This window comes from Acartia tonsa, chromosome 8 (assembly GCF_053477335.1).
Source record: "Acartia tonsa isolate MP-2025a chromosome 8, ASM5347733v1, whole genome shotgun sequence".
NCBI classification, from domain to species: Eukaryota; Metazoa; Arthropoda; class Copepoda; order Calanoida; family Acartiidae; genus Acartia; species Acartia tonsa.
This window is the reverse complement of record NC_137267.1, coordinates 6,142,427-6,214,515: the sequence shown is the minus strand read 5'-3', so window position 1 is coordinate 6,214,515 and position 72,089 is coordinate 6,142,427. Positions and strand designations below refer to the sequence as shown.

Genomic DNA, 72,089 nt, shown 5'->3' with positions numbered 1-72,089 from the left:
AGTGAACTAAATAAAGTGATGAAGTTGGTCAATGAATCTTCAGAGCTTGATGTTAGACATTTCACTAAGGAGTCAATCCTTGTCCATGACAAGTTCGAGACATTCGATAGCATTATGGTCGGTTTTAGCAAGCTTGGAGTGAGAATCCAAGAGCTTGAGGAGTTTAGTGACATTTATTCTAATATAATTACTGTGCAAAAGGATTATAACGCTCTGAAAGATGCTCTAGATGCTATGGAAGAGCTCAGTGACATTCAAAGTGTTGTTGATTTAGTTGGTGATAATTTGCCTGACCATAAGGCTGAACTATATGATCGTTGCATAAAGATTGTGAAAGTTATTAAAGGGTCATACTTCCCCTTACCAGAACCAATTATAAACACTTTGTCTGCTTTGATGAAACGGCTGGCCGAGGTTAAGCTTGAACCTGTGAAGCCGCCTACAACGACGGCGGGTGCTTCGACAGCATCGCCATTTGTGTCGCCGTTTGGCACACCACAGTTCGGCACCGGTTCTATGTTCACGCCAGGATATATGAATCGTGTCGACGAACGTCTTCTTCCAAGCTTTGACGGCTCAGAGTCAGCCTACGTAAGTTTCAAGGACAATTTTAAAAAGCTTACCGTAGGACAGGACCCGTCATATTTGCAGTTATTGTTGAGCAGTGAAAAGGTCTGCAGAAATAAAGAGTTGAGACTTCAGTTAATTCAGATTCAATCACATGAATCTCAATGGGCTTACCTCGACGCACGTTTTAAGTCCAAAACACGTCAGATGCTCTGCCTTTTCAACCAATGGGAGAAGAAGCCTAAACCGTCGGACTCCAACCAGATTGTGACAGTCTTAGCAGAGTTTGGTGGTGCAGTTAGCCAGCTCGAGCAGCTGACTAAGGATGATGATGATGAGGAAGTCACCACAAGCCAGTGGTTGACCATTATTCTTTTGGAAATGTTATCCAAAAGGTTGCCACGTGATTTCCAGGACAAGCTCAACCTGGCGTTGGGCTCGATGGATACCCCAAATATTCCCAAGCTGTTGAAGATTATAGAGGAACAGCGTGGCGCCATTTTGATGAGGTGTTCATTCGATGTAGACACCCCCTCCAAGAAGAAAGGTAATCCTGCGGCCGCAGCTACAGCCGTTGGTAAACCTGGGTCTCCAGCTAAGACCAAGAAGAAACAGCCTTGCCCGTCGGAAGGTTGTAACTCTGATCACCTGTTGTTTAAGTGCTCCAAGTTTAGGGATATGTCTGTTCCTGAACGCAAAGTCTTCATCAAGAAAATAGGCGCCTGTTTGCTCTGCTTACAAAAAGGGCATCGGGTGGCCGATTGTCCCAGAGCCGATAAGCTTGGCAGCTGTACCATTGACAGTTGCAACCAGCCTCATAATTCATTATTACATGAATCAGTTGCTAGTGGACAAGTTGCGGCAGTGTATGAGTCACAATTGTTTAGCAAGAACAATTTTATGCTGATGTTGCAGCAGGTCCCGGCGTTGGCGGCTGACAAACGTCAAGTCACCGTCAATGCCATGTGGGACAGCGGAGCAAATTTGACGTTGATTTCTAGAAGCATTGCCAAGAAGTTAGAGTTGCCATCAACTGGTCGCACAGCTACTATTTCTCTGGCAGATGGAAAGAGCCAAGCATGTCCTACAGTCAAGATTTGTTTGGTTGACCGCAACCGGAATTCACATATTCTGGAGGCGGCGGTGGTGCCCAGCATTGGTACTGAAGAAGGGTTGCGTTCTATTGATCCTACAGCCGCCGCCGACATTTTCAACATGACGCCTGATAATTTTTCTATGGTCGACGGCAAGATTGATGTTTTAATCGGCCATTTAACACCAGCTATGTTCCCGTGTGCAGATAAAATGGTTGGTGATTCTAGACTGTACAGAAGCTTATTTGGTACAGGCTATTTAGTTGTGTCTGCAGATGGCAGGACTGTTGCTAATCCTGTCGCCTGTAAAGCTGTGAAGTTGGAGGTCAGCAAGATGGAGTTCCTGAGTACTGAGAGTTTGGGAATACAGCCGCCATCAATGTGCAGCGGTTGTAAGAACTGCCGTCATTGCGCCGCCATAGCCGCCGGGCAGTCCGCCTTGGACGTGCGTAAGCGGCAGCTGATTGAAGAAGGTCTGACATTAGATCTTGAGAACCATATTTGGACGGCCTCATATCCCTACAAGCAGCCGCCAAGTGTGTTATTTGACAATTCAGAGCAGGCCTATAAGATCTGCTTACGTGACCGGCAGAGAATGATTAAAAAAGGTGAATACAGCACCTTCTGCCAAGTGTTTCAAGAAGCTGTGTCTCGTGGAGTGTATCAGAAAGCTTCGCCAGAAGACCTAGCTTATACTAAGCCCGTGTATTATTCGAGCCTAGTCTGCGCATATAAAGAGTCTATTTCCACGCCGTTGAGGATATGCGCTAATTCTAGCCTCTGCTGCAAGGGGCTAAGCCTCAATAGTATTATGATGGATGGCCCAGTTCCATTATATACTCTGATGCACAATCTTATCCGGTTCAGAAGTTATAAGTGTGCATTCGTGGCTGATATTCAGAAGTTCTATAATTCATTATTAGCTACCTATGAAGATTCTCAGCTGAAACGTGTTTTTTTCGCTGATACAGTTGATGGAGAGCCAGAGGTCTACCTTACCAAAACCATCAACTTTGGTGAGGCCTTGGCTGGAGATATGGCCGTGACCGCCCTCAGACTCACTGGTCGTATTTTTGGTGGACGTTCCCAGCAGGATGTTCAAGATGTTTATGGATCTGAGAAGATTAGAGGTTGTGAAGTTGTAGCCCAGCAGGATGTGTGGAGAGATGTTCAGCAACCACTCAGTTCTGAATTTGTTTTGTATCAAGATCCTCCATCGGTCAAATTGGAGACTTGTACTTACGTGGATGACTGTTTGAGCGGTCATAACAGTAAACCTGAAGCTGTCCAGCTGGTCCAAGAGCTGGAGGATATGATTGCACCTGGCAATTTCAAGTTTAAATCTGTTGTTTATTCTGGAGATGATGTTGACAGTGTAAAAGTTCTGGGCCTTGTATGGGACCCTAAACAGGATAAGTTGTTCCTACCTGTCAGAGCCAACCACGGCGAGAAGATTAAGGGTAGAAAGTTACTGGAGGATCTAGATCTGGAGGATCTCTGGAGAAGTCTACCTGAGTTGATAACTAAACGTGAAGTTTGGAGAATTGTGCAACAACTTTATGACCCAATGGGTCTAGCAGCGCCATTGCTGCTTAAATCCAAGCTTTGTCTGCGCTCAGTTTGCATACATGGATGTAACTGGGATGATGTTATACCTGGAGAGTTGAGGTCGGAGCTCGTGTCCAGCCTCCAGGACCGTTCGGCACTTGGAAATGTGTCGTTTAGACGTTCGATGGTTCCTGATAAGCCGTTGGGGCTTCCAATGCTTGTTGGTTTCTGCGATGCATCTAACCAGGCCTATGCAGCCATCACCTACCTGAGATGGCCAGTTCCTGGAGGATATGATGTAGTTTTGTGTTGCGCCAAGTCACGTGTCGCACCAGTGAAGATTGAGTCTATACCAAGGTTAGAAATGCTTAGTTGTCTAATTTTGGCCAGGCTTGTGGATACTGTAGCCAGAGCTCTACCTTTCAACATTTCTGGCAAAGTATTTTTTAGTGATAGCAGCTGTGCCCTAGCTCAGCTATCCAGTGACAGTGTTATGTTAAATGTTTTTAACAGTCATCGTGTTTCCGAGATACAACAGTTGACGAGCCCTGAAGATTGGAGATGGGTTCCAACCCAGCACAACATTGCCGATCTGGCAACGCGTGGTTTGTGTACAATTGAGGATGTACAACCTGGATCTACATACCAAGAAGGTCCAAGCTGGTTGCGCCTGGAACAGGACCAGTGGCCCGTTAAGACGGCGGGTGAGGTAAATGCATCCATTCCCGAGAGCGAGCTAAATCCCAAGATGGCGAAGCTCAAGGTAATGTTCACACAGGTAGTGGACAATGATTTCTGGAGGTCCCTGGCAAGAAGGACCTACAGGCAGGCAAGGAGGACTGTTGCCGCAGTTCTTAAGGCTGCCAACTGCTTTAAAACGCTGCTTGTCAAGAAACGTGGCGTTGCAACAATTGAGGATGGTGTTAGCAACAATGATAGTTCTAAGCATTATGAGAACTATACTTTCACAAATACATACATGGATTCTGTTTGTGACCTGTTTTTGACTTCCTTCAACCAAGAGAAGGAGATGACCATGGACGCCGAGGGGAAATTTGACTCCCTCCAACCGTATCATCACAAGGTCCAGGTTTGTTGGCCCATTGTGGGTCATGATGGATGTTATCCTCTTAGGACATTTACAATATTGAAAATGTCCGGGAGAGGAGATGAGGCTCTTGAGGCCGCTGCTGGAGGCCCCAGGAAGATTATGAAGGACAGCCCAGGTGTTGTCTTGCTCAGCCGCCACAACAGGCTGGCGCGGCTCATCCTTCAACAGTCCCACGATGAATTGGGGCATGGAGGCCATCGTAAGACGTTGGCGCAAAGCCGCAGGTATGCATGGATCACACATGGCCGCATGGAGGCTATGAAAGTGGTCAAGAGTTGTGCTGCATGTTCCATTGAATATGCCAAGCGTTCGAGTCCCGCAATTGCTAATATTCTGCCAGATCGTGTCGAGCCCTCTGTGCCCTTCAAGGAGGTGCATATGGACCTTGCGGGGCCGATCGAAGTTACGAAGCCTGGCGTTGGTACCAGGAGTTCCAAGACCAAGTACAAAGTTTGGTTGTTGATTGTGGCCTGTAGATTTACACAGGCTGTGTTTGTTGATGTGTTGACTGATTATTCAACTGAAGCCGTGCTGGTCGGCTTGAGAAAACTTCAGGCGTTTTACAATATGCCTAGAAGGGTTACCACAGACAGAGGCACCAATATGGCTGGTGCCAAACGAATTATGGATGAACTTTTGAAGGATACCCGAATGCATTTTGAATGGCATCTGGTGCCCACCGCAGCACACTCGTTCGTGGGTACTGTGGAGAGGCAGGTTGGGCTGGTCAAGCGTGTGTTGAATAAGAAGTTGGCTGGTGCTACTGTAACCTTCAATGATTTATTGGTGTTGTGTGCTGAGACTGCAAGAGTCCTGAATTCTAAGCCATTGACCTACGCCACCCAAGGAGATGACGTCAATTGCTGGAGAATAATTTCACCTGCTGATCTGTTAGGCGGCAGGACCAACGATGCAATCTGCACCTTTGAGACAGGTTGTAAAGAGCCCATCACCAGGAGGCTGGAGAACTTGGAGGAGTTGACCCGTCAGTTCCATCAGGTGTACAAGGAGCAGCTCATGCCTGAGCTACTCAAGTCCGTCAAGTGGCGCAGCAACAAGGTGCTGCTCGAGCCGGGAGACGTGGTGCTGATCGACGATAGCACAAATTTGATGAAGAAGTTCAGATTGGGGCGTGTGGAAGAAGTGCGCCCAGGTGGGAGGACCGTGGTTTGCAAGTTCAAATTATCAGATGACGCAGCCGCCACGAGTAACGAGACTTCCGCAAGACGTCTGCTCAAGATCAATCTACCCAAAGTTTAGTATAAGTATCGTTCTTGTTTAACTTTGAATTTTATTTTATGGTAGATTTATCAGATTTTTTTCGAAAGACAAAAAACGCAAATTTTAACTCAATTTCGTTTAAACTTTCAAATCGACGCAAGATTTTTTTCATTTGAAATACAAACTTAAGTTATTTATACGTTTACGCAAGTTTTTTCAATGATTTAAGTCTTTCCGGGACCAGGGATTTTTTCGCGGAAATTTTCCTAGGTACCTACGCAAATACGAACATTTTTATACTTGTTTGATTGAAATTCGATATGATAAAAAAGTAACACAATGAGATTTTTACATCATATAAATATTTCTTAAGATTTATTATAATCACATAGATAATTTAATATTACATATATTAAAATTATTTCTATTTTACCTTTTAACCGATGTACCTACAGAAAAATGCAGATTTTTTTCGCCTTGAATTAAGTAGATTCTTTGAGTTCGAAGATTTAAGCTTAATAAGACCGCTCTATAGTGTATCTTAGCTCTGTTACCTCGGCCAGACATACTACAGAACGGCAAAACTAAAGCATAATATAAATTTATTTGATTGCTTTGATTGATGATTCTAAAGTTTCTTGAATTATTCATGATTCTTTTAATTTTTGATTTGATTTAAACATCACTAATTATGTTTATTTTCAGTTGATGGAGCCCTGCGCCAGAAATCCTGTCGGAAATTATGCAGTATCAAAAAATTGTGATGGAAAGACATAACGTCCGTCAGGATAGCTGGAACATGGCATTATTAATATTTGAAAGATTGGTTAGTTTGTATCTTGAGGGGTTCATTCTAACTGAGGCCCCAAATTGCCTTAATTTTGACTGTATGAATATGTACAAGTTGCTTTCTTCTTAAAACAAAGAGAAATTGCAAACTCAGCATTTAGAGAAGTTCTCTTCTTATAATTGAGCTTTTGTTTTATTTTGGTAATTTAATTTGCATATTTCAATTGCAATTTTATTTTACGCAATTTTGATTCACGAAGATTTAAAATTATGAAATTTTAATTTTCCGATGTTTGATGAATTTTACAGTCATATTTTGTTTAGATTTAAGTATCTATTTTATTAAACATGTTAGATTTAAGGATTTACCTATCTTATCTAAGAATGTCTAGATGTAAGCCCGAGTATTTTTCCGCTGGAGAAAATGCTTATTTTTGAGAAGTTTTTTATGAAAATTCTATTTTTCTTTTCTAGCAAAAAGATTTAGTAGAAAAAATGTCATTATTTAATCTTTCTTTCTTTTGATTAAAAGTTTGAGTTGATTATTTAATTATTGATGCGATTTTTAATATAAAAATCATTTGCCTATTATTATGTAGGTACCTAATCAAAGTTTAGGTACTATTGATTATTAATTCATGTATTCGCAATTACATGGTCTGTAATTCTAACTTTAATTGAGATTATGAGGCCATGATATAATGAGATGTGTGAGTGGTAAATGTGCATTTCATGAATGTTGAATGCTTTTCCCATTCCTTATTCCTATCCTTATGTGGTAGTGGAGTCGGTTTGAGTTATTGTGGTGTTCGTAAGTTACCATAATTAATTTTAGGCCTGATGGCCATGCCATTTTAAACTCTTGTAATTTATGCGTTATGAGATTGTGATTTTGTGGACACTGTCTGCACGCATGATGTTAAGATGAGTTATTGCGTTCGATTCCCAGTGACTAGACGGGTGTGTGTTGGAATGATTTTCTTGTATTCCCTGGCAAGTTCGAACCCATTAATTCCCTTTTCCTTACACCAGAGAATGAGTGTGTTACGCGGCATTCCTAACTATCTCCGCGCTTAGCTTGTAAACAAACAAAGGCGCGCACATTTTTTCCTTGTTGATTCCCATGTGAAGAGCTACGTGAATAAAAATAATGTATTGGATGGATATACATGCGCTCTAATCCGTGGAAGATCTCAAATAAGCCTTCCTGCTTAGTTTGACGTATAATGTGGTAAGAATTTATCTTTAATTCTTAATAATAAGTGTAGTATGGTATATTTTTACGAAGAAATTTAAAACATTAATTTTTCAACAAATAGACCATTTAACTGCTAACTTTTGACATACGAATATTTTCCTTAATTTTATTGATCACTTGAATCTAAAATTATCAATTTCTGATGCTATTTAATATGTTTCGTGCCAATTTAAAGTTTTTTAGAAATTTTATATTTTTAATTAAATTGAAATCACGCAACCTCGATATACAAAAATAATAAACCATTAATATTATGTTATTAATTTTTATATTTTTGTTTTAGATGCACCGTTTTCATGGTAATAAATACACATTTGTAAACATTCACATGTTGGTCATTCGGAGGGCTTGGAGATTAAGATTTCGTGTACGGCAAGGCATGCGTACCGAAACAGTCTGTCTCTCTGTCTGTCTGTTTGTTTGTAGCGAAGGATCTCGCTAATCGCTGAACCGATCGGGTTCTCCTTTACAGGGTAGATTCTCATAGGTCCCGGGAAGGTTTATGACTATTTTCTTGGGGGGTGGGACACCCCTAACCCCACCAAAAAATGAAAAATACCTCCCCCCCCCCCAATTTTTTCTTTCTTTTTAAAACTAAAATTAAAATAGTGGAGTCGACTACCCCCCCCCCCCCAACAAAAAAATGTCTCCCCCCCCAATTTTTTTTTTAAATTTTTCTTTTAAATCTAAAATATGAAAAATTGGCTTGATAAAACCTCTTGGGGCAAAGCCCCTAGAGGATAGGGGCGAAGTCGCTAGTAGTAAACAAAGTAGACAATTTTTTTTGTGTACATAGAATGCAAGCAATTAGTAAATATATTTTGTTAGCTTGTCATAAATTTTGCTGAAACTACTTCACAGTTGAAACTTTCAGACAAAGATTTGTAATAAAATGGGTGAATGCTTTATTATACAGGACATTTGGCCACATTGCCATGTACTTACATGGAATAAGATAAATTGATATATATTCTTAAGTCCGCCTGTAGATCAAAGTTAAGAAACTACTAAATTGGAACCAGCCAATCATAATTCGATTAGTAGCTGAAGTATTATAGTGCCTCTCATCCAAAATGCCGTCATATTGACCTACCATTTGTCAATTGAAATGTATACTAGCCTGCCATTGGTAACTTAGTCTGTGAATTGGCCTATTATTGGTTATTTGTATTGTATGACAGCATTTTTAAAGGCTTTATAAAGAGTTTCCATCCATCATCCCTGAAAGGCATTCATTCCTGTAGACCTGGAACCTTTTTTGCTCTTACATAACATAAAACATAAAAAGTATGAATATACGCCGGAGGACAAAATACATAAAGGTTAAGTAATTGCGCAGTAAATTAACAGTTTACCATAAATTCAGCGATAGGACCGTGTAAATAAATAAGCCTACCACCTGTATGTGTAATTATCACTTTGGAAGCTGAAAATTTTAGAGGAAGAGAAAGGTTTACATAAACTCTCGTCTCATTACCTCTATACTTAAAGTACTTCAATAAGGGAATGGGCAATTTATTCTTTTCATATTAATTATCATAAATAAATTACTTAAGGTAAGAATTGGAGAAGAATTTTGAGCAAAAAACATTTATTTTTCTCCATTATTTTAGCTAAAATTCTAACTTTAATAAAAATGATGTCTTTCAAGAAATCTGAATTTTTCGACAAATTTTAATTTTCTTTTCATGGATGCATTTTTTTTTTTTTTTTCTAGATTTATTAGTTGTGTAAAATGTTTATTATTAGGCATTGTATATAAATTGCCCTTAAATTATACTTAAATTTTAAACATGAGTTATGGCTATATTTCTCTACATATGAAGTAAGAATCCTTATAATAAAGTAACATGATGTCAATCTGTCTGTTTGTTTGTTTGGACCTGGGAAGTTCTTTAACTATTCTGGGGGAGGGTACCACCACCCTCTAAAGAGAGATCGCCCTTAGAAAAAAATAACCCCAACAAAAAAAGTTTAACTTTTTCTTTTTAATCTAAATAAAAATTTGGGTTACCTAATTCTTCTCCCCCCTACTCAAGTGTCCCTAGAGGCCTCTAGGGGCGTTGCCGCTAGAGTTTCAAAAAATAACATATTTCAAAACTAAAATTTCTATTTTATTTTATTTTTTAGCCTTTATTTAGATAGTCCTTGAATAAAACAAGGAGAGAATAAAATAAAATTTATATAGACCCTAAAATTGATGTGGGAATTTTGAGTTTTTATGATTTCATTTTACATACACTGGTAATTATTGTAAGCTATTAAATAAAGAAGTAAGCTTTTTTAGTCTGTAGCGAAGGATCTCACTAACTGCTGAACCCATATGGTTCTCCTTTACAGAGAAGCTCCATAAAGTTTCAGTCGATGGTTTTAAAATATTTTGGGGGAGGGTCCTCCAATAAAAAAGAAATACTTTTTCTTTTATAAACTTAAATTGAAAATGGGAGGAGTCGACTTGTTCCCCTCCCTTCTTACCGTAAGTGCCCCTGGAGTCTTCTAGGGCCGAATTCTCTAGTTATTGTAAAAGCGATAGCTAAAGTGTCTTTTTACAGGTTTGGTAATTTTTTTTATGAACAAAGATGAAAATTCATCCATGAAAGATGGGCTTAAATTAAGACAATCGGACAAATTAACGTTTTATTTTTAAGAATGATATAGCTTTTGACTTTTGAAAAGAGAGAATTATTTATAAGTCTGAACAAGTTACGATGTTACTCTGTGTAGCTGAATATGAAGAAAATAATAGTTATTTCTCGCATCGTATTATAAACGACTTTCCGCGGATATAGAATAATAATTATAAGATTTAAAAAACTGGTTTTAATCTTACGATTGTACATTTTGATATTCGTAGAAAGCTGGATATAATACGATGCTAGACATAGTTTTTTCGTATGGATGAGAACCGGTTCCTATCCACCAGATTCAAATGAATACGAGAAAATGTATTACTCATATGAACGTACTAACGAACCAACTATAAATGTAGTTTCGCTTTAAAAAGTAGCTTCATTTATACATATTTGATCTAATACTTTATATGAGCAAAAGTCTCAATTTCTTATCAGAAAAAGAATGATAATATCACTTAATAAACGTACTAAAAAAGGACGTGCAGACCGGATGACAGTAATAATAGAGTTGCTACGTTTGCTTGAAATATAATCTATATACAGAAATTCTCATCTAAAATTTCAAAACAAAAGGCTGCGACCCTAGCATGTGGGGGCTCTGAAATTCGAAGGAGGGAGAGACAAAAAATCGACTAAAACCATCCAAAATTTTTAATCTAAAAAAGAAATAAACTAGAACCATTACAGGATCTATATGTAACTTCCTTTAAATTGAGAACTCAATCGGTTCAGTGGTAAGCAGCGAGATTTTAACGGACAAACAAAAATACTTTTTCATTTATATAAAAAATTGAAATGCATAAAACATTAATTTGGCATTGTTAACAATTATTGATGAGGCTCTCTCTTTCTCTCCTTCTCTCTCTCTCTCTCTCTCTCTCTCTCTCTCTCTCTCTCTCTCTCTCTCTCTCTCTCTCTCTCTCTCTCTCTTCAGACAACCAATACATTAAATATAAGCCATTACTGAATAGATAATTGTTTTCATCTAAATCATAAGAACAGATATATATACGCGCCTGATATAGCTGCAGATGGCAATCATTTTAACGTCTATAGCATGACGTGGTGATGAACAATCCTATCATATAAAGTAGTAAGCTTTTTTGTCTTTAACTCGTTAACCTATGAACCGATATGATTCTCTTACAGTGAAGCTTCGTATAGGTTTTTAAGTATTTTGGAGGAGGGTATCTTCACCCTCCCAATAAAAAAATAACCCCCCCTAAATTTTTTTAACATTTTCTTTTAAAAACTCAAATTGAAAATGGGAGGTGAGGGTCGACTTTTCCCGCTCCCCTATAGGCTTCAAGGGGCGCTGTCCCTAATGAATGAATAATATATTTGTACTTTAGGAAGAGAGAGTACAATGGATGTATATGAAATCTTTCAACAAATAGGCAGAATTAAATGGGTAATTTAATTTATCTTAAATCAGTAAAGGGAAAGGGGGGATGTGAAATAGTTACAAAACTTCCTAAAACCTGTGAGAAACTACACTATAGATAAAAACTACATATTGCGGTCTACGAGAATTTTTTAAATGCTTTGGTACAAAAACACAGTTAGACATCCTGTTACTTTTATATAATGATTGTCCAATGTCCAACCCTTGTATTATTTTACATTACAGATGAAATAACCATAAATAATGCAGTTTAACATGACTCTCAGAGTACAAATCTAAAGTACATTTCTCCCACCAGAAACTTTTACAGAGAAACCTTCTGTTCTCTTACATAACTTTACTGTATACAGAGAAAAGGGAATGTGCTTCTGAAAAAACATTTCTAAGTGAAAATTTTCCCACAACCCCCTTTCCTTATTTCTCCCATTCTTACCCACTTCACTTCAGTAACATAAAACAAGTTTTACGCCAACTCTACGCTAACCAAATATTTCATTTTCGGCAACTTCATATGAAATTAATAGGCTGAATAGCAGCCCCTGACTGTAAATAGGGTTTACCGTCCATACGTAGCTATCAAGTCATTAATCTAGGCATAATAGAACTGTCCTACCAATTTCAAAATGATTGCTTAATGAATCCTGTATCAGATAGATGTACAGTTAAGAAATCGTAGCAACTTTATAATCATTACCAGAAATAATTCCGTATGGTCATTTTAAACATGTTAATTCATAAGCTTTTTGACTATTTTATCATATGATTTAATTATCTTATTCACTTCATTCTGATATTACTGATTTCTGAGATGAGTAGGCACTCTTTTATAATCGGGGCATTTCTCTAAAACTCACTTTGGACTTCTGTCCCTACTATACTAGGAGGAAAATTTAATTTAATGGATTTTTTTCAGATAGCCTGTTGGATGAAATCAAATTCTGAACAGTTATGTAAATGTTTGTTGAACATTTAGCATATAATTAATAACCGATTTTTTAAGTCAGTCTCTCATAAAAGCTTCTTTAATTTCTTGTGAGTGTTCTCTTGAATGCTCTATAACTCATTTTGTCTGTTTTACTGTTCTGACTATGTTTGATATTTATGTTTTTTGCGCTGAGTATTACATTTTATAGATGGCAATGTAAAGATGAATGGTAGAAGAAAATATATGAAAAATTGATATGAAAAAAGGATTACAACATCCATAAAAGCGAAACATAAAATATAAGACAGTCGGAAAAACGAACATGTCAGTCTTTAAATGAAACAAAAATTTGAAGTAAAAATTGATTGAATGCTGGATACATATTACATAATGATACTTTATTGATTACTAGCGGCTTCGCCCCTAGCCTCTAGGGGCTTTGCCCCAAGAGGTGATAAAAAAAATTAAGGCGAAATTCGTAAAAAATTAATATTTATTGTTTTTAGTGAGAGAATGTTGCTATTCTTTCATTCAAAATAAATGCTGGAATAAAAAATATTTTTGAACAAAGGACCAAGGAAATCTTCTGCAAAAAAAAAAAAAAAAAAAAAAAAAAAAAAAAAAAATGGGGGGGGGATTTTTTTGTTTTTGGGGGGGTTGGGGGTGTCCCACCCCCCAAGAAAATAGCTTAAAACCACCACAGGACCAATAGGTATATACCCTGAAGAGTAGAATCCGATCGGTTCAGTGGTTACCGAGATCTTAAGGGACGGACGGACAGACAGACGGACAGACGGACAGACGGTCAGACGGACAGACGGACAGACGGACAGACATCGTTCTACTTTGTATTATAGATTGAGATGCTTAAATCTCATTATTGTGACTAATCTTTCAAGGAATCATAACTTAAAGAACCAAAATGCATGATATCTAATTTAAAATTTGATGATAATTTTGTTGACAAATTCAAAACCTTTCTCATGAATAAAATTCTACAATCCTTATAATAAAGTTACAGGATGTCTGTCTATCTGTTTGTCTGTCTTGATCTGGTTCTCCTTTACAAGGTAGCTCCCCAATCCTCAAGAGCCCCTAGAGGCCTCTTGCCCCTAGTGACAATATATAAACTTCCTACATAGCACATAATCCTTGGCTATATAAAACTGGAATAAGCCAGCGAAACCCGAATCTAAACCTGATTCAGAGAATGAGTAATTCTCCGTCAGAGATTCCAGGAATAACAAACAGCTGTGTACTTTCATACATGAATGCTTCGACATACCATGTACGTCCCCAATGATTATACATAAAAATACCCCTTCTGTGGATTAAAATTACTAATTAACTATTACTTTTATACTAAAGTCCACAAAGTTATCAAGCAACAAATAAGAAAACATTATTATAGGACTTTAGGGACTAGTGTAATAAACAGCCCATTATCCCCATTCTCTCTCTGTGTACATCCCTTCGGTGATAAACAAAATTACTTCTTATTAAGAATTAAATTATTGGTTGATACGTTTGAACACTACCGTTTGAAATTTAACAATCAAAATTCAATAAAAGTAAAAAAAAGTTTGGAGCTCAAGAATAAAATAACTTAATTATACAACTTTGGGTACCAGTGTAATTAACAGTGTAATTTAGTAATGTGCCCTAGTAGTATAGTTATTAAGAGATATAAGTTTTCCGGAATTTTAATGTAGGGAGTAGATTTGAAATCTGCATCAAATTTTAAGGATTTTTTATAAAATTCGTTTTTTGTAAAATTCTTTATCTAAAAGCGAAAATACATTATAAGTTAATTAATTTTGACCAATAGGATAGGTGGATTTTAAACTACCTGCGCTCTAATTGGTTGAATGATGTACGACATCCAATCAGAGCGCAGATTTTTTAAATCCACCAATCACAGATGCCAAAATTAATTAACTTAATTTGTATTTCCGCTTTTAGATAAAGAATTATACAAAAAACGAATTTTATAAAAAATCCTTAAAATTTGATGCAGATTTCAAATCTACTCCCTACATTACAATTCCGGAAAACTTATATCTCTTAATAGTTATAGCCAATAAGAATGAAGGCTATACCTATTACATAAGAATATATTTTAGTTGATTCGCCCCTAGCATCTAAGGGAGAGCGGGGGAGATGAAAAAATAGCTTAAAACTACCCAATATACATTTATACAGCTAATCTAAAAAAGCTCAGCCAATTCTGACAAGCAATTTCCGAGATTTTTAGATTAAGACTAAATATCTTACTTTTTTATATATTACTAGCGGCTTTGCCCCAAGAGGTAATTAAAAGAAATAAATAAAAAAATTGGAGGGTATTTTTGGGGGTTGGGGTGTCTCACCCCCCAAGAAAATAGCATAAAACCACCACAGGTCCAGTAGGTATAAACTCTGAAGATAAAAATCCGATCGGTTCAGTGGTTACCGAAATCTTAAGGGACGGATGGACAGACATCAAGCTACTTTGTATTATAGATAGAATATAAGATGGTTATTAGGCAATTTCATTTTTAAGTCTTAGGATAGTTTTAGGCTAATTTTCTGCCCATTTTCTTTTAATGGAAGGATCCACAGGTAATATGAAATTTGATGGGGTTTTTTAAAAAGAGAGAAAAGATAACGATTTTTTGTTTTAATTTTGAACTTAAAGAATGATTTTTGTAACAAATAATATATCGTTGAAGATATCTTTATGTTAATAGTTGTGGATTCTTCTTCTGTTATAACTTCAAATATTATAACAACCAATTGTTTATAAAATCCTTATATAGACGACGACATTTATATTGTCACAAAACAGCTGACTTCTGTCTGCTTCTAAACAATTCAATTACAAAACAAAACAAACCTTTTCTCCCTTCCCTTTTGGCGCATTTTTCATTCATTTTTAGGTTTTCCCCCAATTGTTATCAATTGTTATAACTAGTTTTATTACGAAACTTGGATATTTTCCAAATTTACTCCGTTGTTTCTCCTAGAGACAATTAGGTGAGGATATATACATAAAAACCCACATTGTTTCTTTAAAAGAAAGGTAGTCTAATAATTTTAGTATTTATCAAGATCTTACTGGAGTTTAAAGTGTCTTTTTTGTGCGTTTTTGATTGAAAATTGTAGGTAACAATTTAAGCTAGAAACGTTAGATTATTTATTTGTTTTTTTTTGTACAGTGAAATATTAATTTAGTTTAATAATTAGTGAAAAAAGATTAGGTATACTTAAGCTTCTATATGCATTAGACGAAAATAAGGATAAAAAGTGTGCAAATATCTGTATTTTGTATTAATCGATGTTGTGCTTTAATTTTTTATTTACCTATTCTACCTAAGAATTTAATCTAAAAAGCTTTTATTATTGCAAGCTAATTTGCCCAATCAACCCTTTCATTGTACGACATTTGCCATTTCAGGTCCTAACTGTTATATTTAAGAAGTGCAAACGTCTAAAATATTTATATTATCAGTTATAAGTATATTTAAAAGAAACTCTATAAAAAAAAACAAATTCAAAATAGTTTACCAAAAAACGTTTTACTGTATACTTATAGACTGAGGGCTATGATCCTATATAGTAGCTTCTAGGGAAAGATATGGTGTCAAATTGTCAATCATCCCCCACCTTCAATTTCAGTTTTAAAAAATTACCTAGGTACCTACCTAAATACGTTTCCAAAAATTAAATTGTATGGCAAGTGTCACACATCCACTTCGTAGCAACCATTTTATCCCTCATGAATTATAAGTATAGTATACAGCTGTCTAAATTTTCAAAAAATAAAATTAATTCTATATTTATTAACAAGGATGACATCTGTGATCGGTCGCGTAGCCAGAGCGGCTCTTCCCCAGCTCAGCAGATCTGTTTCAACACAAACACCAAACCAGGTATTGAAAAAGTTTTTATGTCACAAATGTAAGTATATCAATGGTTCATTTACAATAATAATCCTTTATAAAAGACATACCTATTGAGAGTTATTGAGTGAATGATAATTTTTTGGTTTTTGGCTATTTTATTATAGATCAACCATGCTAAATGCTTTTAATTAATTTTTGCCTTCATTAAATCTACTTTTAGTGGATAGCATTATAAGCCCCCTTTCCCTAATTACTAATCTTAGGAGTACATATTATTTTATTTTTTAAATATTACGCATTTTTATACATAAAAAATTATTATTTAAGTACAATATAATGCAATTTTCAAATATTGCATTTGAATACACACACACTGCACATATACTTGTATACAGAACTGTACTTTGACTTTGAAATTAAAAAAATATTTGAATCAAATATTACATTATAGACAATTTTAGAACATTGAATGCTAGATAATATACAAATTTATGTAACCCAAAGATTTTTCTCGCATTGTTAATAAGTACATTTCTAAAAATGGAGGCTTGTCTACACAGAAAAGAACACGCCTTTCTAACACACATACATTCACACACAAAAAAATAACCAGGGATCTAAAGGACTAAGACAATGGCCGATAAATTGATGTACATCACCAATGATGACACACAAAATTATCCCTTCTGCAGACTACAATGAGTGGTTGAAACGTTTAAACACTCAACTTAATAAACCTATCAATCAAAATCCAGTTAAAGTACCCAACGAATAAGAAAACTATATTATAATACTTTGGGGACTAGTGTAATAAACAGCCCATTATCCCCTCTCTCTCTCTGATTAATTACACATACAGCCAGCTAAGTAGCGTGGCTATTTATAGTCTTATAGTTCTTATTTATAAATGTTTTCGTTTAGGTATTATTCTCAAGAAAAATTTATTTTTAACGAAGGGTAAATTGCACCCAAGGAAAAACTAGCTTTTCGCTGGCTGAAAAATTATGGTGTTTTATTATTTTGTTAAAGATGACAATTTCAAAATGATACCTATTCTTTATTCGTTAGGTATCTGATTGGTTTAGTTAATTAACCGGCCTTTGAGACATTATATGTAGTCTTTCTTCGGTGTAATATCAAGTCCATGTAGTTTAAAAACTTTTGGTTCTAAAATTCATTTTGGTGAAGATATTTTCAGTTAATTTACCTAGGTACATTTTGAGGAAAGCTTTCATTCTTGATTTTTAAAATAGATTGTAATGCAATGGAAAATGTATCTATGTACGTCACAGCGAATCCATAGACGCTAAATAATAGTTCAAAAATTAGAAATATGTTTATTATTTACTTCTATTCAAAACATTACTTAATTTAAATTTTAGATATAATTATACATCTAGTCTAAAAGTAATATTTAAGTAATATGCATTTAATCAATACCCATGAAGTGAACCTACAACTTATTTATGTCACCTATTTTTCAAAAATTAGACTTTTAAAATAAAATATTTGAAATCTGTAACTCCTGAAGCTAAGACACACAACATGCAATGTGACCTGATTACTCCTTTCCTCAAGATATAGGCGTTAATGTTCCCTTTAAAAAGTACTATTGTATTTTAGAAAACATAAGAGATATTTATTTTTCTTTGTAGAAATGAAATTATTTGATGCCTTTAGCTTCCCTAAAAATTTTGCTGTTTGGGGGGGGGGGGAGGCTCTTAACCATTTTCTTTTTAAAAAGAAATGAAGAACATGCTTAAAGGCAATAAGAAGCTTTATTAAAGAATAAAGAGCAATCAAATGGTCTTTTGTTTGGCGAGATCTTAGATAAAAAGTATTCTATCTCTTATGAAAGGATTGATAAGGAAATCAGAATGAAAGTCATCATATTTTCTGAGTTTAAATTATAGAATTTTTCTATCTGATTGTATCAAATTGTAAACATTGAAATTGTCGATAAAAAGTTTATAAACTGACACTGTTCTATAATTCTGTATTTTTTAGGCTGCTGCAGCTGCCAATGTTGCTGCTAGTAAGGCTGCCGCTGACGAGAAGCCAACCTTTGATTACACAGATGCTCTCAATCTTGAGTGCAGACTCACAGATGATGAGAAAATGATCAGAGATGTTTTCCATGATTATTGTCAGGTACAGTTTCTATCCAGGCTTCTGGAGATTAAATTATTTTGTGACTACCCAATCAAGATTTAATAAAAGTACCCAAAGTTTTTGAATAAGGGAAAGTATCTATAAAACTTTGGCTACCTTTGTCATTTATATTACTGTAGCTTTGTCTCTTCCCTCACTATTTTATAACTATGTTTGTCTGTTGTGTTTATGTAAAAATTGGCCCTTTAACAACCGCCCTCTCCCCTCCCCCATCCCCGCCAAAAAAAATTACCCAACCTTTAGTTTTCTTTCATCCTTTTTTACATTGCAGGAGAAGCTGATGCCCCGTGTAACTATGGCAAACAGACATGAAACCTTTGACAGAGATATTATGAGTGAAATGGGAGAGTTGGGCGTTTTAGGCCCCACCATCAAGGTATTACATTTGTTTATGGAAATCAGACAGCCATTATAGACAGGTTTCCGCGGTTATTAAAATGAAAAATTATAAGATTGAAGCATACTTTGTTAGCTCCGAGGGCTTATTGTATTATTTTTATTTAATTCTCGTGGAAAATTGTCAGTAACACTATGATATACATGATTTTTTAGTATTGCTGAGAACTCGTTATAATCCAGCGGATATTAATCAGTTTCGAAGCCATACTGGAAAAGGCTTTCTTTAATTGATTTGAAAGATACCGTAATCTCAGCCAATGAAATTTTTAAAAGTTTTCATAGAAAACGTAACTTAAAAGTATAGGTACCTAAAACGTTTTTTTCCACCAAATTTAAAAAAAAATTTTTTGTCTAAAATCAGATACAGCTGTAATTGATTTAGCCTTCGACTAAGTAAAAAACGCACTAAAGAGAAAAAAGGTCAAAACTTGTTGTAGGTTTAAGTATGGACAGTAGTAACTTTTTCTATTATAATTAATAAATTTTTTGTAATTGCGATATTTTCATTTCAGGGCTATGGATGTCCCGGTGTTTCCTCAGTTGCCTATGGTTTAATTGCCAGAGAGGTGGAGAGAGTTGATTCCAGTTACAGGTAATAATAATCCTCAGTTGCCTATGGTTTAATAGCCAGAGAGGTTGAGAGAGTTGATTCCAGTTAAAGGTAAAAATAATCCTCAGTTGCCTATGGTTTATTTGCCAGAGAGGTGGAGAGAGTTGACTCCAGTTACAGGTAATAATAATCCTCAGTTGCCTATGGTTTAATTGCCAGAGAGGTTGAGAGAGTTGACTACAGTTACAGGTAATAATAATTCTCAGTTGCCTATAGTTTAATTGCCAGAGAGGTGGAGAGAGTTGATTTCAGTTACAGGTAATAATAATCCTCAGTTGCCTATGGTTTAATTGCCAGAGAGGTGGAGAGAGTTGATTCCAGTTACAGGTAATAATAATCCTCAGTTGCCTATAGTTTAATTGCCAGAGAGGTGGAGAGAGTTGATTCCAGTTACAGGTAATTATAATCCTCAGTTGCCTATGGTTTAATTGCCAGAGAGGTGGAGAGAGATGATTCCAGTTACAGGTAATTATAATCCTCAGTTGCCTATGGTTTAATTGCCAGAGAGGTTGAGAGAGTTGATTCCAGTTACAGGTAATAATTCGTATTCCAGTATGGCTTCCAAATTGATAAATATCCGCTTGATTAGAACCGGTTCAGAGCCATACAGAACAGTCATGTAACTTATTATGGACAAGTGTGAGACGATGCGATAAATGACTTTTATTATTTGATACTTTAATGAGAACTGTATTATGATATTAAGTATTTATTATATTTTAGATCAGCTATGTCAGTGCAATCATCTCTTGTGATGTATCCCATCTATGATTTTGGAAGTGAAGAACAAAAGAACAAATACTTGCCTAAGCTTGCAAGGTAAAAATATTTAGATTTTGTTTTCTCTTCAGTAAGTTCAAGCCCTTAAGTAGCAGAGGATAACTTATACATACCTATATAAAATTGAATCTCATAGAAACTAGTTTTTTGCTGACTTTTTGAAGTGCCCAATATTCATAATTAATAGGATTTGCTTTTTTATGGATCTAAATCTGAAAATCGATAATAAGATCAAAACTTCCTAACGTGATTTAGTCTTTTTAATAAAGAATTTGTTTGAGCCTCAGAAATAGTAAACATATAGTTATTTTTCCAAAATGGATACTTAATGATTTATATTTTACCTTTTGGTCATAGATTTTAGCCCTGGAGTTACTAAACTAAATGTATTCTGAAAAAATTTCACATAATCCAGAAATGGTATTCTAGACATAAACATAAAAAAATATTCTGTGACAGGTAACGCCCTGCCTTACGAAGCAGTACATACAACAATATTCTAGATAACATTTACTTATTTAGAGGAGAGTTGGTTGGTTGCTTTGGTCTGACAGAACCTAACCATGGCTCTGATCCTGCACATATGGAGACTAAGGTATATTTACTATATTGCAGTGACGTCTAGGGAGGTTTGGGGGGAGGGAAGATGTGTTAAGTTTGATTATCCTTCCTCCCCCCACAAAAAAAAAACGCTGAAGAAAAATTCAATTCCCTTAAAATTTAAAATATGTAGGTTTTACCTCAACTATCCCAAGAGAAATCTTACTGACCCTTCCTTTTCTTCAAGAGGGCTTGATTTTTAAAAGCGAAGCTTTTCTATAATTATGGTCGGTCCGTCCTTACGTCCGTCCGAGATAGTTAGCTTTTATTCGTTAATTTAGGCTTATTAGAATTGTCCTATCAATTTTAAACTTTGTGTGGTGATTCCTGTAGTATTTAGGTACGATTTAGAAATGTAGCAACTCTATAATTGTTACCAGAATGTCCGTACGTTCATTTTAAACATTTTGATTTTTTTACTTTTTTAATAACAATATTTTATGTGATAAAATCATCTGATTGATTTGATTTTTTGATTACTGATTCCTATTACAATAAGGTACAACATTATGAGCGAAGCATCTCTATAATCAAGTATTAAGAATGTCAGTATGTCCTTAAATAGAATTCCATATTTAAGAAGTTTTGCAACAAATTTACGTATAATTTTGTCAAACCTTATATTTTCATATTTTGTATACCTATTCAGTTCTGACACTCAACAAAAGTTAATGTTCGTCTGTCATATCGTTTCAGAACTTCGCTTTTATGGATGTTGTCATCCTTGTTTAGATCAAAAGACTTAATCTTTAATAGCAGCGCAGCTACTCTACATATAACTCATTTTCTCCTAGGCTAAACTGGAGGAGAGTTCTGGAGTGTACAGACTGAATGGCAGCAAGAACTGGATCACAAATTCTCCCATTGCTGATGTTTTTGTTGTCTGGGCCCAAACTGAAAACGGCCTTAGGTACGTAATTTTAAGCGTCTGCTTAATAAACATAAACCAAACTTTTAAATAAGAATAAGGTTAAAATTTTGTTAAAATTGGATAATAAAACCTTGGCAGCAGTTTGGCAGCTGCAGATTAGCCGTATGGTTGCCAAACTTAAAATTTGCTAAAAAAAGTTTTGTATTTTATTTTATGTTTTTTACTAAGTTATTGTACACAAATACTGTAACGAGGAATATTTAAAACCTAATATATCAAATAGGTAGGTATTTTTTTTAATTTTAAGGGAAATTTGCTAAAGCTATTTGACCATTTTAGGAGTGTAAGATTACCCCGCAATGAATTATTACCAAGAATCAATGCAAATCTACTTTATTATATTACCTAATCCGCGTGCAAGTCCTATTAGAACAAAAATAAAAAGCATTATACTATTATTCAACCATTATTTTAGAGGTTTTATTCTGGAGAAGGGTATGAAGGGACTGACAGCCCCTGTCATCGAAGGAAAATTCTCACTCAGAGCATCTAAAACAGGTTAATAATACCTAGTTTGTTTAAAACCAAGCTTTTCTATAATTAGGGTGGGTCTCTCCTCTTATCATTAATTAAGGCATGTTAGAATTGCCCTATCGAAATGAATCATCTTAAAATCTTAATTTTGTAACAAGTTTATATACAATTTTGTTAAGACACATAAATTGATATTCTGCTTATAATACACTCTATAAGTGATAATGTTTGTTTGTCCTACTGTAGATTTCAGAGCTTCGTTTTTATGGATGTTGTCATCCTTGTTCATCCTTTTGTAGTTCGAATTTTAAAATCAACCGGATTTTTTTCAACTACATACATAATGAATAAAATTTCAGGTATGATCTTCATGGATGATGTTGAAGTACCCGTTGAGAATATGCTCCCCAATGTTAGGGGATTTAAGGTAATACATTTACAGGATTTTCTTTTATTAATCTTAAGTTGCTTTTAAAAATCCAGGAAAAATCCTAGATTTCTCCAAAGAACTGAAGATTGACAATTCTAGAGATCTAAAGGGATAAGGCAATAGATGATAAATTGATATACATCCCAAATGATTAGAAAAAATTACTTATATAAATTAAAATTATTAATTGAAAAGTTTGGACACTCCTAGTTTCAAACTAACCAATCAAAAATCAAAAATAAAATACCCAAAGTTTTATATAAATTTTTGGTACCAGTGTAATTTAAAGTCCTTCTTGCATAATTCCAAATCCAGTACCGCAAACATAAATTTTAAATTATTGAATCGTTTTTACGCTTCTTAGCTGTGTTTTAGTTAAGTCTGCTCCTAGAAAGAAAATACCTGACACATTTAGTTCAGAATAGAGTTAAGCCTGTCACAAGATTTTTAGGCATATCTTGACACAAACTTTTTCCCCCATCAAAATAAACATTTTAATACCTACATATTTTAGGGGGAAAAAATTTTGTTGAATGCCTCTTCATGCGATAATATTAATACCATATTATTTGTCATGTTTAGGGTCCCTTCTCCTGTTTGAATAATGCCAGGTACGGCATCTCATGGGGTGTGCTCGGAGCTGCAGAGTTCTGCGTTCAAAATGTAAGTATAGAGAAATAAATTATTTGATAGATATATGGGTAAACAATGAGATAGTTTTGTTCAATGACATGTATTTATTTTTTTGTAAAGCTGGATTCAGCCTTTAAAACGTGAATAATGTACATATATCGATAGAAAGAGCAAGAGGGGGGAAAGTTTTGACACATTTGCGTAAACAGTGAGTATAGGCTTTATCATGGGACTGAGAGGATAGGTTATTAGGGATAAAATCATTCTTATATGATAAACTTTCCCAAGCTTTAAGATTTTTTGGATAGGCCTCCAAGTTTAGGAGCTGGAGGCTTTCATTCAGGAGCTGTAGGCCTCTAGGTGGTCCTTGGACAGGTAAAAATTTAAAACCAAAATTAAAAAAAAAATTGAAGAGTCAAAGGTCATTTTATAAAACAAAATATGCATGTTTTTAAATGTTATTTACATATTTGAAGAAAAAAGATGCATATTTTGTTTAAAAAGTTGACCTCTATCTCTTCAAAAAAAAAAATATTTATATTTTAACATGTCCAGAGACCAACCTGGAGGCCTATCCAAAAAATCTTAAAACTTAGGAAAATTCATCATATAAGAAAGATTTTCTTTTATAACCTATCGTCTCAGTCCAAAGATTAAGCCTATACTCACTGTTTACGCAAATGTGTCAAAACTTCACCCTCCTCTTAAATAGATAAATAGATGAGTAAAGACAGATATATAGACGTATAATGAGATAAAATGAGATATAGTTTTGACGGATGTATTCCCTTTACAATCTTTGTTAATTGTTATATTCAGTCCATATCATTATATTTGATAAAAAGGAATCCTGTACTTATAACCCCTCAATTAAATTATTCTCAATAAATCTGTTAGGTAGTTTGTGATAATTTATGCAAAAGATAGAAAAATGTCTCATTTCTTATTTTTGTTTTATGTCTCAATTTGAATATTATATTACAGGCAAGAAATTATGTAATGGACAGGAAACAGTTTGGAAGACCTCTTGGTGCCAACCAGCTGATACAGAAGGTATAACTTCATTTTTTTTCTTGTATAGTGAAAAGGGGAGGGGGGTTAGAAAGTAGTGATTTTGTTTTGGATCCCGGAAAATGCTGGTCCAAATTAGAAAAGATTTTCAGAGAAGCTTTGTAAATGTCTGGGGGTGGTTTTAGTATATATTCTAGACCTATCCCACCCTCCCCTAGATGGTAGGAAAAGCAACTAGTAAATATAAATACTAATATACTATTTCAATTTCAGAAGCTAGCTGATGCCGTGACAGAAATTACACTGGGTCTTCACTCTTGTCTTCAGCTTGGAAGGTACTATTATGTTGTATTTAGGGTTGGGCCGGATATCCGGTCTGGCCGGTTATCCGGCCGGATATCCGGTCCTTTTCAACATCCGGTCGGATACCGGATATTAAAACTATCCGGTAACGGCTGATTTTTGACGCCGGATATCCGATTATCTGGCCGGATATCCGATAATTTGCCGGATATCGGACGTTGGTTAGATATCCGGCCGTAACCGGATATCCAGGTTTAGAAATCAGCCGGATATCCGGAATCTGGTATAAGGCCCAACCCTAGTTGTATTGTTGTATGTCTCTAGTGTTCTTATTCATGTGTAGGGATAAAATACAACCATAACATATGGATGTTTTTAAAAGCGAAGCTTTCCTATAATTAGGGTCGGTCCGTCATTCCGTCTGAGATGGATAGCTTTTTTCATTAATTTAGGCATGTTTGAATTGTCCAATCGATTTCAAATTTTGCATGGTGATTCCTGTAGTAGTTAAGTACGATTTAGAAAGCGTAGCAACTCTATAATCATTACCAGAATGACCGTACGTCCATTTTAAACATTTTGATTTTTTACACTTTTAACAACTAATTTTTATGTGATCTAATTATCCGATTGTTCTGATTTTTGGTATACTGATTCCTAGGACAGAAAAGGACAATATTATAAGCAAAGCAACTCTATAATCAAGTCCTAAAAATGTAAGTATGTCCATAAACATTATCCTGTATCAAGAAGTTTTTCAACAAATTTACTCACAATTTTGCTTTGACTCTTATTCATTTATATTCTAATTTTTCAGTTTTGACACTATACAAGTGTTAATGTCCGTTTGTCCTACCGTTTCAGGGCTTCGCTTTTATGGATGTTGTCATCCTTGTTTTAATATGACATTAACGACCTTACATACCATTTTGCCTCATTGAGGCGGGCTTCTCCTTTGTTTTCAAGTGATCAATTAGAGGATTCAGATCATTATCCACTCATAATGGGATGCGATATTCAAACACCTAATAAAGGATATTATGCTTAGTAACATTCAACAGATAACCAACCCTTTGATTGAACAACCTTTGTTTAGAAGTACTAACAGTGCATGGACATGAGTTGTGCCTGTTTATGGACTGCCTGCGTAGTTAGTTTAGTTTTCAGTAAAATTATCCCCTTGATTAGAACAAAAAAAAGAACGTTAGATCTATAAAGTCGTTTTTATTATCTAGGATAAAATAACATCAAACGTCCTTCTGTCCGTCTGTCGAATGACACATAAACTTTTGTTTATCTGCCTTATTGATTTTATCGTACTTGTTCAGAATGGATATAGAATATACGTGGAGGATATAACAGGAGAAAAATTGTCGTCAATTTAGGTTACAATTCCCCCCCGCATTTATTGGTCGGGCCGTTTATCCAGTAGGTGGAAAGGGTATGGGGTAAAGATGGAGCATGTGGGATATCGTTATGTTAGCCCGCTACAGAGTTCACTTTATTATAGAACACGAAAATCTGGTGTAAGATCCAATTAACAATAAATCCATTTTGTTTAGACTGAAGGATGAGGGTAAAATGGTGCCAGAGATGATTTCTATCCTCAAGAGAAACAACTGTGGCAAAGCCCTGGCAATTGCCAGAGAGTGCAGGTATAGTGTTGCCAATAAAATTTCTTTTTTTAGAGCAAAGCTTTTCTATAATTAGGATCAGTCCGTATGTACATAATAGCTTTTTAACAATTAAATTGATAATATCAAAATATTTTATAAATGCAAGTCACGGATTGCTTTACAATTTCAAGAAATGAAATAAGAAATTAAAATGCACTTTGTCAAATAAATTAATGGGTAAATTATTTTTTTTTTTGCATTTATTCTCCATATTAGGTGCCTCTTTCATATTTAATGTTACGGTTCATACCTAACACATTTACAAGTTAACTTACACATTTGCAAAAGAAAATATGGTTCGTTTTTAGGATCTTTATAGGTATACCATTTATTTTTCACCAAATTTTAATGATTTAATCGCTTTGCATTGAATGTTTATATGAGCAAAAGCTATATATGTGACGAGTAACTCACAAAAGGTCCAAATAATAAACTTACGTACTACATATTATCTGTTTATTTGCAAAGGTGACAAGCTTTTTAAGTCAGCCTTTTTACACAGCTTACACCAACAATGAAATTAATTTGGAAAAAATCACGAAACCTATATAAGTGTTTTTCAGCTGTTGTTGGTGGGCAATACATCGTAAAATTGACGACCTCTCCATTTGCCCCCCAAATATTATTTTAGATTTTTTTTCGCTTGTTGGTTATACCTTATTTATACCTGCTTTTTACATACAAGAAGTTGTTAGCTTGTTATTTTGCTGTACTATCTAAGAACAAAAATGTCCTAATTAAATTCAGTGTTGCGGATCCGCATTTTTTTGAGTCCAAGGATCCGGATCCTGGGGTATAAATTTATGGAAAAATCTACCTAAATTTATATAAAATAGTCACTTACAAAATTTTGAAATATCTGGTAACCTTGTTAAGATCAGCTGATTCACTCCCACACTCTTCTCTCTCACATTGTATACTAGAGTTGGCTCGATATAATTATCTCCCTATTGGCTAGTTTTCTATATGCATATCTATTTCTCAATAAATCTATTTTCCTCACCCGGCATTACTATCTAAAAGAAAGTAAATATTTAATAATCTAAATGATTTTAAAAAGATTTTTTAAATTATATTTTTTTCTTTACATTACCATCACCAAAGGGTTAATGATGATGATTACAATTTTAGTTTAATATTTGAACACACAAAGTGTCGCCACAATCGAATTCTTTTAAAATAGAGTTTTCTTAAATTTATTATATTATAAATCTAAATTTTCTTTTTTATGATTAGAAATTAAATACATTGATATAAGGTATATAGCAACATGAAATTAAAAAAAGGAATTTATTTTTAATAAAGTAAAATAATGGGTCTTATCGTTCTGGGCAATGAGAGTTTATTATGGATTATTGGAGCACTATGAGTTTTAAACAAATATTCCTTGGAAAACTTGAGCTCGTTTATAGACATTTATTTCCTATATAGATCTGACATGGATCTTGAAGCAATTAAGCAGGCTGTTTTACATGTTAAAAATTGGAAGATTTCATTAAATAAAAGGGGTATAGTCCTTTCCATGACATCGCTCCATATGGGGCGATGATTTTCTATAGCTCCTTCAAGGAGCTATAGCATAGCCTCTTATCATATGGAGCGATGTGATAGCCCCTTTTAAGGAGCGTTCATATCGCCCCTTATGATAAGAGGCTATGCTATAGCTCCTTCATGGCCTCTTAATAGCTCCTTTAAAGGGGCGTTCATATCGCCTCTTATGATAAGAGGCTATGCTATAGCCCCATGATGGCTCCTTTATAGCCTCTCCATCGCCCCTCCGTAGTCCCTTACCTTAATTTATATAACAACCCACTTGATGGCCCCTACATCGCTCCTCCATCGCCCCTTCTCCAAATTTATATTACATTGTACTTTGATGGCCCCTACATCGCTCCTACATCGCCCCTTCATCGCTCCTACATCGCTCCTTCATCGCTCCTTCTCCAAATTTATATTAAATTGTACTGTGATGGCCCCTACATCGCTCCTACATCGCTCCTTCTCCAAATTTATATTAAATTGTACTGTGATGGCCCCTACATCGCTCCTACATCGCTCCTTCATCGCTCCTACATCGCCCCTTCATCGCTCCTTCTCCAAATTTATATTACATTGTACTTTGATGGCCCCTACATCGCCCCTCCATTGCCCCTCCATCGCTCCTACATCGCCCCTCCATTGCTCCTTCATCGCTCCTTCTCCAAATTTATATTACATTGTACTTTGATGGCTCCTACATCGCCCCTCCATCGCTCCTACATCGCCCCTCCATCGCTCCTACATCGCTCCTTCTCCAAATTTATATTAAATTGTACTGTGATGGCCCCTACATCGCTCCTACATCACTCCTACATCGCTCCTACATCGCTCCTTCATCGCTCCTACATCGCCCCTTCATCGCTCCTTCTCCAAATTTATATTACATTGTACTTTGATGGCCCCTACATCGCCCCTCCATCGCTCCTACATCGCTCCTTCATCGCTCCTTCTCCAAATTTATATTTAATTGTACTGTGATGGCCCCTACATCGCTCCTACATCACTCCTACATCGCTCCTACATCGCTCCTTCATCGCTCCTACATCGCCCCTTCATCGCTCCTTCTCCAAATTTATATTACATTGTACTTTGATGGCCCCTACATCGCCCCTCCATCGCTCCTACATCGCTCCTTCATCGCTCCTTCTCCAAATTTATATTAAATTGTACTGTGATGGCCCCTACATCGCTCCTACATCGCTCCTTCATTGCTCCTACATCGCCCCTTCATCGCTCCTTCTCCAAATTTATATTACATTGCAACTTGATGGCCCCTACATCGCTCCTACATAGCTCCTCCATCGCTCCTCCATCGCTCCTTCATCGCTCCTACATCGCCCCTTCATCGCTCCTTCTCCAAATTTATATTACATTGCAACTTGATGGCCCCTACATCGCTCCTCCATCGCCCCTTAATAGCCCCTTACCTTAATTTATATAACAAAGCTCCTATATGGCCTCTCTATCGCCCCTTAATAGCCACTTAATTTAATTATATAACATTGCCCCTACATAGCCTCTCCATCGCCCCTTAATAGCCCCTTACCTAAATTTATATAACATAGCCCCTACATAGCCTCTCCATCGCCCCTTAATAGCCCCTTACCTTAATTTATATAACATAGCCTCTACATAGCCTCTCCATCGCCCCTTAATAGCCCCTTACCTTAATTTATATAACATAGCCCTACATAGCCTCTCCATCGCCCCTTAATAGCCCCTTACCTTAATTTATATAGCATAGCCCCTACATAGCCTCTCCATCGCCCCTTAATAGCCTCTTACCTTAATTTATATAATCCTTACCTTAATATATATAACATAGCCCCTACATAGCCTCTCCATCGCCCCTAAATAGCCCCTTACCCTAATTTATATAACATAGCCCCTACATAGCCTCTCCATCGCCCCTTAATAGCCCCTTACCTTAATTTATATAACATAGCCTCTACATAGCCTCTCCATCGCCCATAATAGCCCCTTACCTTAATTTATATAACATAGCCCTACATAGCCTCTCCATCGCCCCTTAATAGCCCCTTACCTTAATTTATATAGCATAGCCCCTACATAGCCTCTCCATCGCCCCTTAATAGCCTCTTACCTTAATTTATATAATCCTTACCTTAATATATATAACATAGCCCCTACATAGCCTCTCCATCGCCCCTGAATAGCCCCTTACCCTAATTTATATAACATAGCCCCTACATAGCCTCTCCATCGCCCCTTAATAGCTCCTTACCTTAATTTATATAACATAGCCCCTACATAGCCTCTCCATCGCCCCTTAATAGCCCCTTACCTTAATTTATATAACATAGCCTCTACATAGCCTCTCCATCGCCCCTTAATAGCCCCTTACCTTAATTTATATAACATAGCCCTACATAGCCTCTCCATCGCCCCTTAATAGCCCCTTACCTTAATTTATATAGCATAGCCCCTACATAGCCTCTCCATCGCCCCTTAATAGCCTCTTACCTTAATTTATATAATCCTTACCTTAATATATATAACATAGCCCCTACATAGCCTCTCCATCGCCCCTAAATAGCCCCTTACCCTAATTTATATAACATAGCCCCTACATAGCCTCTCCATCGCCCCTTAATAGCTCCTTACCTTAATTTATATAACATAGCCCCTACATAGCCTCTCCATCGCCCCTTAATAGCCCCTTACCTTAATTTATATAACATAGCCCTACATAGCCTCTCCATCGCCCCTTAATAGCTCCTTACCTTAATTTATATAACATAGCCCCTACATAGCCTCTCCATCGCCCCTTAATAGCCTCTTACCTTAATTTATATAATCCTTACCTTAATATATATAACATAGCCCCTACATAGCCTCTCCATCGCCCCTAAATAGCCCCTTACCCTAATTTATATAACATAGCCCCTACATAGCCTCTCCATCGCCCCTTAATAGCCCCTTACCTTAATTTATATAACATAGCCTCTACATAGCCTCTCCATCGCACCTTAATAGCCCCTTACCTTAATTTATATAGCATAGCCCCTACATAGCCTCTCCATCGCCCCTTAATAGCCTCTTACCTTAATTTGTATAATCCTTACCTTAATATATATAACATAGCCCCTACATAGCCTCTCCATCGCCCCTAAATAGCCCCTTACCCTAATTTATATAACATAGCCCCTACATAGCCTCTCCATCGCCCCTTAATAGCCTCTTACCTTAATTTATATAACATAGGCCCTACAAAGCATCTCCATCGCCCCTTAATAGCCCCTTACCTTAATTATATAACATAGCCCCTACATAGCCTCTCCATCGCCCCTTAATAGCCTCTTACCTTAATTTATATAACATAGCCCCTTCATAGCCTCTTCATCGCCCCTTACCTTAATTTATATAACATAGGCCCTTTATGGCTCCTGTACAGCCTCTGTAATTGTATTGCCCCTTCATTATAGAAGGTAGGGCATTAAGGTAAGGAAGGAATGTGACCCTCTACAGTTTTAAATTTAAGTTTTAAAAGGATGACAAGGATGACAACATTTATAAAAGCAAAGCTCTGAAACGGTAGAAAAAAGTTTAAAGGAAGCCTGCAAGAAATACCACGCTTTAACTGCTGAAAGACTGCCACAAGTAGACCAAATACCCCAAATTTGAAGCCTTCAGCTTCTATAACAAAAAAGTTCTAGGCATTTTAAAATGACATTTTATGTACAATGGAAATTTTGAAAGAATTGCAATGCTCATGTTGAAAACTTTAAAATTAAACTACGTGGCCTAGAAACAAAATTATAAGCTTATTTTTTTTGTCATAAATTTAGGTTTCCAGTAACTAATTATATTTTTACAATAAAAATACCCATTTTTATAGTCAAAATCATTAAAAAAAAATAAGTTTTACTTGCGTTGTACCGAATGTACTGTAGCCAATCAGAAGGCTGAATCAGCTTAACAACCAATCACAGCTAAGCTTGTATTAGTTTACCCCTTTGTTTCCGCTATGATTTTCGTTTAAAAATGCAATTTAAATCGATTTTTTTCATAGATTTTGACTATGAAATGTGGTGTTTTTATTGTAAAAATGTAATCAGTTACAGGCAATCTAAGTTTCTGACAAAGATAAGGTTATAATTTTATGTCTAGGCAACGTAATTTAATATTGTTTTTTCTTTTATGAGCATTGGAAATCTTTCAAAAATTCCATTGTACATAAAATGCTATTTTGAAATGCCTAGAACTTTTTTGTTATTGAAGCTGAAGGCTTATAATTTGGGGTATTGGGTCTTCTTGTGGCAGTCTTTTAGCAGTTAAAGCGTGTTATTTCTTGCAGGCGTCCTTTAATGAACATTAATAATGTAGAGTGTCAGAACTGAATAGTCAGAACATAAATTTAAAATTCGAAACAAAATTGTAAGTAAATTTATTGAGAAATTGCTTACATGCAGGAAAATGCTTAAGGACGTACTCACATTTTTTGGACTTGATTATAGATATGATTCGCTTATAACATTCTATTTTGTTGTCCTAGGAATCAGTATCCCAGAAATCAGATTAATCGGATAATTTTGATACATAAAAATTTGTTGTAAGTTAATAATTAGTATGCTTAAAATGGACGTATGGATATTCTGATAATGATTATAGACTTTCTAAATCGTACCTTTCTACTACAGGAATCACGTGCCTAAATTAACGAAAATAGCTAACCGTTACGGACGTACGGACTGATCCTTAATATAGAAAAGCTTTGCTTTTAAAAAGTTAAAAAGATTTTTTGAGGGGATGGGGTAATATTTTTCTTGGGGTGAATTTTCTGGGAGGGTGGAGATACCCTCCCTCGAAATAATTATAAACCCTCTATGAACTTAAAAGAAGCTTCACTGTAAAGGAGAACCATATAGGTTCAGCGGTTAGCTTTTCTACAGACAAAAAAAAGATTACTACTTTATATAATAGGTTATGAAAAAGGAAAAAAAAGCAAGATAACAAGGATAACAACATTCACAAAAGCAAAGCTCTAAAATCAGGAGGTCAAACATAAATTTTGTTAAAATTAGCGTAAATCTATAATACAAAGTAGAATGATGTCTGTCCATCCGTCTGTCTGTCTGTCCGTCTGTCTGTCCGTCTGTCTGTCCGTCTGTCTGTCCGTCTGTCAGTCCCTTAAGATCTCGGTAACCACTGGACCGATTATATTCTACTATTCAGGGAATATACCTACTGGTCCTGTGGTGGTTTTAGGCTATTTTCTTGGGGGGTGGGATACCCCCAACCCCCCCAAAAACAAAAAAATCCCCCCCCATTTTTTTTTTTGCTGAAGATTTTCTTGGTCCTATTACGAATTTCGCCAAAAAAAAATTTTATCACCTCTTGGGGCAAAGCCCCTGAGGCTAGGGGCGAATCTGCTAGTATAGAATATAGTAAAAGGGCATAATTTTATTTTTAGTATTTGATTATAATACTAAACCTTGTTGTCCTAAGAAACATTACTCCAAAACCCAGATGAATGGGACAATGATATTATACAAAAAAATGGACGTACATACTTTCTAGTAATGAATATAGTATTGTACCCAACTGTTATAGAAATCATTCTGCAAAGTTTGAAATCGATAGGATATTTATAACATGTCTAAATTAAAGAAAATGTCGTCTAACCGTTTGGACGTACGGACAAACCAATCCTTACTATAGAAAAGTTTCGCATTTAAAAAGGAAAATTATAATGAAAATATAATGAATTAATAAAATAAATATAAATAATATAATAACATAATGAAATAAAGAAAAAAAAAAACTAAGAGAATGAAATTTTTTAGTTAAATAGAAATTTGAATAAGGATCATATAATGGACAAACAGACAAAGTAAGTTATAGAGCAGACTTTAAGAGAATATGCTATTACTCAAAGATTATCACGAAACCTAAGTCTTTTGAAGCATAATTGAGAGACAGACAAAATAATTTATAGACTGGATATACATATGTCATGGGAATATTCACTAAAAATCTCAACAGTCTATCTTTAACAATAGCAGAGAAAACCACATGCTTAACTTAATGAGAAGAGCAATGACGAAAGGACTAGCCCTAATTGTAGAAAAGTCTCTCTTTTAACAAAAAAAGTATTTTTTTTGGTCTGAAGCTTAAAAATTTCATAAACTGACTAAATTCTCCATTTAAGGGAAGCTTCACATAGGTCATGGGATGGTTTTTTGCTTTTTCATTTTCAGATTTAAGCCCCTAATTGGTTTAGGCTATTTTTCTGCCTCCTTACATTAAAAAGAGCGCAGCTGCAAGTGAATAAGAAAAGAGAAATATAAAAGAAGAATACATATTATCCTATTATATAAAGTAGTAAAACATAAACAAACGTTGGAGTGGACAAACCTAGGAATGGGACAATCGTCGGAGTGGACATTGCTTATGTAAAACGCAGGAGTGTCTTTTATTTTATTTATAAGATAAAAATCTTTCAAAACAAAAAAAAATCTTGAATATCTTTTCTCACAGACTGAAATTTTAAAATCAGTCTAACAGTTTTCCAAAGTAGGTAAGTTCTATCGAAAGGCAAAGGTTTGAAACAGATAGAACATTTCATTAAACTAAAACATATTTTTTTGTCACATTGTTTACAACTGTCAAATATGTTTTTTTATATGCCTAACCCCTGCAGGGGGCTTATTTGTATATTTATATCTTAACCTAACCTAACCTGTGTAGAAATAACTAAACAAATGTTGTTGAAACCTAATTTTTAAGATATTATAGACACTTCTGCGTTTTACTTATATAATGTCCACTCCGACATTTGTCCGAAATATCCTGTGTTTGTCCACGTTAGTAAGGCTTTCTGTTCTGAAACTTAAGATCTCAATAACTACTAAACAGATTGGGCTTTCTATTTCAGGTAAGCTTAATATTTGTCTTGTAATGGCTTTAGGCTATTTTATTTTAAGTCGAGGGATGGTTTTAGGCTATTCTATTTTAAGTCCTGGGAAGGCTTTAGGCTTTTATTCATTCCCCTTTGAATACAGAGCCAATAGATGCTGGGGGTGTAGCCGCTAATCGATATACAAAGTTTTTTTTTGTCTGTAGCAAAGGATCTCGTTTGCTGCTAAACCGATATGATGTATGTCTGTCTGTCTATACCGTAGGATCTTGCTAACCGCTGAGTACTGAGATGATTTTAAGATAGTTTATTTTTTTTCCTTATAATAAAATAACAGGATATTTGTCCATAAAAAGCGAAGCAATATCTTAATTTTTGTTGTTGGAACTGTTATTCAGTTGATTATACCAAGGATCTAAAGGAATAAGACAATGGCCGATAAATTTTTATCCATCCCTAATAACGATACACAAAATTGCAACACTACAACCAAAATATGACAAAAGTCCCCAAAGTTTTGAGCCAACGAATAAGAAAACTTCATTATAAAACTTTGGAGACTATTGTAAAAATTGCCTAATGTTTCCTTTATCCCTGAGATTATACAGACTATCCTTAAACTAATATTTACATTAAAGTAACAGGATGTTTATCAGTATCAACTGAACCGATATGCTTCTCCTTTACATTGAAGCTTATTTTACTCGCAGGAAAAGTTTTCATTTTGGGGAGGGGACTAACACTTTCAGCCCCCGGAAGGTATCACTTCCCTTAAATTCTTAACCTTCCCCCTCCCCCCCCTCTCCACCACATCTATTCATTAAAGTACTCCTAGGGTCATCTATGGGATTAGCCGTTAGTGACTTAAAAATAATTCAAGTGCAATGATATATTTACCAAATTAATACGATAATTTTGTATACATTTTTTATGAAAAAAAATTATTTTGCCAAAGGCAGCCAAAAAATAAGCAGCAAATATTTCAAAAATGCTCTGATAATCAGAGATCTACAGGGATAAGACGATTGTCGATAAAATGATATATATACATATATACAGTGTGTTTTTTTATGAGAACTTTTTTGAAAGCAATTTTACCTTACTTATAGTTATTAGAATTTAATGATTAATGGCTTATTCTCTTCTTTTTTATAACCTTTAATAGAAAAGCAAAAAATATTTCAGTTTTTATTCAAAAAGTACAGTAAATTAAAAAATTTAAAACTTAGGTGTCAACATCTAAAAATGGTTTTAGTGCATTTTTCTTATAATCTACCTTTGCAAGAATGGCTGCAAAACGCTTCAAAGTTGAGATATTGAGCTAAAAATTTATATAGATACTACTTGTGACATGTACTAGAACATTTTGAAATTTGAAGGCCATATCTCAACCAGGGAGGGAATACTGGCCCCCCAATGTACTCCCTCCATTCTTGGAAAGGGTAGAAGATTTGAGCATAAGAAAAATGCGCTAAAACCATTTCTCGTATTCATTTGAATCCGGTGGATAGGAACCGGTTCTCATCCATACGAAAAAACTATGTCTAGCATCGTATTATATCCAGCTTTCTACGAATATAGATATGTACAATCATAAGATTAAACCCAGTTTTTTTAGCCGGTGCCTTCTGCACCTCGGGGCTAAAAAAACTAGTTTTAATCTCATAATTGTACTTTCTATATCCGCGGAAAGCCGTTTATAATACGATGCGAGAAATAACTATTTTAGATGTTGACACCCATGTTTTGAAATTTTGAATTTACTGTACTTTTTAAATAAAAACTGAAATATTTTTTTGCTTTTCTGTTAATGGTTATAAAAAACGAAGAGAATAAGCCATTAATCATTAAATTCTGATAACTATAAGTAGGGTAAAATTGCTTTCAAAAATGCTCTCATAAAAAAAAACACTGTATATATATGTATGTTTATATATTAATTATTCCCATTGATGATTCACAAAATTACCCCTTCTTTAGTTTAGAATTAGTGGTTGAAACATTTAGACACTCAACTTAATGAACTAAACAATCACAAAACAATAAAAAGTCCCCAAGGTTGTTAATCTAACGAATAAGAAAACGGTATTATAAAACTTTGGAGACTAGACAGCACTCTTGGATAAGCCAACTTATAACACTTTGGGAACTATCCTAATCCTCCCTGGCGAAATGACAATGAGATTTTTTGGTAAATTTGTGGCAAACTTTATTCTTAATAAATTAGCACTTGGCAAAATTATACTGGAGAGATATTTCATTGAAGAATAAATTTTTTTTTTGCCCAAACTTTTCGTCAGCCAATAATAACAGATAAGTTAAACATTGTAAAAATAATATAGTAACTTAACTCGAGTTGTCAACGGCAGAAATTAGGTCCTGAGATGGTTTTAGGCCTGGAAAGGTTTATAACAATTTTATCTGTATTTCTTAAAATAAATTAACAGAATCTTTGTCTGTATGTATGAATGTCTGTCTGTACCGAAGGATCTTGCTAACCGCTGAACCAATATGGTTCTCCTTTACAGTGAAGATTCCTATAGGTCCTGAGATCGTTCTCCTTAATAGGGTAGCTTCTCATAGGTCCTGGGGAGGTTAATAACTATTTTATTTTAATCCTTATAATAAAGTAACAGGATCTTTGTCTGTATGTATGTCTGTCTGTACCTTGCTAACCACTAAACCGACATGGTTCTCCTTTACAGTGAAGCTTCCTATGGGTAATGAGATGGCTTTAGGCCATTTTATTTTTAATCCTTATAAAAAGTAACAGGATCATTGTCTGTATGTATCAAAGAAGATCGCTAACTGCAGAACCAATATGGTTCTCCTTTATAGGGTAGCTTCCAATAGATCCTGGGAAGGTGTATAACTGTTTTGAAGGAGGATATAAGGGGCTATTAAGGGGCGATGGAGAGGCTATGTAGAGGCTATGTTATATAAATTAAGGTAAGGGGCTTTTAAGTGGCGATGGAGGGCTATTAAGGGGCGATGGAGAGGCTATGTTATATAAATTAAGGTAAGGAGCTATTAAGGGGCGATGGAGAGGCTATGTAGCGGCTATGTTATATAAATTGGCTATTAAGGGGCGATGGAGAGGCTATATAGGGGCTATTTTATATAAATTAAGGTAAAGGACTATTAAGGGGCGATGGAGAGGCTATGTAGGGGCTATGTTATATAAATTAAGGTAAGGGGCTATTAAGGGGCGATGGAGAGGCTATTTAGGGGCTATGTTATATAAAATCGGGTAAGGGGCTATTAAGGGGCGATGGGGAGGCTATGTAGGAGCTATGTTATATAATTAAGGTAAGGGGATATTAAGGGGCGATGGACAGGCTATGTAGGGGCTATGTTACATAATTAAGGTAAGAGGCTATTATGGGGCGATGGAGAGGCTATGTAGAGGCTATGTTATATAAATTAAGGTAAGGGGCTATTAAGGGGCGATGGAGAGGCTATGTAGGGGCTATGTTATATAAATTAGGGTAAGGGGCTATTTAGGGGCGATGGAGAGGCTATGTAGGGGCTATGTTATATATATTAAGGTAAGGATTATATAAATTAAGGTAAGAGGCTATTAAGGGGCGATGGAGAGGCTATGTAGGGGCTATGTTATATAAATTAAGGTAAGGAGCTATTAAGGGGCGATGGAGAGGCTATGTAGGGCTATGTTATATAAATTAAGGTAAGGGGCTATTAAGGGGCGATGGAGAGGCTATGTAGGGGCTATGTTATATAAATTAAGGTAAGGAGCTATTAAGGGGCGATGGAGAGGCTATGTAGGGGCTATGTTATATAAATTAGGGTAAGGGGCTATTTAGGGGCGATGGAGAGGCTATGTAGGGGCTATGTTATATATATTAAGGTAAGGATTATATAAATTAAGGTAAGAGGCTATTAAGGGGCGATGGAGAGGCTATGTAGGGGCTATGCTATATAAATTAAGGTAAGGGGCTATTAAGGGGCGATGGAGAGGCTATGTAGGGCTATGTTATATAAATTAAGGTAAGGGGCTATTAAGGGGCGATGGAGAGGCTATGTAGAGGCTATGTTATATAAATTAAGGTAAGGGGCTATTAAGGGGCGATGGAGAGGCTATGTAGGGGCTATGTTATATAAATTAAGGTAAGGAGCTATTAAGGGGCGATGGAGAGGCTATGTAGGGGCTATGTTATATAAATTAGGGTAAGGGGCTATTCAGGGGCGATGGAGAGGCTATGTAGGGGCTATGTTATATATATTAAGGTAAGGATTATATAAATTAAGGTAAGAGGCTATTAAGGGGCGATGGAGAGGCTATGTAGGGGCTATGCTATATAAATTAAGGTAAGGGGCTATTAAGGGGCGATGGAGAGGCTATGTAGGGCTATGTTATATAAATTAAGGTAAGGGGCTATTAAGGGGCGATGGAGAGGCTATGTAGAGGCTATGTTATATAAATTAAGGTAAGGGGCTATTAAGGGGCGATGGAGAGGCTATGTAGGGGCTATGTTATATAAATTAGGGTAAGGGGCTATTTAGGGGCGATGGAGAGGCTATGTAGGGGCTATGTTATATATATTAAGGTAAGGATTATATAAATTAAGGTAAGAGGCTATTAAGGGGCGATGGAGAGGCTATGTAGGGGCTATGCTATATAAATTAAGGTAAGGGGCTATTAAGGGGCGATGGAGAGGCTATGTAGGGCTATGTTATATAAATTAAGGTAAGGGGCTATTAAGGGGCGATGGAGAGGCTATGTAGGGGCTATGTTATATAAATTAAGGTAAGGAGCTATTAAGGGGCGATGGAGAGGCTATGTTATATAAATTAGGGTAAGGGGCTATTTAGGGGCGATGGAGAGGCTATGTAGGGGCTATGTTATATATATTAAGGTAAGGATTATATAAATTAAGGTAAGAGGCTATTAAGGGGCGATGGAGAGGCTATGTAGGGGCTATGCCATATAAATTAAGGTAAGGGGCTATTAAGGGGCGATGGAGAGGCTATGTAGGGCTATGTTATATAAATTAAGGTAAGGGGCTATTAAGGGGCGATGGAGAGGCTATGTAGAGGCTATGTTATATAAATTAAGATAAGGGGCTATTAAGGGGCGATGGAGAGGCTATGTAGGGGCTATGTTATATAAATTAGGGTAAGGGGCTATTTAGGGGCGATGGAGAGGCTATGTAGGGGCTATGTTATATATATTAAGGTAAGGATTATATAAATTAAGGTAAGAGGCTATTAAGGGGCGATGGAGAGGCTATGTAGGGGCTATGCTATATAAATTAAGGTAAGGGGCTATTAAGGGGCGATGGAGAGGCTATGTAGGGCTATGTTATATAAATTAAGGTAAGGGGCTATTAAGGGGCGATGGAGAGGCTATGTAGGGGCTATGTTATATAAATTAAGGTAAGGAGCTATTAAGGGGCGATGGAGAGGCTATGTAGGGGCTATGTTATATAAATTAGGGTAAGGGGCTATTTAGGGGCGATGGAGAGGCTATGTAGGGGCTATGTTATATATATTAAGGTAAGGATTATATAAATTAAGGTAAGAGGCTATTAAGGGGCGATGGAGAGGCTATGTAGGGGCTATGCTATATAAATTAAGGTAAGGGGCTATTAAGGGGCGATGGAGAGGCTATGTAGGGCTATGTTATATAAATTAAGGTAAGGGGCTATTAAGGGGCGATGGAGAGGCTATGTAGAGGCTATGTTATATAAATTAAGGTAAGGGGCTATTAAGGGGCGATGGAGAGGCTATGTAGGGGCTATGTTATATAAATTAAGGTAAGGAGCTATTAAGGGGCGATGGAGAGGCTATGTAGGGGCTATGTTATATAAATTAAGGTAAGGGGCGATGGAGAGGCTATGTAGGGGCTATGTTATATAAATTAAGGTAATGGGCTTTTAAGGGGCGATGGAGAGGCTATGTAGGAGCTATGTTATATAAATAAAGGTAAGGGGCTATTAGGGGCGATGGAGAGGCTATGTAGGGGCTTTGTTATATAAATTAAGATAAGGGGCTATTAAGGGGCGATGGAGAGGCTATGTAGGGGCTATGTTATAAAAATTAAGGTAAGGAGCTATTAAGGGGCGATGGAGAGGCTATGTAGGGGCTTTTTTTATATAAATTAAGGTAAGGGGCTATTAAGGGGCGATGGGGCGATGGAGGAGCGATGGAGGAGAGATGTAGGGGCCATCAAAGTACAATGTAATATAAATTTGTGGAAGGAGCGATGAAGGGGCGATGTAGGAGCGATGGAGGAGCGATGGAGGAGCGATGTAGCAGCGATGTAGGGGCCATCAAGTTGCAATGTTATATAAATTTGGAGAAGGAGCGATGAAGGGGCGATGGAGGAGCGATGTAGGAGCGATGTAGGGGCCATCAAGTTGCAATGTAATATAAATTTGGAGAAGGAGCGATGAAGGGGCGATGTAGGAGCGATGAAGGAGCGATGTAGGAGCGATGTAGGGGCCATCACAGTACAATGTAATATAAATTTGAAGAAGGAGCGATGAAGGGGCGATGTAGGAGCGATGGAGGGGCGATGTAGGGGCCATCAAAGTACAATGTAATATAAATTTGAAGAAGGAGCGATGAAGGGGTGATGTAGGAGCGATGGAGGGGCGATGTAGGGGCCATCAAAGTACAATGTAATATAAATTTGGAGAAGGAGCGATGGAGGAGCGATGAAGGGGCGATGTAGGAGCGATGTAGGGGCCATCAAGGGACTAAGATATATATAATAGTGAAGGGGCCATGAAGAGGCGATATTTAATTAAATAGCCCCTTGGGATAAGAGGACATATCATCTCCTCTTTAGAAGGGGCGATAAAGGAGCGATAAAGGATCATTTAATCGCCTCTTAGGGCAAGGGGCTATCAAATCGCTCCTTTCAAGGAGTCATAACATCGCCTCTTGTTATAAGGGGCTATTAAATCGCTCCTTTCAAGGAGCCAATACATCGCCCCTTGTCATAAGAGGCGATCAATTAAAATCATCGCCCCATATGGAGCGATGTCATGGAAAGGACTATACCCAATAAAAGTTATCGCAAATATACTTAGTAAATAATCTCCCCTTCCCTTTTCGTATACCCCTGGTCGGTGATTTTATTTTTATTGTCAAGGATCCGGATCCGCACTGACCAAATTTGGAGGATCCGCATACAATCAATGCTGATCCGCAACACTGGTTAAATTAATGATGTCTAAAAATATATGATAGAAGAAGTATTAACTCTTAGGGTATAAAGGGATAAGACGATGGTTAATAAATGAATGTAAAATCTTAATCATGATACACAAAATTACCCCTTCTGTAGATTACAATTAGTGGTTGAAACGTTAGGACACTCAACATAATAAACCAACCAATTAAGATTTAATAAAAGCTATCTAACGAATAAGAAAATGTTATTATAAAACTTTGTGGACTATTGTAATAAAAATCCCAATGTGCCCTCCCTCCCTGACTAACTCTTAATTATCAGATAAAAAAACTAATGTTTAGCTGGTAATAAATGTTTTTTTACCAACTCTTATTTTTTCAACCACACGTCTGTGAGTGTTTCACTTTTAATAGCAAACCTTCTCTATGTGTCCTTTGTTCGTTGTTAACTTGCAGAAATAAGAACAAATATATTTGGATTATGCAAAAGGGGGGACTGCCATTTACACATCAAGCAAAAGTATAGTATATGTATTTTCGCCAATAAATTGTTTTTCAAAAGTATAGATGTATTTATTGAAAACTGAATTTTTGCTATATCTATAATACAAAGTAGAACGATGTTTGTTTGTCTGTCTGTTTGTTTGTAGCGAAGGATCTCGCTAACCGCTGAACCGATCTGGTTCTCCTTTACAGGGTAGTTTCTCATAGGTCCAGTGAAGGTTTATAACTATTTTCTTGGGGGGTGGGACACCCCCAACCCCCCAAAAAATGAAAATACCCCTCCCCCAAAACAAAAATATTTCTTTTTAAATCTAAAATTAAAATAATGGGGTTGACTACCCCCCCCCCAAAAAAAAAAAAAAAAATTCCTCCCCCCCCCCCAAATTTTTTATTTTATTTTTCTTTTAAATCTAAAATACGAAAACCTCTTGGGGCAAAGCCGCTAGTAAATGAATTTGATATTGAAACTCCTGGCAAACTTACATCTAACATATCATTTATACTGTCATCAATAATACATCAATGACTGGTAAATATACATCTGACAAATCTAAACACATGTCAAATATACATCCAACACTGGCATTTATACATCCATAGAATTTTAATTTAAAAAAATAAAGTTATTGTTTTCTCTTTAAAACAAGGTTTGTGATCTTTTGCAGGTTCTAATGGGGTAGGGTGTGAGGATTTGCTCTCTGACTAGTGAATCAGAAACTAATTTTGACTAATGCTTTTTATGACCCAACGTAATTTTTTTTTTAAATTCAACCTAAAAATTACTTCCCAACTAAAAATAACAGAAGAAAAGGGAAGGAGGGCTACAAATATCCCTCCGTAAATAAACATAGGACATTATAAAATTCCTTTTAACTATTTGCACATGCTAACAATGGCAAAAAGCTCTGACATATTGAAGATTATTATGAATGTTGTCATCCTTGTTTAATGATAAAGTACTTTCTAATGATTGACCGTGAAATGCACACACATACACACACGTACACACACACACACACACACAAAAAAAAGGGAAGATTATAAACGGATAACAAAACAAGGATGACAACATTCATATATATAGCAAATTATAGAAATATTAAAATATGGATAAATCGACAGACAAAATCAATTTTTGATTTTGCTGTAGAATCTTCAAACGTGAATTCAAACCCCTATCTTATTTATCAGCTAAAAAACAGTGTGAAGGCAATTATATTATGTAACTAAAATGGAATTTAAATGAACAATGAGTATCCTTATCATTGTATTTTTCCTAAACTCTTCTCACACACACACACACATTCACATACTCATACACATACACACACACACACACATTGTAATTTAAAATTTCTCCCATGATGTCCTTTTTACCACGAAAGAGTTAAGATACTCACAAACAATTAATGCTGAGTATTTTTTTATTATGCAGAACTTTCAATCGAAATTTGTAGATACAATTTTTATGATAATATCCTTATAATAAAGTAACAGGATGTCTGATTGTCTGAATCGAAGGATCTTTCTAACCGCTGAACATTTACAAGGTAGCTTCTCATAAGTCCTGGGAAGGCTTATAATTATTTTGGGTGAGGGTTAGGGGAATGGCTCTAAAAAAATACCTCCCCCTCTTTCTTTGAATGAATTTACCTCAAGGGATGGTCACATTTAGCAGTAGACCTATTCATACCTACCTATTTTACTAAAAAAAACTTTGATTCTAAGACCTTTGGCTGGAAGTGCCAACTTTCTGTTTTTGGGAAAAAGGCATATAGTTTCACTTCCTCAACCAATTAAAAAAAGATTTTCAATGCTTTCTCTTCATTAAAACCAACACTCGCTAGACAACAAGCGAATTTATTACACTTAATCATAATGTTTATTATATTTTAGGGATATGCTTGGCGGTAACGGAATCTCAGATGAATACCACATCATCAGGTTTGTTTCTTTTATTAGTTGCTGAGGAAATGATTTATTTTCTATTTGAAGCTATAATTCCAAATGTCTATATTTCCAAATGTTCGTCTGTCTTCCGGTTTGAAGAAAGTGTGATTTTCTTTGCTACTAATAAAGATAGACGATTGAATAGTTTTTCCTTTTACTAATGTGCATATAGAATATGGTTTACTTGTTCCGTCAGTCTGTCGGTCATGCTACAAAAGACAAAATAAAAGAGACGGAGGGGACATTGGGCTGTTTGTTACACTAGTCCCTAAAGTTTTATAAGAACGTTCTCATATTTGTTAGTATAACAACTTTTAGGACTTGAATTGGATTTTGTATTTGGATTATTAAATTGAGTGTCCAAACGTTTTAACCACTAATTGTAATCTACAGAAAAGGTAATTTTCTGTAAAAGCATTTGGGATCATTTTATCGGCCATTGTCTTATCCCTATAGATCCCTGCAAAAACATTTATAACGTTGTGTCAATTTTATTTTATTGCTCTATATATTTTACTAGCGGCTGAGCCCCTAGCATCTAGTTGTTCTATATTCGAAGAGTAGAAAATAGCCTAAAACCATACCCAGACTTATTTTTTTAAAAATTAAATAGCCTAAAACCACCTCAGAGCCTACAAGAGGCTTCACTGTAAAGAAGAACCATATCGGTTCAGCGGTTAGCGAGATCCTTTGCTACAGACAAAAAAGCTTATTACTTTATATTATAGGATTATCATAAAAAAAAATCAATTCTATAACATACCTATGCATTCATAATTATTTTAATATAGTTGAGAATTTGATAGTTAAAATTAAATTTATTTCCAGGCACGTAATGAACCTGGAGGCTGTGAATACCTACGAGGGCACCCACGACATTCACGCCTTGATCATTGGCCGCGGCATTACCGGCGTTCCCGCCTTTGCAAACTAAATTCCAGCCTCGGAGTTTCGCGCCATTTTCAGCGGAATTTGCCGCCTAATTAAACGGTAACAAGAAATTACATCACCATATTTATCTACATAATTGTCATATATCCATTTTTGTCAGCTAAAATATATTTTAAATTGGTCAAAATATCATATTTTAAAATTTTAATTCTTAAAAATTATTTTAACTACCTAGTCAACCAAATTTGAAGACTTATACCTATGTCAAATTTCAATAAAATATTCGGTTGTGATATCTTATAAACAATAATTGAAAATAAATGTTATTTTAAAAGTAGTTATTTTTGCATATTTATTGTAGTTTAAAAGAATACATACATATTTACAATTTAGGCTTTATTTTATAGTGATATATAGCAACTCTATAATTAGGTTATATCCATACGTACGTCTGTAGAAAAAAAGTTACTTATGTACGCTTTACTCCTTCAATATACATTAAAACACACTTGCAGTAGAGTTTAGATTATAGGTAATATTAACATTTTTAAAAGCGAAGCTTTCCATGATTACTGATTAGGGTCCGTCCGTTCGGTTAGCTCTTTCGTTAATTTCGACAAGTTAGAATTGTCCTATCGATTTCAAACTTTGCATGATGAATAATAGGAACAGGTACGTTTTAGGAAGCGTAGCAACTCTATTATCTTTACCAGAAAGTCCGTAAGTACATTTAAAACAAGTCCTAAAAATGTAAGTATGTCCTTAAACATTATCCTGTATTTATGCAGTTTTGGGACAAAATTACTCATAATTTGCTTTAGACTTATAAATTTATATTCTGCCTTTTTAGTTCTGACACTCTATAGTTGTGAATGTTCGTTTGTCTTACCCAGGGACAAGGGAAGGCTATTCTGGCAAACAATGCTTTAGAGCTGATTTTATAGATTTCCAGTTAAAACTAGATGATGAGATTATGCAACTTTTGGCAGAATTTGACAAGAATCTCAAGCATTATTTTATTAGTTTTTGCTCACTTTACTACAAGCCATGCAAAAATGATAGCCAGAGATTAGTTCCATGTTCAGTTTTGAGATGAACGAGTTGAATAATGCTTTTTACATATTTTATATATTTTATCTAAATCATAGAATACTCGTAAATTATATGTTTAATAGTGAATAAAATTTATTGAAAATCCCAAAGAGTGGATAGCTGTAATATTTTCAAAAATATTTAAGATTGTTTAGATATTTATCTCATCAAAAAATTTTACATAAAACAAGTTTTTACGACACCTATCAATAAAATTCTGAACTACATAACTATTCTTTTCCAAATCCTAAATTTTATAATATATGTTGTGGTTTAATTTGGTATTTCTTGACAACATCTTGCCTCTAATTGCGAAACAAGTTTGAGGGAAGTGTCAAAATAAGGAATGTAAATAAGGAGCTTCCCTGAAATCATAAAATGATTTATCATGTCCTGCAATATTGAACATAAAAACAACTAATCTTCTCGAGTATTAACAATTTACAAACTTATTACAGAATTTAGAAATGGGTAATTTTCCCCAAAGTGCCTTGTAGATCACAGAATCCCCCCTTTCCCCACCATTAACTTAAAACAAATTGTAAACGATCAAAGGGGCGGCGGGGGTCCTTTTGGTATAGCATTAAGGAAACCAAAAGATATAATCTTAATAAGGAGGGGGATCAGTGCTTAATAGGCAACTTTGTGGTAAGGCACCAATATATATATTTTTTATGCTTATTTGTTATTAAGGTGTTCGTCAAATAGAATTTAGTATTTTATGTTTATTTATTTTTTTAAGCGAAGCTTTTCTATAGTTATGGTCGGTCCGTAAGTCCGTACGTCTTTCCATTACAGTTAGCTGTTTCCGTTAATTTAAAAAGGTTAGAATTGTCCTATCAATTCAAACTTTACATGCTAATTCCTATAGCTGTTAGGTACCACTTAGAAAGCGCAGCAACTCTATAATCGTTACCAGAAAGTGCATTCGTTCATTTAAAACAGGCTTATTTTTTACTTTTTTTACAACAAATTTTTGTATGTTAAAATTATCCTAGTCATCAGATTTTTTGAATTCTGATTCCTATTACAACAAGGTAAAGTGTTATAAGCGAAGCATCTCTATAATAAAGTCCTAAAAACGTCATTATGTCCTTAAACATTAAAAAATGCTTAATAGGCAACTTTGTGGTAAGGCACCAATATATATATTTTTTATGCTTATTTGTTATTAAGGTGTTCGTCAAATAGAATTTAGTATTTTATGTTTATTTATTTTTTTTAAGCGAAGCTTTTCTATAGTTATGGTCGGTCCGTAAGTCCGTACGTCTTTCCATTACAGTTAGCTGTTTCCGTTAATTTAAAAAGGTTAGAATTGTCCTATCAATTCAAACTTTACATGCTAATTCCTATAGCTGTTAGGTACCACTTAGAAAGCGCAGCAACTCTATAATCGTTACCAGAAAGTGCATTCGTTCATTTAAAACAGGCTTATTTTTTACTTTTTTTACAACAAATTTTTGTATGTTAAAATTATCCTAGTCATCAGATTTTTTGAATTCTGATTCCTATTACAACAAGGTAAAGTGTTATAAGCGAAGCATCTCTACAGCATGACCCTCAAAAAAGTATTTTTAAGCATCTGCAGCCCTTATTTCTCAATGAATTATAAAAAAATGCATATGTCCTTGTTCTCCATAATATTCCACATAAGTAGATATAAAAATATTTTTTTTACCTCCATTAACACCGGAGATTTTTAGAGCTAAAGTTTTGAAAAAGTGACTAAGGAAAAAGTAAATTTTAACATGAAACGACTTTTTTAGCAAAATTAAGGTAGAAATCCTTTTATTTTTGTTACTAGCAGAAACTTTATACAAAAATGAAATAAAAAATTTAGTTTTTGAGTAAAAAGCATTTTTTTACACATATTTTTTGAGTTTTTTAGTTTAATGATATTTTGAAAAACTTACTTATTAGGCAAAATTGTTTAAGATTAAAAAACCAAATAAATCTTTATGAATATAGCAGGAAAATTGTTTTTGTTTCACAATCCTAACTTTAATAACAAAAAAGTTATAAAGAAAATAAAATTAAAACATAATGATTTTTTAGTCTAAAAAGCTTAATTAACCCCCTATTAAGTGATTGAGATGTCAAAAAAGGGGGCGGAGCAACTGTCATAATTAATCCTTTTCTCAAATAAGGGTTAATAAATAACCTAAAATTTGCAAATAATCAATTCATTCAGTAGTATTTTTTGCCATTAAAAATTTATATTTTTTGGTGGAATAAAAAAGAAATCATTAGTTAACTTGTTTTTCTTTGTGTATCATTATTCAGTTGCCAGAAAAACATAATATAACCATCCAAAAAATAAGAGAAACAAAAAAAAATTATTTTTCTCAGTCACTTTTTCAAAACTTTAGCTCTAAAAATCTCCGGTGTTGATGGAGGTAAAAAAAATATTTTTATATCTACTTATGTGGAATACTATGGAGAACAAGGACACAGGGGCGTCCAAGCTTTTTTTTTGGGGGGGGGTAAAAAATTTTAGGGGGGGGGGTAATTCGTGTTTGGGGGGGGTAAAATGGCGCGCGAAGCGCGCCGAAATTTTTTTTTACCCCCCCCAAAATTTTTACCCCGGGGGTAAAATTTGATTGGGGGGGGTAATTACCCCCCCTAAAGTCTGTTGGGGGGGGTAAATACTCCCCCCAAATCTGTTGGGAGGGGTAATTACCCCCCCCAAACTAATTTACCCCGGGGGTAAAATTTTTGGGGGGGGTAATTTAATTATGTAAAAAAAGCACCTACCTAATCTATTAAGTTAATAAGTACTATCCTATAACATAAAGTAGTAAGTAAGGTTTATTTGACTATAGCTTCAGATTTCATTACTTTTAATACTGAGTTCTCCTTTTTAGGAAAGCTTCACATAGATCCCATGATGGTTCCACACTATTATAGGTCAATCCTTTGAGTGGTTTTAGGCTATTTTTCTCCTCCCTTTTTACCCTTTAGAAAATACGAGTTCTTAGATGCTAAGGGCGCCACTACTATTCAAATATATAGTAGTATCTCATTCTTTAGAACATAAAAATACAATAATTAACTCACTAACCAATGAACCAATATGATTATACTTTAAAGTGAAGCGTCTTATAGGTCCTGGTAAGTTTTATAACTAGTTTTGAGACACCCTGACATCCTCCCAAAAGAAATCGCCTATAGAAATTCTTTTTCATTATTTAATGAAATATTTAATTTAGTTAGGTATCTATTTTATGGAATCTTCAGTGCTTTACAATTACATCATAGATCCCCGGGATGGTTTTAGCCCTTATAAAGGCCCAAGCAAATAAAACATGATCAAACTATTAAATTTTTTGTTATCATGGTTAAGAACTGTTTTAACTGGTTGGACTATATTGGGGTATAGTCCCTTTTGTGGCAACGCTCTTTAAGGGGCGTTTCTTCGTTTTTTTCACACAAGCTTCTCTCCTATTTCTAGCCCCTGCGGGGGGCCAATTGCTTAACCATGTGAGGCAATCACCTAAACCAATATAACCTATCCTAAAATAAACTATCAAAAGCCATTTTAAAAATACGACGAATTGCCCCTTAAGGGGCGTTGCCACGATGCAAATTTTCAGTAAAATTTTTTTTTTCAGAACATTCAATTTGGGGGGGGTAAATATCCCCCCTAAAAAAAATTTTTTTAAAGAACATTTATTTTGGGGGGGGTAATTACCCCCCCCAAAATCGTTGGGGGTGCCTACGGCACCCCCAAGGTAGGGGTAATTTTTTTTTGGGGGGGGTATTGTTCACAAAATTTTGGGGGTGCCTACGGCACCCCCAAAATCGTTTGGGGGTGCCAAATGGCCCATTACCCCCCCCCTTGGACGCCTATGCAAGGACATATGCATTTTTTTATAATTCATTGAGAAATAAGGGCTGCAGATGCTTAAAAATACTTTTTTGAGGGTCATGCTGTATAATAAAGTCCTAAAAACGTCATTATGTCCTTAAACAGTAACATGTATTTAATCAGTTTTGCAACAAATTTACTCACAATTTTGTAGACATATGCATTCATATTCAGTTTATTCATTTCTGACACTCTACTAGAGTTAATGTATGTTTGTCCTTCAATTTCAGCGCTTCGCTTATGAATGTTGTCATCCTTGTTTTTATAAGTAATGAACAATGAATTTTATTTTTGAGCTTTAAAGTAAGATGTATTTTAATCATTGAATCAATATGAAACTTTTGTCTTAACTTGCTTTAAGGGGTTAATAAAAGTGTTTAAAAATGCATCAAAGTAAAAATTTATTAAAATATTTTGTTTTTTGTCTTTAATCAGTTACAAATATTATGGAAAAGAAAAAAAATTAAAGATTTAAATTTTACGAAGTAATTAAAAATATTTTTTTAATCTCCCTACTTTTGAATTGTTTGGTAAGAATTCTTTTGTTTGTTTTGAAAAATGGTCTGCTAATTTCTTATCTAATAGTGAGGTTTAGTGATGAGATTTAGCGAATTTAAACCCTTATCTACTTTACTATAAACCCTTTTTTATAATAGTTGAATCATCTCAAACATTCAAAACTTTTAAAGGTTTCGTGAATTAGTTGCGTGATTTTAATAGAATTGTTGATCAGAAAGAACTTCCCTTGTCCCTGGTCTTACCATTTCAGAGCTACGCTTTTATGGATGCTATCATACTGGTTATCCCTTTATTAACTTTAAATGTTTTGATAAGTAAACAGTTGACAGTGATAAATTAAAGAAATTCGATGCAAAATTTGCTATCCTTGTTTTTATTTCACATGATATTCATAATGCCATTTTTTAAGGAAGAACTGAGGAGTCATATTTTGACATCTCTCTTGGATGAGGGTGGTGTATACTTATCAAGGTGGTGTATCCATCCCTCTTATTTTGCTTAAGGGCGGTTACACCTCCTCCCATTCTGAACGCTTCTGTTTTTAAATGTACTGAATCGAACGATAGGTTTTCCTAAATCACTTCACTAATCTTGTTGCCCTTTAAACCAGGAGGGGACATTGGGCTGTAATTACACAAGTTCCCAAGTTTTATAATAATATTTTCTTATTAGTTCACTTAAAACTTTGGGGACTTTTATTGAATTTTTTATTAGTTGGTTCAGTAAGTTGGGTGTCTAAACGTTTAAACCACTAATTGTAATCATTCTAATCGACAGAAAGGTTAATTTTGTTTATCACAGTGTGGATGTATGCACATCAATTTATCCCTTTGATCCCTGCCTTTAAACGCACAGCTGCCAATCTTTTTGCAAAAAAAAAGCATCAGAGAATAAGAGGACAATGGCAGATAAATTATTATTCCCCCAAAGTTGATAGTACAAAATGTTGAACAACTGAAATTTGGAACGTTACTTTATTTTCCAGAATGGCTTCGAAACCGATTAATATCCGGTGGAACCGGTTCTCAGTCATATTGAACAATCATCGAATAATAGACAATTTCCCACGAATATTAAAATAAATATCATAAAAATTAATACTAATTTTGTTAGCCCCGAGGGTACTCACCTAGATAGACTTCCAACTAGTTGCCCTTGTGAACTGAAGTCACTAGTAAATCTTTCAAGTAGCGAAGTTACTCTTTAATTTAGAATGTCCGTTTGTTTAAAATGTAACAACAACGCTTTGACATTAACTTTGACGCAGATAGACATATTATACGAAAGAGCAAAATTTTTGTGACCTGTTCAGTGATTGTTTCCTAATTAATATGCTGCAACTATGGACAGACTAAGATGTCTAAGTTTTTTTTTTGAGGGGGGGGGGGAGGTACAATCTTTATATGATATAGACAAGGACCTCAAAGCTTTTTTAAATTTTTTTTTTTGGTGGGGGTAGACAAATTTATACATTTTGGATGTTCCTACGGTACCACAAAATTCATTTAGAGGGGGTAATCAACCCTTTACCCCCCTCCCCCCCTTGGACGTCCCTGTAGACAGACATCTAGTTTCATTACCTCTATTGTTAGGGTATTCCTTCCACGAGAATTGCGGGTCAGCTTGTGATGTAACATATAATACACGCGAAGCTTACCATTCTATGATTGGCCAAAGGATTTTCACGTCCAATCTCCGTGTGCATCTGAATCCTAACTTCAGAGAATCAGGGCTACATACTTACATACATAGGGTATTCTTTTAATTTTTTTTTCAACACAACCATAAAGAAAATGAACATATATTTAAGAAGAAAATCACATCTATAAAATACATTTAGATATTCAAGATTGAGAGAAAAATATTCATTATACAGTGTGTTTTTTTATGAGAACTTTTTTGAGAGCAGTTTACCCCACTTATAGTTATCAGAATTTATTGGTTAATGGCTTATTTTCTTCGTATTTTAATGCAATTAATAGAACATTAAAAAAATATTTCAGTTTTTTAATTAAAAAGTACAGTAAAATCTAAAATTCAAAACTTAGTTGACAACATCAAAATGGTTTTAGCGCATTTTTCTTATGCTCAAATCTTCTACCCTTTGCAAGAAAAAAAATGGATTTTCAGTAGTCGACTTTGGGGGGCCAGTACTCCCTTCCTGATTGAGATATGACCTGCAAACTTTAATATATTCTAGTACATGTCCCCAATAGTATCTGTATTAATTTTTAGCTCTAGATCTCAACTTTGAAGCGTTTTGCAGCCATTCTTGCAAAAGGTAAAACATTTGAACATAAGAAAAATGCGCTAAAACCATTTTTAGATGTTGACACCTAAGTTTTGAATTTTACATTTTACTGTAATTTTTAAACAAAAACTGTAATATTTTTTTAATGTTCTATTAATTGCATTAAAAAATGAAGAAAATAAGCCATTAATCATTAAATTCTGATAACTTTAAGTGGGGTAAAATTGCTTTCAAAAAAGTTCTCATAAAAAACACACTGTATTTACTGAAATGGTTAGTTAGCTTCCATATGTAATATGTTATGTACTTATTTTGGATTAAATTCATTAATCTATTTAAGTTTTGTTTTTTCCTTAAATTACGGTTTATGAGTTATTATAATTTTTAAGACCATCAGCAAAAAAGAAAATAGTAAACATGAGAAAAATAAGAGGTAAACCGAATTTGCTGAACTTTAGGCTGAGATTCTTCACTCTTAGAGAGTGAGAGTTAGACCTTTGCATGATGTGTACAACTGTGTGGATTGAAATCACCACAAAGGGGTAGATAAAGGTGACGATCATCCAGATATCAATCCTCTTGATGTAGAGTGTGGGGGGCAGGGAGTTGAACACGTCAATGAAGAGAGAGGCCAGGGTCATCAGGACAGTTGCGTTGATGGCAATGATGCCTTCAAAACTTTCATGTCCGACAAAGTAGTTGGTCAGTTGGTTGATCAGCACTGTTCAAAATTTGATGTTTTCATTTGATCAGTTTAGAATAAGAATGTAAGGTTCAGCTACCCCTAACTGCCTCTGAGAAACAAACAGTTTTGTTTATTTTTCCAAACAAAATAATTCAAAACATCCAAAAAGCTAAATTTAACATATTAAGACTTCAAAAGAAAAACATCATTATCTATAATACAAAGTAGCTTGATGTCTGTCCCATAAGATCTCGGTAACCACTGAACCGATTAGATTCTACTCTTTAGTGAATATATCTACTGGACCTGTGGTGGTTTTAAGCTATTTTCAAAACACAAAAAACCTCAATTTTTTCTATTCGGTTAATTTAAAATGTTTTGGTTGAAGCACCAGAGATTCATAATTTACATTACCTCTTGGGGCAAAGCCCCTATAGGCTAGGGGCAAAACCGCTAGTTATGAATATAAAGTGTTAGTACATTTATTATTCAAGAAGATTATGGACATACTAACAATTTATTTTAGAGATGCTTTGCATACAACGTTATGCAAAATGATCCCAGGAACGCAAGTTCCAAAAAAAAAACAAATGGGATGGGATGATTTAATTATTTGATATAAGATATTGCTTTCAAAAAATCTAAATAGGACAATTTATCATGCCTTAGGTAATGATATCAGCTATAGGTTAAGGATGGAAGTACATATCAACCCTAATCCTAGAAAATCTTTGCTTTGAATGATTTTGAAAACATCAGTTTAATTTCCTAGAGTAATTGTTGGCAAAATTGTGTTTAACAAAATCGGGTTCAGGTTTCTCTTCATCTTTAACTGAATGCTATACATTGTATATCCCTAAGCATAATATGAGGTTTAGAATATCTATTAGATATATTTGTGATGATCAAAAAAGAAGATCTTAGACATGTTTTATCACGTTTTCATTTACCTCGAATGTGCTGTTCTTGACTTCATTGAGTTCAATTTGAAAAGTGGAATAAGAAGTTGCATTATTTCTTACATCTGTTTTCAGGCTCATGTTGGCATTCCCATTGGCAACATAAATGTCCAATTTACATACCTATAATAGTGGCATTTATGTTTACTTTTTAAATGTTAAGCCTACAACATTGATAAAATTGGAGAGGCGTCGGTGACACTTTTTGAAAATAAACTCAAACTCAGAATAAGCAAGTGTTACACACCGGTGTCCTGGATAGAAAACAGGTTTTTTTTGAGTTACGTATGACAAGACCTGTATTTCTATGACCGGGCGTGTATGACGGTTCAGCACATAACTTCCATTAAATCACAGCTGATCATTTTTGTGGATTTTTTTGAAAATTACTTTTTTACCCAGATTTTCATAGTTTTTCCCCAAAAAATCACAATCTTCTCATATTTACAGCTTAGTTAATCTAAATTTATTTCAAAGAAAAGTATAATAGATGACAGCTGAACCAAAGATTATGTTATTATCAATAACAAGATCTTTCAGAATCAATTGACTAATCTAAGATTTGTAGTCTTTAAGTTGGGTAAAAGTTATTTGAAGTTGTTATTTGAATTAATGTCTAAACATTTAAACAAAACTCTTGTTTACTCTGGCCTTTAAGGTATTCAGGTAAACATTGCCACCTGAAAGTATTGTGACAGGGTGGTTTTAGCTGTTCTGGGTAATGAGTTTGGAACTACTGCAGTTCATGGTAAAATATTGCTGATAACAAACGCTTCCTGGTTTATGATTTGACAGTAGATGGCTGTTCTCAGATCAGCTTTTCCAGCAAACAGTAGGCTGTCCCAGCTGGCATTACTAAATACGGAACTGCAGTAGAATATCAGAGACTGGCAAATTGCTTTTTATGTTTTACTATGACTTACTTTTTTTTCCCTCTGGTGGAGTGAGCTTAAAGCATTTTGTTTTTGGGGTTTAGTTTGTTACTAGGCTCCTTAACAAGATTGGCGATATAGAAAAGATTGTCACATGTAACACCTAAGAACCTAGAATGTCTGACTTATGGTACTGTTTCAACTATGACTACAGTGCCTGCTTCATTCGAAAAGGTGGTAAAGACTATTGTAGATAATTTGGCTGGAGAAATGAATGGGTTCTGACTTTTTAACCAATCATTAAGAACTGCTAAGTAAGCTTTTATGTCCTTGACATAAGGATAAATAAGGGACCTATGCTGTTGGAGTTGTCAACAGAGGGAACTAGATGTAATTAGAGTGAGGTGTTGGCATTTATGAAATTTACAGTTCAAATAGTATATTGTATAGGACCCCTCCTTGTAGGTCAGCCTGTTTGGCAGATTTGTATGTATATTTAGATCCTCTGATAACAACAAATTGTTGTCTACCTCTAAGGTATTCACATAAAAACGTTACATGTACTCATTCAAGTCTAGTGCATTAATATTATGCAGTAGAACCTCATTGTTTACAGTGTCAAAAGCCTTTGAAAGATAAATAGCAACTGGCACTGTTCTGATAACTGGTTTCTTATTGTTTGCAAGTTTAACAGCATCATTCATGTAAGGACGAATCATGCATGCAGGATAAAGAAGTGAGACAGGGCAGTAGCTGGAACCCTGATTGTCAAGTTTCCCTGGTTTCAGTAATGAAATAATTTTACCAGTCCTCCATATGCTTGGTGTCTAGAAGTGATTTACTTGTCAATACTACAATGAAAACATTGTACAAAATCATTGCTGATTCTGATTTGTTTAAACTTTTTTGGTGGAACCTCAGAGGAACCTTGTATCACATCCAGGATCTATGTTTTACCTACAAATCTTAGAATAGTCAATTGATGTTATTAATCTTGTTATAGCTGTCATCTATTATACTTTTTTGCATGAATTAAGAATAACTAAGCTGAAAATGTGAGAACATTGTGATTGTTTTTTGAGAAAAACTATGAAAATATGGGTAAAAAAGTAATTTTCAAAAAAATCCACAAAAATGATCAGCTGTGATTTAATGAAAGTTATGTGCTGAACCGTCATACACGCCCGGTCATAGAAATATAGGTCTTGTCATACGTAACTCAAAAAAAACCTGTTTTCTATCCAGGACACCGGTGTACAGGCTAATATGATTTTTCTTGGCAGTAGCTTTAATGTAATAGAACATTTAAGAATTAGCTTTGGAACTGTAAAGTAGTTATTTCTAGCATTGCATTGTGAACAGCTTTCTGTTGTAGTAAACTGGATATGATTCGATGATGGACATAGTTTTTTCATATGGATGAGATCTTTTTCTAATCCACTGGATATGAATATGAGAAAAATATTACTGTAATTTTATAACTGTTATGAATGAAAGTGAAAGTTACTGACAGTTGGGTACTTGCATGTGGCTCATTCTTCCTGTCAAGATTATCTTAATTCCATGTAATGCAAGTAGTCCTCACACTACCAGCTCTTATAAAGTCCCAGGTGTATTACATATTTTAAATGAAACTTCTTGTATCTAATATCTGTGAAATACACCACTAAACTGAACACAAGATGGCAGAGATGCGCCGAGATAACCCAAATAAACAATGCATTTCCAATACATTTACTCCTATAAAAATATAACTAACCTGTGTGTCAAATGGGTAGTCCTGCCAGTTGAAATTGCAGAGAAGCCTCTGGGTGTACTCATTCTGTTTAACAATTAAAACATCTTTTCCATTGTACACATAATTCATCACATAGTTTTCAAGTTCATTGACAAAAGATGCATCTGGTTGGATTAGGCTTGCTTTCACTTTACTTTGGAGCTCTTGTTGTAGATAAAGTGTGTGGACAGTGTCTTCAGTGTTGGAAAATACATAGTCTGGAACCCAAATATGTGACCATTCAGCCAGTGGTATTTTCATACTGGTAGAAAATATGATGATTTGTGTGTCTTAAGTTAGTTGATCTCAAAGAAAATCTTAGGGATTAATGCAATTTTTAAGGTATTATATTTAAATCATTTTATTCCTTGATTTAGAGTTAAGATTTCTGAATTTCAGCCTATTATCAGTCCAGTTTGATATGATTTCAAACTTCAACATAAAGTTTGAATGAATTGGTTCCAATTGTGTCACCATCTTCAGAAAAATTCTAAAACATTCAAAATATACACCAAACCAAATATTCATTGTACTTTCTATTCTGTAATCAGGTCAAGAATACATAGAAAGTGAAAACATAACAAAAATAAGCAAAAACCAAACAATTGATCTCATTGGTCCAAAATTCTAATACATTTTAAGTACTTGCACATTTCAAACTATTTTAGACTTTTAAAATCCTGTCCTGTAGGTATGCAGATTAGACTGTGTTGTCAGTAATTAGAATTCAAAGTTGTTATTCTGTGAAAAGAAATTAAACCATGAAATATTTTTTCCAAGTTTAAAATTACCCAATTTGCAATTCAAAAAGCTGATCACTGTCTGTAGTAGGGCCATCTCTGTTGTAATTTTCAAATTTGTACACAATTGTGCAGTTGGTTTCATCAAGCTGATCTAAACCATTTATACAATTACAACAGGTTAAATTTTCTTACTGATTATTGATTTTCTTACTTAAAATTTTTAGTAGTAAAGTTACTATATTATTTACATGCATATGTCTGAAACATTTAAAGGAAACATGATCTATTTGTAAGATTGTAAGATTTTGTGAACAATACTTGGTAATATCCTCTAAGAAATTTTTTTTTTCAATTTTGAAAATTTGAGTAATTTCTAAGAGGAGAACGCCCATTACTCATTTGAGCATCTAATAGTTAATATAGCTTGATCTGTCAGTCTGACAGTAATGCAATGAGAGACATGGAACTTACTGACATATTGATTTAAATTTCTTGAAAAGATTTTCTTAATTCTTTTTTGGTCTTCTGTAAAGTTGAGAAAGGCATAGAATTTATGTAGGGTTAATAAAATTTACTCAACTAGATATTTCACTGAGAGACCTAATATATTAAATTTTCTGCCAATTAAGTAAGTTTTCTTCCATATTTATAACAAGTCATACCTACTGGGCAATCAATTTGTTCATTACATCTGTTTCCCATAGGTAAACATGTTCCATCACCACATCCAAACTCTTCTTTCCCACAAGCATTTAACACTACCTCAACCTTGCCACCAAAGCAATCATTCCAGAGTTTGTTACCTATTGGTAACCCCATACTCCAAATTGTCAAGAGGGTATGACCTTCATCTGATACAAGTGACCAAGGGGCATGTTTAGTTTCTTTACTAATTTTTGATCCACCAAAGCCACGGAATTCCAAATTCATTATTGATATGTTGCTGTTTGTTTCAATATTCTCAGCATCTAAAATAAATTCCATCTCTGCATATCGGGGAAATATTTTCTCAATATTGTGAATATAGAAAAGTAGCTCATTTTCAATGTCACAAGCTATATTCCCCTCAAGTTCACATGGGTAATCCGCTACTAATGTTGAATTTAATTGTAGAAATATAACACAGTTTTCTATTTCTTTTCCATTAGGTTCTCCCCATTTCCAGCTCAGACTAGTAGTGTTCATATTTAACCCATAAGGGGACATGAAAATGTTTTCATGCAACTCATCAGAGAAACCAGTCCATATATATTGATCAATAAATGGCATTCCAGTTTGAATTTTTGTCTGTTCAATTGAAGTGGTGAATACATGCATCTTTGAATTCAGTTGTCTAAATATTAAATAGTCATTTATGTCCCATTTTAAAACATAAATATGTTTCAAGAAAGAAATACACAAATAAACTTAGATGTAAAATTATACCAACCTGCAAGCAGTCAATCCTTCCATGTAAGAATACTTTTGGGGAAGTATTGTTAAACCAAGAGTTTCTGGTTCACATAACTCTGATAATTGTTTGTTCCTAATTCCAATGAGTTTTGATTCTATGACATAATTTGTATACCAGGTCAGAATGTTTCCTTTTGATACTGATTGTTTGCATCTGGTCCAGTTCTCCATTTCTTCATCTAGATTAGAAATCATCAATGGGGATGGAAAATAAATCTTACTTGAAAGTATTATGAAACAACCTATCCTTGTCAAGAGTTGAATAGTACCAGAAAATATTTGAATTTACCTGACAATGTGTAATCCCATAGTTGGATATCAGATACTCTTCCAGATTTTAGGATGTTAATTTCAATTACACTTGCAGCAGTTAGGTCATATGCAGTAGCATTACCAAGGTATTCAGTCCTTTCTTCAAGTTTAGGTTTGCCATTACTGTTTCATGAAGATATTGAATTCAAAACTGTGTTGAATAAAAAATTACCCTCCCTTTAATAAGCCCTTGAATTTAATTAAGTAATATATTTTTTTAATAATTGGTTTGATATCAATAGATTGTCCTGACAAACTTAGCAGTTTGACCAATGAAATCTGAAATGATAATATGTTTACTTGTACTCATAAAACTTCTGTTTAGAAAACAAATATGAAAATACCTAAAACAAAGCATACACTATGCCACTTAAATGGTCGCATCTCCACATTAAACATCAGAAACTAAACAAGAAATTATATATGAATAGAGGTTCACTCAAAGGAGCCTGCATGAAATACACCACTTTAATTGAAAGACTGCAACAATGCAGGGAGTAAGGGAGGGGACAATGGATCGAATATTCAATTTTAAAGGAGTCTCAGACTTTGGGGACTGGCTTAAAGGGAATGTGCACTAGGGTGGGTTCATATCGGAATTAGACAAAGCGGGGATATGCAACAGATAAAATTAACCTTAAAAACATTTCTGACCGAAAAAGAATTTAAAAAAATTGAGTTTTAGAACACGACCACTTAAAAATATAATTCATTACTTATTAGTATGCAAAGATGACATTCAAAATTTTTTTTGAATCAGAACTATGGCTTCATGGTGCTCCCTGGAAAGGCCTTGAGGAGCTGAATCAGGAACTTTTGTCCGTTTCAAAATATCTCGTTCCTAGCCTTAGAAATCACTAAAAAACCAAAAAAAATTTAAGGTTTATTGAGAATTGTCCAATTTGTAGAGGTTTTTTAGATTTTCTCAGGCTAGGAACGAGATTTTTGAAACGGACAATAGTTCCTGACTCAGCTCCTCAAGGCATTTTCAGGGAGCACCATGAAGCCATAGTTCTTATTCAATAAATTTTTGACTCCCATTTACAAATAGCTTTACAATTGAATGTCTGGTCGTCAGCGGTTTTAAGACTTAGGATAAATTTTAAATCATTCAGAGGTGTATTATATCTATATAAATTAAGTCCAGATCCCCGCTTTGGCCTCAGAAAAAAAATGTCCAAAATCAACCCACCCTAATGTGCACGAATACAGCAGATTCTTACTGATTTTGGGGACTTGCGCATCAATGCCCCGCTAACTAGCTGAGCTAGTTTTGAATATGCAGACAGAAAAGTTTGTTATTTATCGCTGGTTTTAAAAAATATTTTTTCCCAAGAAAATGTCTTTTCATGTATAGAAACTCTACTGTGATATTTATGTATTAAATATTCTAAGAACCGTTTGATTTTAGGGGTCAGTTATAAATATATCAGAAGGGTTGAGGTAGTTCTAAACCAAGATTTTTCTAGTGATTAATTACAGAATGTCTACTACATTGTGATGTGTTGATAATTTAATTTTCAAGTAAATGATTTTTTTCTTAGAAATAATTTTGTTCTAAATTAGGTTACCATGATCCCTTTACAATTTTGGTAAAATTTTCTTGATAAATCTGGTTTTCATTGCTTTTCAGCGAACCCTCTTAAATTGAATTAATTGCCCATTGTCCCCTCCCTTACTCCCTGGCAACAATTACATATCAATGTAAGTACTAAACAGTATATGTGACATTCTAACTTTATACTCAAAATAAAGTTATGATTTTGCTTCTAGCTAGTGAAGTTTAATATTGAAATATTTTAATTGGGGGTTAGAAAAATATCCCTAAAATAACAATTTAAAATGTTTGCTGACAACTTTTTCTAATTGAAGCCTGAGGCTTAAAATTTAGGGTATTTAGTCTAATTGTGGCAGTCTTTCAGCAGTTAAAGTAGTGTATTTCCCACAGGTTTCATATAAGTAACTCAATAAAAAACTGTTTTTAAACTAACCTGAACAACATGAACCTGGACTTGAAAATAATTGTAATCATCTCCAATTGTACGCATTAAGAAGAGGTTATCATCGATGTTTCTAGTGTTCTTTTCCTTGATGCTACAAGTATAAAATTTATGAAGATTAAGGCTCCATTTTTTTTTCTCTTTATTTCTCTTGTAGGCAAAGGTGTCTTTACACCACCCCTAAAAGTCCAAAAGAAATATTTAATTTCTTGTCTCGTATTCATTTGAAACTGATTAATATCCAGTGGATAAGAACCGGTTATCATCCATACGAAAAAAGTATGTCTAGCATTGTATTATATCCAGTTTTCATAAGATTAAAATAAGTTTTTTGAGCCTGTGCCTTCAGTATCTTGGGACTAGAAAAAACTGGTTTTAATCTTACAATTGTACATTTTATATCCGTAGAAAGCTGTTTATAATACAATACTATAACTATTCTGATAAAGAAATTTTGGCTCAATACCAGCTGAGTATCCACAAATTCCCCAATAGTAGCTGAGTATCCACACTGATAAAGAAATTTTGGCTCAATTCCAGCTGAGTATCCACAAATTCCCCAATAATAGCTGAGTATCCACACATATTTCCCAAGAGTAGTTGAATATACACACTTTTCCCCTATGGTAGTTGAATATATACAATAGTTTCCTATTGGTATTTTCAAATTATCCTTTCATAATGCTGATTCCCATGAAAATAAAGCACATTAATGCAAGCAATTCACACTTATCATTTAACTTTAATACAGATTTAGGAACCAAATATTGAAAATCCATAAAATCGAGGCTCTGAAATGAAAGGACAAACTAACATTAACAGGATGATAATGCATAAGTCTATATAAAAGTACTAGCGGCTTCGCCCCTAGCCTCTAGGGGCTTTGCCCCGAGAGGTTTGGTCAAACCAATTTTTCGTATTTTAGATTTAAAGATTTTTTTTAAAAAATTTCTTTGGGGGGGGGGGGAATCGACCCCACTATTTTGATTTTGGTTTTAAAATGAAAAAAAAATTGACTTATGAGAAGCTACCCTTTAAAGGAGAACCTGATCGGTTCTGCTGTTAGCAAAATCCTTCGCTACAAACAGACAGACAGTTAAACATCGTTCTACTTTGTATTATAGATTGTAATTATAGTGAAGGAGGATAAAGGAGGATGTGCTTAAGGACCATTTGGGCAGGGGGGGGGGGGGTTACTCGAGAACCATTAGAGCTAGAGGGAGCTAATTTTGGATTTAAGCTTCTATGGGGCCAAAGTTACTTTTAAAATTATCGTCGACCCCCCACCCCCCCCCCGAAATTTTTTTTTTGGGGGGGGGTAAAAAAATTTTTTATTGCATTTCTCGCCGAATTAGGCAATTTGGAATCATTTGAGACCATGTTATTTTTTTTAAAAAATTTTCGCCTTACAAGCAACCCTGCGGGGGGACATTTTTTTCAAATTCTCGTTTATGAAGATCTTAAATACAGTATGCTACTCTCTTAGTTTTAAAGATAATTGGATGAAATCTTTTTGATTGTGTCACTAATTACCCCAAGTTTTGGTATCTTTAAAAAAAAACGGCGGCGGGACTGCCGCTCCCGCCGTCCGCCGCCGTTTTCCGCCACCAAAAAAGAAATTTTTGATTGCATTTCTCGCCGAATTAGGCAATTTAGAATCATTTTGCTCCACAAGCCCCTAGAAGGAAAGTCCCAATATGAAATCTGTAATGGTTCATTGATTCAGCTATGTTTAAAAAGTATTATTTAAAAAAATCAGGTTGATATCTTTAAAAATAAGCTCAGAACTCATATTTTTAGTGTTTGGGGTTTTTTTGTGCTCCACAAGCCCCAAGAAGGAAAGTCCCAAAATGAAATCTGTAATAGTTCGTTGATTCAGTTATGTTAAAAAAATATTATATAAAAAAACCAGGTTGATATCTTTAATAATAAGCTCAAAGCTCATATTTTTAGTGTTTGGGGGTTTTTGTGCTCCACAAGCCCTAAGAAGGAAAGTCCCAAAATGAAATCTGTAATAGTTCGTTGATTCAGTTATGTTAAAAGAGTATTATTTTTTTAAAATCAGGTTGATATCTTTAAAAATAAGCTCAAAACTCATATTTTTAGCGTTTGGGGGGTTTTTGTGCTCCACAAGCCCCAAGAAGGAAAGTGCCGAAATTCAATTTTCAAAATTTTATGGCCCTCCCAAACTTTATACTGAATTTCATTTCCTATAACTGTACAAACTTCCCCCCCCCCCCTTACTTCAAGTTTTGGTATCTTTAAAAAAAAAAACGGCGGCGGGACCGCCGCTCCCGCCGTCCGCCACCAAAATTTTTTTTTTATTGCATTTCTTGCCGAATTGGGCAATTTGGAATCATTTGAGACCATGTTATTTTTTTCAAAACGGAAAACGGCGGCGGACGGCGGGAGCGGCGGTCCCGCCGCCGTTTTTTTTTAAAGATACCAAAACTTGGGGTAATAAGTGACACAATCAAAAAGATTTCATCCAATTATCTCTAAAACTAAGGGAGTAGCATACTGTATTTAAGATATACCTTCATAAACGAGAATTTGAAAATAGGAAATGAAATTCAGTATAAAAGTTTGGGAGGACCGTGTGGGCTTGTTTTTATAGTTATCAACCTAATTCTTTTTGTAGGCTCTCTTATATGACTGGATGTACACATAAAACTTTGAAAATTGAATTTCGGCACTTTCCTTCTTGGGGCTTGTGGAGCACAAAACCCCCCCAAACGCTAAAAATATGAGTTCTGAGCTTATTTTTAAAGATATCAACCTGATTTTTTTAAATGATACTTTTTTAACATAACTGAATCAACGAACCATTACAAGTTTCATTTTGGGACTTTCCTTCTAGGGGCTTGTGGAGCAAAAGACCCCCAAAAACTAAAAATATGCGTTCTGAGCTTATTTTTAAAGATATCAACCTGATTTTTTTTTTAAATGATACTTTTTTAACTTAACTGAATCAACGAACTATTACAGATTTCATTTTGGGACTCTCCTTCTAGGGGCTTGTGGAGCAAAAGACCCCCAAAAACACTAAAAATGTGCGTTCTGAGCTTATTTTAAAGATACCAACCTGATTTTTTTTAAATAATACTTTTTAAACATAACTGAATCAACGAACCATTACAGATTTCATTTTGGGACTTTCCTTCTAGGGGCTTGTGGAGCAAAAGACCCCCAAAAACACTAAGAATATGAGTTCTGAGCTTATTTTTAAAGATATCAACCTGATTTTTTTAGGGAAACTCCCGCCATCCGCCACCAAAAAATTTTTTTTTATTGCATTTCTTGCCGAATTGGGCAATTTGGAATCATTTGAGACCATGTTATTTTTTTCAAAACGGAAAACGGCGGCGGATGGCGGGAGCGTCGGTCCCGCCGCCGTTTTTTTTTAAAGATACTAAAACTTGGGGTAATAAGTGACACAATCAAAAAGATTTCATCCAATTATCTCTAAAACTAAGGGAGTAGCATACTGTATTTAAGATATACCTTCATAAACGAGAATTTGAAAAAAATGACTAAGTCCCCCCCGCAGGGTTGCTTGTTAGGGGAAAAATTTTTGAAAAAATAATATGGTCTCAAATGATTCTAAATTGCCTAATTCGGCGAGAAAGTCCCCCCGCAGGGTTGGTTGTAAGGGGAAAAATTTTTGAAAAAAATAACATGAACTCAAATGATTCCAAATTGCCTAATTCGGCGAGAAATATAATAAAAAAATTTTTTGGTGGCGGCGGAAAAGGCGGCGGGAGCGGCGGTCCGGCCGCCGTTTTTTTTTAAAGATACCAATAGTTGGGGTAATTAGTGACCCAGCCCAAAAGATTTCATCCAATTATCTCTAAAACTAAGAGAGTAGCATACTGTATTTAAGATATACCTTCATAAACGAGAATTTGAAAAAAATGACTAAGTCCCCCCCGCAGGGTTGCTTGTTAGGGGAAAAATTTTTGAAAAAATAACATGGTCTCAAATGATTCTAAATTGCCTAATTCGGCGAGAAATGCAATCAAAAATTTCTTTTTTGGTGGCGGCGGAAAACGGCGGCGGACGGCGGGAGCGGCGGTCCCGCCGCCGTTTTTTTTTAAAGATACCAAAACTTGGGGTAATTAGTGACACAATCAAAAAGATTTCATCCAATTATCTTTAAAACTAAGAGAGTAGCATACTGTATTTAAGATATACCTTCATAAACGGTCCCGCCGCCGTTTTTTTTTAAAGATACCAAAACTTGGGGTAATAAGTCCCCCCGCAGGGTTGCTTGTAAGGCGAAAAATTTTTGAAAAAAATAACATGGTCTCAAATGATTCCAAATTGCCTAATTCGGCGAGAAATGCAATAAAAAATTTTTACCCCCCCCCCAAAAAAAAAAAAAATTTGGGGGGGGGTGGGAGGTCGACGATAATTTTAAAAGTAACTTTGGCCCCATAGAAGCTTAAATCCAAAATTAGCTCCCTCTAGCTCTAAGGGTTCTCGAGTAAACCCCCCCCCCTGCCCAAATGGTCCTTAAGCACATCCTCCTTTGTTGCAAATTTGCTTAAGTATATGCTACTGTTTAAGGACATACTGACATTTTTAGGACTTGATTATTGAGATGCTTCGCTTATAACATTGTACCTTATAGTAATAAGAATCAGTATTCCATAAATTAGATATCCTCAAACTTATTAATAATAAATACCATTTAAGAATAAATCAATCCACGTATGTTTTTGTCTTGAATTTAAGTACAAAGAAGCCGAAAAATCTCCACCCACTCATAGGCGTCCAAGGGGGGGGGGGGGGTAATGGGGCGATTACCCCCCCCCAAACGAATTTGGGGGTGCCCTCCAAATTTTTTTTCATTTTACCCCCCCCCCCCCATTTAAAATTTACCCCTTCCCTGGGGGTGCTGAGGCACCCCCAACCATTTAGGAGGGGGTATTTACCCCACCAAACAATTTTGGGGGGGTAAATACCCCCCCCCAAAAAATAGAAAATCTCTAACAAAAAAAATTTTGGGTATAGTCCTTTCCATGACATCGCTCCATATGGGGCGATGATTTTCTATAGCTCCTTCAAGGAGCTATAGCATAGCCTCTTATCATATGGAGCGATGTGATAGCCCCTTTTAAGGAGCGTTCATATCGCCTCTTATGATAAGAGGCTATGCTATAGCTCCTTCATGGCCTCTTAATAGCTCCTTTAAAGGGGCGTTCATATCGCCTCTTATGATAAGAGGCTATGCTATAGCCCCATGATGGCTCCTTTATAGCCTCTCCATCGCCCCTCCGTAGTCCCTTACCTTAATTTATATAACAACCCACTTGATGGCCCCTACATCGCTCCTCCATCGCCCCTTCTCCAAATTTATATTACATTGTACTTTGATGGCCCCTACATCGCTCCTACATCGCCCCTTCATCGCTCCTACATCGCTCCTTCATCGCTCCTTCTCCAAATTTATATTAAATTGTACTGTGATGGCCCCTACATCGCTCCTACATCGCTCCTTCTCCAAATTAATATTAAATTGTACTGTGATGGCCCCTACATCGCTCCTACATCGCTCCTTCATCGCTCCTACATCGCCCCTTCATCGCTCCTTCTCCAAATTTATATTAAATTGCAACTTGATGGCCCCTACATCGCTGCTACATCGCTCCTTCATCGCTCCTACATCGCCCCTCCATCGCTCCTACATCGCTCCTTCTCCAAATTTATATTAAATTGTACTGTGATGGCCCCTACATCGCTCCTACATCGCTCCTTCATCGCTCCTACATCGCCCCTTCATCGCTCCTTCTCCAAATTTATATTACATTGTACTTTGATGGCCCCTACATCGCCCCTCCATCGCCCCTCCATCGCTCCTACATCGCCCCTCCATCGCTCCTTCATCGCTCCTTCTCCAAATTTATATTACATTGTACTTTGATGGCCCCTACATCGCCCCTCCATCGCTCCTACATCGCCCCTCCATCGCTCCTACATCGCTCCTTCATCGCTCCTTCTCCAAATTTATATTAAATTGTACTGTGATGGCCCCTACATCGCTCCTACATCGCTCCTTCATCGCTCCTACATCGCCCCTTCATCGCTCCTTCTCCAAATTTATATTACATTGCAACTTGATGGCCCCTACATCGCTCCTCCATCGCTCCTCCATCGCTCCTTCATCGCTCCTACATCGCCCCTTCATCGCTCCTTCTCCAAATTTATATTACATTGCAACTTGATGGCCCCTACATCGCTCCTCCATCGCCCCTTAATAGCCCCTTACCTTAATTTATATAACAAAGCTCCTATATGGCCTCTCTATCGCCCCTTAATAGCCACTTAATTTAATTATATAACATTGCCCCTACATAGCCTCTCCATCGCCCCTTAATAGCCCCTTACCTAAATTTATATAACAAAGCTCCTATATAGCCTCTCCATCGCCCCTTAATAGCCCCTTACCTTAATTATGTAACATAGCCCCTACATAGCCTCTCAATCGCCCCTTAATAGCTCCTTACCTTAATTTATATAACATAGCCCCTATATAGCCTCTCCATCGCCCCTTAATAGCCCCTTACCCTAATCTATATAACATAGCCCCTGCAAAGCCTCTCCATCGCCCCTTAATAGCCCCTTACCTTAATCTATATAACAAAGCTCCTACATAGCCTCTCCATCGCCCCATAATAGCCTCTTACCTTAATTATGTAACATAGACCCTACATAGCCTCTCCATCGCCCCTTAATATCCCCTTACCTTAATTATATAACATAGCTCCTACATAGCCTCCCCATCGCCCCTTAATAGCCCCTTACCCGAATTTATATAACATAGCCCCTAAATAGCCTCTCCATCGCCCCTTAATAGCCCCTTACCTTAATTTATATAAAATAGCCCCTACATAGCCTCTCCATCGCCCCTTAATAGTCCTTTACCTTAATTTATATAAAATAGCCCCTATATAGCCTCTCCATCGCCCCTTAATAGCCAATTTATATAACATAGCCGCTACATAGCCTCTCCATCGCCCCTTAATAGCTCCTTACCTTAATTTATATAACATAGCCTCTCCATCGCCCCTTAATAGCCCTCCATCGCCACTTAAAAGCCCCTTACCTTAATTTATATAACATAGCCTCTACATAGCCTCTCCATCGCCCCTTAATAGCCCCTTATATCCTCCTTCAAAACAGTTATACACCTTCCCAGGATCTATTGGAAGCTACCCTATAAAGGAGAACCATATCGGTTCTGCAGTTAGCGATCTTCTTTGATACATACAGACAATGATCCAGTTACTTTTTATAAGGATTAAAAATAAAATGGCCTAAAGCCATCTCATTACCCATAGGAAGCTTCACTGCAAAGGAGAACCATGTCGGTTTAGTGGTTAGCAAGGTACAGACAGACATACATACAGACAAAGATCCTGTTACTTTATTATAAGGATTAAAATAAAATAGTTATTAACCTCCCCAGGACCTATGAGAAGCTACCCTATTAAGGAGAACGATCTCAGGACCTATAGGAATCTTCACTGTAAAGGAGAACCATATTGGTTCAGCGGTTAGCAAGATCCTTCGGTACAGACAGACATTCATACATACAGACAAAGACTCTGTTAATTTATTTTAAGAAATACAGATAAAATTGTTATAAACCTTTCCAGGCCTAAAACCATCTCAGGACCTAATTTCTGCCGTTGACAACTCGAGTTAAGTTACTATATTATTTTTACAATGTTTAACTTATCTGTTATTATTTGCTGACGAAAAGTTTGGGCAAAAAAAAAGATTTATTCTTCAATGAAATATCTCTCCAGTATAATTTTGGCAAGTGCTAATTTATTAAGAATAAAGTTTGCCACAAATTTACAAAAAAATCTCATTGTCATTTCGCCAGGGAGGATTGGGATAGTTCCCAAAGTGTTATAAGTTGGCTTATCCAAGAGTGCTGTCTAGTCTCCAAAGTTTTATAATACCGTTTTCTTATTCGTTAGATTAACAACCTTGGGGACTTTTTATTGTTTTGTGATTGTTTAGTTTATTAAGTTGAGTGTCTAAATGTTTCAACCACTAATTCTAAACTAAAGAAGGGGTAATTTTGTGAATCATCAATGGGAATAATTAATATATAAACATACATATATATACAGTGTTTTTTTTATGAGAACATTTTTGAAAGCAATTTTACCCTACTTATAGTTATCAGAATTTAATGATTAATGGCTTATTGTCTTCGTTTTTTATGACCATTAACAGAAAAGCAAAAAAATATTTCAGTTTTTATTTAAAAAGTTCAGTAAATTCAAAATTTCAAAACATGGGTGTCAACATCTAAAATAGTTATTTCTCGCATCGTATTATAAACGGCTTTCCGCGGATATAGAAAGTACAATTATGAGATTAAAACTAGTTTTTTTAGCCCCGAGGTGCCGAAGGCACCGGCTAAAAAAACTGGGTTTAATCTTATGATTGTACATATCTATATTCGTAGAAAGCTGGATATAATACGATGCTAGAAATAGTTTTTTCGTATGGATGAGAACCGGTTCCTATCCACCGGATTCAAATGAATACGAGAAATGGTTTTAGCGCATTTTTCTTATGCTCAAATCTTCTACCCTTTCCAAGAATGGAGGGAGTACATTGGGGGGCCAGTATTCCCTCCCTGGTTGAGATATGGCCTTCAAATTTCAAAATTTTCTAGTACATGTCACAAATAGTATCTATATAAATTTTTAGCTCTATATCTCAACTTTGAAGCGTTTTGCAGCCATTCTTGCAAAGGTAGATTATAAGAAAAATGCACTAAAACCATTTTTAGATGTTGACACCTAAGTTTTAAATTTTTTAATTTACTGTACTTTTTGAATAAAAACTGAAATATTTTTTGCTTTTCTATTAAAGGTTATAAAAAAAGAAGAGAATAAGCCATTAATCATTAAATTCTGATAACTATAAGTAAGGTAAAATTGCTTTCAAAAAAGTTCTCATAAAAAAACACACTGTATATATGTATATATATCATTTTATCGACAATCGTCTTATCCCTGTAGATCTCTGATTATCAGAGCATTTTTGAAATATTTGCTGCTTATTTTTTGGCTGCCTTTGGCAAAATAATTTTTTTTCATAAAAAATGTATACAAAATTATCGTATTAATTTGGTAAATATATCATTGCACTTGAATTATTTTTAAGTCACTAACGGCTAATCCCATAGATGACCCTAGGAGTACTTTAATGAATAGATGTGGTGGAGAGGGGGGGGGGGAGGGGGAAGGTTAAGAATTTAAGGGAAGTGATACCTTCCGGGGGCTGAAAGTGTTGGTCCCCTCCCCAAAATGAAAACTTTTCCTGCGAGTAAAATAAGCTTCAATGTAAAGGAGAAGCATATCGGTTCAGTTGATACTGATAAACATCCTGTTACTTTAATGTAAATATTAGTTTAAGGATAGTCTGTATAATCTCAGGGAGAAAGGAAACATTAGGCAATTTTTACAATAGTCTCCAAAGTTTTATAATGAAGTTTTCTTATTCGTTGGCTCAAAACTTTGGGGACTTTTGTCATATTTTGGTTGTAGTGTTGCAATTTTGTGTATCGTTATTAGGGATGGATAAAAATTTATCGGCCATTGTCTTATTCCTTTAGATCCTTGGTATAATCAACTGAATAACAGTTCCAACAACAAAAATTAAGATATTGCTTCGCTTTTTATGGACAAATATCCTGTTATTTTATTATAAGGAAAAAAAATAAACTATCTTAAAATCATCTCAGGACTCAGCGGTTAGCAAGATCCTACGGTATAGACAGACAGACATACATCATATCGGTTTAGCAGCAAACGAGATCCTTTGCTACAGACAAAAAAAACTTTGTATATCGACTAGCGGCTACGCCCCCAGCATCTATTGGCTCTGTATTCAAAGGGGAATGAATAAAAGCCTAAAACCTTCCCAGGACTTAAAATAGAATAGCCTAAAACCATCCCTCGACTTAAAATAAAATAGCCTAAAGCCATTACAAGACAAATATTAAGCTTACCTGAAATAGAAAGCCCAATCTGTTTAGTAGTTATTGAGATCTTAAGTTTCAGAACAGAAAGCCTTACTAACGTGGACAAACGCAGGATATTTCGGACAAATGTCGGAGTGGACATTATATAAGTAAAACGCAGAAGTG

General features: G+C 35.2%; 2 protein-coding genes across 7 annotated transcripts; one reads left to right on the top strand and one right to left on the bottom strand.

Moving 5' to 3' along the window:
* Window positions 1–15,368: 15,368 nt before the first annotated feature.
* Window positions 15,369–45,716, top strand: LOC145325875 (glutaryl-CoA dehydrogenase, mitochondrial). 6 transcript variants are annotated; one of them, XM_080168853.1, is made up of 17 exons: window positions 15,413–15,566; window positions 16,381–16,462; window positions 18,443–18,586; window positions 18,879–18,983; window positions 19,519–19,572; window positions 20,125–20,150; window positions 20,340–20,435; window positions 20,919–20,991; window positions 21,791–21,906; window positions 22,343–22,425; window positions 22,761–22,828; window positions 23,414–23,494; window positions 24,449–24,517; window positions 24,749–24,810; window positions 26,341–26,433; window positions 44,435–44,482; window positions 45,317–45,716. In XM_080168853.1, the coding sequence occupies exons 2-17, from the start codon at window positions 16,382–16,384 to the stop codon at window positions 45,420–45,422; spliced, it is 1,305 nt and encodes a 434-aa protein (XP_080024979.1). In that variant the 5' UTR covers window positions 15,413–15,566; window position 16,381; the 3' UTR covers window positions 45,423–45,716. The 6 variants fall into 6 exon arrangements, with proteins under 6 accessions (XP_080024974.1, XP_080024975.1, XP_080024979.1 ...); XM_080168852.1 differs by having other exon boundaries at window positions 15,421–15,612; XM_080168851.1 differs by having other exon boundaries at window positions 15,487–15,695.
* Window positions 45,717–57,753: 12,037 nt separating this feature from the next.
* LOC145325623 (uncharacterized) lies at window positions 57,754–59,075 on the bottom strand. The gene is made up of 3 exons (XM_080168585.1): window positions 58,808–59,075; window positions 58,194–58,296; window positions 57,754–57,892 (listed from the first exon to the last, which is right to left on the bottom strand). The coding sequence occupies exons 1-3, from the start codon at window positions 59,073–59,075 to the stop codon at window positions 57,754–57,756; spliced, it is 510 nt and encodes a 169-aa protein (XP_080024711.1).
* Window positions 59,076–72,089: the final 13,014 nt, after the last annotated feature.

What these genes read in the sequence shown, in the direction of transcription:
- LOC145325875 (XM_080168848.1), top strand. Translation starts at nt 16,382, where the DNA reads ATGACATCTGTGATCGGTCGCGTAGCCAGAGCGGCTCTTCCCCAGCTC. An exon ending in TACTTGCCTAAGCTTGCAAG is followed by an intron (nt 20,436 to 20,918) that starts GTAAAAATATTT and finishes TTACTTATTTAG; the next exon opens with AGGAGAGTTGGTTGGTTGCT. An exon ending in CAGAGTTCTGCGTTCAAAAT is followed by an intron (nt 23,495 to 24,448) that starts GTAAGTATAGAG and finishes ATTATATTACAG; the next exon opens with GCAAGAAATTATGTAATGGA.
- LOC145325623 (XM_080168585.1), bottom strand. Translation starts at nt 59,075, where the DNA reads ATGAATTTGGAATTCCGTGGCTTTGGTGGATCAAAAATTAGTAAAGAA. An exon ending in ACAAATTGATTGCCCAGTAG is followed by an intron (nt 58,297 to 58,807) that starts GTATGACTTGTT and finishes TAAATGGTTTAG; the next exon opens with ATCAGCTTGATGAAACCAAC. An exon ending in CTTTTTGAATTGCAAATTGG is followed by an intron (nt 57,893 to 58,193) that starts GTAATTTTAAAC and finishes TGAATGTTTTAG; the next exon opens with AATTTTTCTGAAGATGGTGA.